Genomic DNA, 71,248 nt, shown 5'->3' with positions numbered 1-71,248 from the left:
TGGAGACAACATACAGCACAGAGTTATGCTGATAAAATGCAGAATCTTTGTTTGCTAGATGGATTATGGATTACTCAAAAGATAAAGAAAATCCTTTTACAATCTCTTATTAGGAGCAGACCAGTAACCCAAGAAACTTCTGTCTTTTTAACATAGAGAAAACCAAACTCTAGTTTTGCATTAGTGTAGCCCTGATACTGAAGTTTATGTTTAAAAAATCAGATAAACAGACCCATCTAGCCTCAGTTAGCTTTGACTGTGCAACATAAGAATCCTTCCCTACAAACCTGCAACTTTCCATATCATTCAGGTTTTGCCCTACATTTTCGTCCTCATTAGGGAACAACCAGGCCTTGTACTTCAGGATGAAGTAACTTTTTACCTTCTACAAACTCGTCCTCCTTCCGTTGCAGACAAAATTGTTTCCTTTCATCCTTATCATTTCTAGCCGTTTCATTTACATGTTTTGATCATAATTTTTAGCCATAGTAACTCTTACTTTACAGAGAAAACCAGGGAGGAGGCAGTTGTGAACTGTCTGTCACACACCAGTGTTCTGGAGCAGGCTGGTGAAGTGTATGAACAGACCATCTCATGACTTTTATAGTCTATCCTTCCGCATAGTATAATTTTTCCATGAAGCAAAAACAGCATGTTTATTGACAGAATGAAACATACTTCGCCTCTCTGTGATGTTTAAAATTAAGAAGCTGAAGTAAATAAATTTATGCTTAGTAATCAATATTTCAGTAGTTTCTTACTTAGAAATGATCTGAATGTTTAATGAATATCTATTACTTCATTTAGCTTAAGTCTATGGTTGCAAATTGCCAAAAAGATTTTGGAAACTATTGTCAACCAGATATACTAAAAACATAATTATTGTTGGAAAGTCCATTGACACAACTTTTATTCCACTTACATCAACTTAATGCATGTGGTCTTAACAATTATGCTCGGATTATTCAGGAAAATTTCATAAAATATTAAACTAAGCTAGCCATCTTCTCAGGTTACTTATCTGTTAGCTATTTTTACAGCACATGTATGTTAGGCAAGCACCAGGAAAAAAACAAAAAACATGAAAGCAAAAAGAAAAACAACTAAAAAATGTTATATTCATGACTTTTTTGTTTTACTGCTGCACCTGATGTACATGAGGTGATGGATACCAAGGAACTCATTTTTAGTTGTACATCAAATTCATCATCACTCATACTTTTATTCTTAGTTTGAATTTATAATTTTGATAGTCGTACATCTAGTAGATATAATAATCACGTATTTGACTAGTAAACCCAAAATAAAATAAAAATGTATGCTCATGTTATACTCAATGCTCATAACTCAGAAGACACAGCCTTTGTTATTAAACCAACAACATTATATCAGTCTTATTTACCAAAAATTTGCCCAAATGATGTGAACTCCAAGAGCATTTGGGTGGGTTTTTATATTTATGAGAGTTTTAGGATTATTTCATTGATATAAGCACTTATTTATGTCTAAGTCAATAGAAGAAAACAGTCTTCTTTCTGGGATTTCATAAATTGAGTTGATAATATCACCCAGAGGTGGGAAAACACCACATACACACAATACTGTACACACATACGCACACAAACACACAGAAGATACAAACAGAGGTCTCATAGCTGTCACTCCAGCATTGTAGCCATGACTCAGGCAGAGACAGAGGAACACAGACTCAAGGGTTTCTATAAAAGAGCTGGTTCTGCTCTTGGCCCCATTTTCTATTTTGATCTGAATTGTGTTTCTGGCAGGTGAGACAATTTAGGTCACTTGCTTCATCTGAGGGCAAGAGCCCCCCACCCCACCCCATGGTTATGGAGACACTTTTAAGATTTCCTATCCCTGATGTGTAGTCTTACGAGGGCTGTGGACTCAATTTTGGTTGTGGTGCTGAGGAGACACCGGGCAGCCGTCTGGTATCTCCAAAGCTCATCTGAGTGGATGAAACACTCCGTCTCTTTCCAGGTAGCCTTCTCAGCCTCAGGTAGTGGCTTTTAGGGTCCCTGAGTCCCTTGAGTGCTCCCAGTGGAGGCAGGCAGCCTGAAGTGCAAGTGACTGCAGGGAGGTGCAGGTTGGAGTGGGAAGGGAAAGGTCTGATGGGGTGAACAGAGGGATGAAGGAGGGCGGGGTTTGAAGAGGGAGAAATCAAAGCATTCAGGAGAGTGAAGGGAAGATTGGAGGGGTAACAGGAAGAAGGAGTGGAGGTGACGGGACAGGAGAGGTCTTAGATGAGCCAGTTTGTGGAGACTGTAAGTTTCCCAAAGAGGTCACGGAACTTCCAATTCATCCCTAGTAAAATCCTGCCAACAAGGAGGGAAGTGGCCACCATGAAGCCAGCAGATCTTCGGAGGAAAATTAGAAGAGTGGGAATTTTTCATGGGGAAGAGAGGTGTGGAAGTAACAGCAACAAGAAAGGAAAATCTGAACAGACTCTCCACCAAGAAAGAGTTTGCTAAATAACAAAGATCTGAATTTCAACCAAGTTAGGGATCAATGGGAATTCCTCATGTTCCAAACCAATGGTGCCTGTTGTGGACTGATGGTGTCCCCTCAAGTTCATATATTGGAACCCAAACCTTCAGTATCTTATAAAGTGATTATTTGGAGAGAGGGCCTTTAAAGAAATGAAGGTTAAGTGAGGTCATGTGGGTGGGCCTAACGCAGTCCGACGGATATCCCATAAGGAGAGGAAATTTGGACACACAGAGAGACACCAGTGTTGGAGGAGTCATCAAGAGGACATGATCTCTGGATGACCCTCGCGATGGACCCAGGCAATCAGAGGCCCCACATTCCCTCCCCTGTCCTTGGAATATACACTCTGCCCACCATTCCCACAGTGGGAGATGTTTTCAAAAACACAGCCTTGATAGACCAATGTGTTGTTGAGACCATCTGGATGGTACACGTGACTGAATCCAGCTAAGGCCGCTTTATAAACTTTCAGATTCTGGCAGGCGGGTGCAGAGACCTACTCATCTTCCAGTTGCCCAAGACAAGCCTCCTGAGTATGTTCCCTTGCTTGTTAAGCCTGCCATCTACCAATCCGGAGTGGCCTGCCTCTTCCTTTGGTCTCTCCCTGCCCTCTGTGTACGGAGGCCAGTTTGTGAGCCACAGCCAGAGGGGCACATGCTCAGATGGAGGACTATGTGAAAAGGCAGTGAAGGAGTGGCCATGAACAAGCCGGGGAGAGAGGTTACAGAGGAAAATAACCCTGCCAGCACCTTGATCTTGGCCTTCCAGTCTTCAGAACTGTGAGAAAATAACTTTCTATGATTCAAGCTACCCAGGTTGTGGTATTTTGTTATGGCAGCCCTAGAAAACTGATACAGTACCTTTCAGAGAAAGCCTGGGGCTCTAACCCAGCCCCAAGAGTACACTCAGAGCCCCAAGAATCACTGTCTGTCTCCAACATGCTTCTACAGAGTGTCACCTGGAGCGCCAGCCCTGGACCTGGACTCACCGTTGGATCTGCCACCAACCGGGCTGGAGTGAAGGCAAAGCCCTCCAAGGTGTGCACCTGGGGTCCAGGGTCCAACGATGAGTCTGATCCTGTCCAGTTCGTGGCACCAGACTGCGGAGGAACAATTAATCCGACACTTGTTTAGATGGTGAGGAAGACTGTATTCCAGACTGCTGCAGTCGGGGAGAGAGATTGGGCTCAACCCCAGACACAGCAGAGACAGCTGTGGGTTGAGAGCCAGCAGCACAGGGGGGGTTCGTGGAGGGACAAGGACTAAGAGGAGACATCGAGGGAAGGGGATTCTTGCTGAACTGGCCTCAGAGGATTCCTGTTACAGGCAGGCCGAGGACTGAGACATCGAGAGCTGGCGATGAGGACCTTGATCAGATGTCAAGGGGGGAAGGAGTCTCAGTAAATGGACCCGGCAGGATTCTTTGCTACGGCGGGGCGATGCAGGCCAAAGGCAGGACTGGGCCGGGATGGAGGCCGGGGCAGGCAGAGGGCTCAGAGGAGCCTGACTGCCGTTTGGTCAAGGAGGGAGTCGTCGTCAGATACAACCTGAAAAACGAAACAGCAGGTAATGGCTCATTACTGGAGTCCTCTCAATCCTCAATAACTAGTCCAGTGCATTAGAGTATTGTCTGAAAATGTCTCCTGGGGCGAGGCCCTTCACATCTGCAGGATTCCACTCGATCGCGTCAGGTTCCAGAAGCAGGGTAGTCCCGGCGACACATGGCTTCACCGCCCCAGACATCTGGAATAATCGAGCTAAGAGTCCACGGCATCGCTTGCCCTGAGCCTGTTTAGCAGTGTGAATGTAATCCTGGATTCCCCTCACGACATTTACTTTTATACCCTGAGCCATTCTTTCTCCTCTCCACTTATATCCAAACTCTTGCAGCTTTGCTAGGAACGTGAGGTTCGGCCACTGTGCTGGTCTGCGTTGTCGGTAACGATTCTGGTCCAGCCAGTGCCTCCCGCTCAGCCCACTCCCGTTCCCGTAGGGTGGGGCTGCACAGGGGTCGAACTCTGGGCTATTTCTGCCCTTAGGCAAGGTGGCCGCATGCAGCGTTAATCCCAGTACTGCCAGATGTTGTGAAAGTGCAGCCGGCCCCACATGGCCCTTGGGAATTCTGACATAAAGGTTTAAAAGTATGGTTACACTTTCTTGCTGAGGAATCATCCCTGCTTCTGGTGCTTGTCATTCCAGCCCTGGACCTGCAACTCCTGCGTCAGGTGGAGGGTAAAACGGCCAAGGTGATGTGGGGAAGAAATATGTTTACTCCTCACACCAGCATCCTCCCCGGCAAGAATCCCACACTCCTACAGGTGTCTGGCCCTGCCCACCACCAGATCCCTCAGAAAAACAGAGGAGGATCCAGTGGGACCCTCATTGGCCCCTCCTGTTGAGTGTGAGCACACACTAACAAAGGCGTGCAAGCCAGCCCCTCATGCCTGTATCTCCCCCATTTTAGACAACCAGTGTTGTAATTGCTCGTTCCAGTTCTCCACAAAACCATTGCTCTGAGGAGGAGATCTCTCTGCCCCCGGTGGACATGATGGGCAGTAGAGTGTGCTCCCTGGCCTGAAGAAATGAGTCTCAGTGTCCAAATTGGTGTGGTGTCTTCTGTTCTGTTCTGTCCTGGTTCCTTTATAGCACCCTGAGCACTGCGTCTAGCCCCAGGTGAGCCAAGCCGGGTCCCGTCAGTGTGTCCTCCTGTCAGGATGTGTCTGCATCCTCCAGCAGCCCCCCGTCTCAGTATCCAACTCATTTGCCAGCCACGATCAGGGCCTTTCCCCAGGGACTGTCCCCACAGCCATCGGCAGTCTCGGCCTCTGTTGCTGGCAGACAGAAGTGTTCTTGCCGGCCCTCTGTGCCTCGCAGGCTGCAGGAGGCTGTGTCTGGACTGAGCCCGTCTGCACGGCTGCAGCTCCCAGTGTGCATTCTAGCCAAAAGCCATGCCTCATCCCCCTTTCCCAGACTTGGGGAAGTTACCACATCCCTCTGAGCAAAACACACCCTTCTCTCCAGCTTGGGTGGGGAAGGACCGTGGGAGAGGTCCTTGGTCTCTCTGCTCCAGTGGCTTCTATGAAGTAAACTGTGGCGGATGCCTGTGGGGCCACACCCAAGCTGCCCGATGGCGAGCAGGGGCAGCACCGCGGGCTCTTTGTCTTGCCCCAGACCAGCATGAGACTCGGGCACTTGTTCCCCTCTCATGCCTCAGTTTCCCCGCCTGTGAAGGAAGGGCTGGCCCTGGTCTCTGAGGACCTACTGACCCCACTCTGGCGATCCCTGTGGGGTTCCCAGAGCCACACTCAGAGTTCCCAGGGCAAGGGGGGGGGCTGTAACTAAGGGAGGGAGGGACCTTCTCTCCCTGCAAGATGCAGCTGGGGGGACCTGGGGAGGAGACGAAGCTCTGGCCACCGCTGTCCCATCGGGAGGAGTAGAATCTTGTGGGCTTGAGGGGCTTCTGAGCTTCAAGTCACCCTGGGGCCAGATGCTCAGAGGGGAAGAAAGTGTGAAAGATGATGGAGGGAAGGAACCAGGCCAGACCCCTCCCCTGCCACCACCACCTGCCTCTGCTGAGGGTGTCCCAGCAGTGCAGCCCCCACCACATGGGCCCCAGAGAGATGCCTCCCACATGGGGGTCCTGGGTGGGGCTCCCCACACGCATTGGAGGGAGGGCTGTGAGGCAATGGCCTCCTTTGATGGCCCGTACTCAGGATTCCCAGGACAGCCAGAACAAATGCCGGTGCCAGTGCTGGGACAGCGGAGCCCCTAGAAGTGAAGAAACTCCCGCACGCCCCAGCATTGCCTGCCCTGCCAGGAACAGCCTCCTGGGACTTGAGGCCAGATCGCCCCTGTTAGAATATTTCTGTGAAAATGTAAAGCATCATTTCGACTGTGACATTTGGGACACCCTCTTCTCTGCATCGTCACACGACTCCACACAGTTCTTGGTAAACCCCAGAGACCCCGAGGGAAGAAGAGGAGGGAAGTGGAGATGGAGAAATTACTCTGAGGCCCTATGCTCCCCCGGGACCTCTCCCCCTCTCAGCTCCCCTCTACTCAGGCCCTCCTGGGGATGTCTCTAAGGGCCGGGTGAGGCACTCACAGGGGCTGCCCCCAGGCCACACAACGGGGACTCTGAGGCAGGTCCAGAGAGGGTGGTGAGGCCAGCCCCAACAGTCCTTGCCCCAGGCCAGGAGGAGCCCTGGCATCTGCCTGGACAGGACTGGAGGAGTGAGGGAGGGGAGGGTAGACACAGGGTCTCAGGGCCGAGCATGCAGGAAACAGGGGACTTCCATGCCTGGTCTGGGGACCCCCTTTCAGGGAGGGGCAGTGGCAAGTGGCCCCTGGCCCCAGCAGGGTTTCTCCAGGGGAGCCTGAGGCTCTCATACACTCATCCTCACTTGTCACGTGAGGGACTCACCACCACCCTGACCCCCATACATGCCCAGGACACCATGCCCAGAACACTGACCTCTGTCACCCAGCTCAATGAACAGCAGTGCCACCCACAGGATTCAGCTGGGGCTCTCCATGCCCTGGTCCAGGCTGCAGGAGACAGGTCCTGTAGCCCAGGGAGGGCTCGGCCTGGGATACTTTGAGGTCAGGCTCATGGTGGACCCCAAGCCCAGCCCCCGTGGAGGGTGGAACCCCACTCCTGTTGTGGCTTTGGCAGCTGTTCCCTACCCTCCTCTAGTGGGTCCAGAGGACGGGGCAGGTGGGTGGCCTTCCTCCCCACTGTCTGTAGACCTTCTCTTAGCCCCTCTTAGCCATCCCAGCAAATCTAGGGGAAGAGAGCCCTCCCTGCCCTCAGAAACGTGTCCTGTCCCTCCCCCACCTGCCCCTCCATAGACCAAGGTCCTCTCATTTTCTCTTTGCTAACCTTAGAAGCCAGGCATCCTGAAGCCAGCGTTCCTCAGCCTAGGGCGATTCTCCCCAACCAGGGGACATTTGGCAATGCCTGGAGATATATTTCGTTGTCATAACTGGGGAGGAAGGAGTGTTGCGGCATCTGGTGATAGAGGCTGAAACTTGCCCCCACTGCCTGTGGGGTGCTCTACCTGGGTGTTCCAGGGGGCGCACACCCTTGGCAGTCCCAGGCTTGGGCTCAGCATCTTCCGGAGCCCCCAACCCCAGCTTAGCCCACACTAGTAGCTCACTCTAGCTGTTGTCCGTGAGGGAGCCCCATTAGTTGGTGGGGTTCACCATCAGAGGCTTAGATACTCCCATATTTAAGTTTGCTCTAGGTACACAATAAACCTGCATGAGTAGAGCAGGGTTAGAGAGGAAGGGTCAGCTGAAGACTAAAAGCAAGGCCAGATCAAATCCATGATGCGATGAGCCGGGTCAGGACAAGACCAAATCCATGATGAGATGAGCCCGGTCAAGACAAAACCAATGCCAGATAAAGACCAGGACCACCAAGGCCTAGGCTGCACCAACCAAGGGCAACTAATGGCTGTGATGGGCATCAAGGCTAGCAAGACAAGGTCAGGCCGAGGCATGGCCGTGTTTGCATGGATGCACGACAGGTTATAGGATTTCCTGTAGCCTTGCTGATGCCTCTTGGCCCATTAGTCTGTGGATGTTTTAGCCCAATTATAACTTGAATGGAAGGCACCCCACGCACACTGCAGAGTGAGTCCTGTGGTCTCTTCCTGCAAGATCTTCTCGCAGGCCAACTGGCCGTGGGGACTCAGGATGCAGCTGGGGCTGCGACAGTTTTTGACTTTAGTTGCAAATGTGGTTTGTGGATACAGCTGCTAATTAGGGAGTGAGGCCCTATCTGTCCACAGATGAAAAGACAAAAAGCATGATGGGAACTGTAACTGGGAGAAGTGATCTGGCCCAGCAGTTTGAGGAAACGATTCTGATGTGAGAGCGTTTGGATGCTCCCATGTGGAAGCGCTGGTTTCGGTGAAAGGTGAGTAAGAGTGGGTGTTATTCTCCATTACTGACTCTTTCTGGGATATGTGGTCGCAGACCCCCACCCCTCTCAGTTCTGGCCCCTTCCCCACCCCTGGCCTGAGCAGCAATGAGGCAAAGGTGAAGGTGGGCCTGGGCCTGGGGGCTGGAGTCGAGGCATGACTGTGTGCGTTCCTGGGTGGACTGAGGCTGCTGGACACTGATGCTCCTCCCTCCAGCTCTAGTCTCCCTGTGTGGAAACAACCACCAGGAGACTCTGGGGCAAGAAATGCACACGCGTGTCTGGGCCCAGGGAGACACAGGACGGTTATCAAGTTTCTCCTTTGTTCTTTTCTAGGTTTTCGAAGTTTCTACAATGAAAGAGAATTATGTTTGCAACCCAAGAAAATAAGAGTTTTATTAAAGATACAGTGTTTTAAAAAAGCCCTTGAGTGTGAGACACCAGCCAGTGTTGCCTGTCTGGGACCCTGTGGCTGGGACTGCTGGGCCCTCCCCTCCCCATCAGGAAATGACTCCCAGGCATACCTGCAGATTTGGAGGGGGTGGGCGAGTGTGCAGAGACCTGGGAGACTCTGGCTCTGAGAGGATGCTCCGGAAACGCAGCCAGGGGGCCCAATGGAGTGTGCCCCCTTGGGGTGAGAGAGGAGTATGGGAATGATGGGCACTGCTGAATCCAAAATGTTCAGATCACAAAGTTCTTGATGCATCCAGGAGGCAGCGTGGACAGGGAATGAGATGGGAGGTAAGTTCTGAGTGCCTACCTGTGCCCCACATCCTTGAGGAAGCCCCAGAACCTTTCTGGTGGACGTCGCCCTACCATTTCCCAACCAAGGACATGGGTGGCCAGAGCAGTGAGGTGGGCAGTCTGAGACGAGAGCTTGCGCTCAGAAACGCTCTCTCCTCCTGAATGCATTCTTTGCCCCTGATACCGCTGGGGAGTCAGAGGAGCCAAGGCTGGGAAGTCTCCTCCTCCGTTTATTATTTCTTCATTCCTGCTTGTCAGTGTGGACCTGTGGATTCCTACCTCGCTCAATAGGCTGGGATCCATGTCTATCACTGTGTATTTTGATACTCAGGTTATTCCAGATTTGCCTCCTCTGAGTCCCTTAAATCTGGCCTCTGGATTCTTTTGCCATGTCCCCATCATGCATAGAGTACTTCCTGGCTTTCTGGCCTAAGAAATGTTCCAGGCTCATCCTGTTCTTTCCCTGGTCCAGCCCTGGGTCAGCCATTTCTCCAGGGAGCCAAGTTCTTCCTAGGGGAGAGTGGGTTCAGACACCCAACTACAGAAGTGCCCTTTCTACTGGGGGCTGCTGCTCCCAGACCCTCTCCGTGTGCAGAGCTAGGAAACATAGTCGTTCACCCCTCGACCTGTGCAGGGACTTCCGTGTCTCCATCCCCTGAAACCAAGAGTTCATGCCAATCTTCATGTGACCTAACACCAGTGGCTTCTCTCCGGCTTTCCCCTTTCCACATTGCTCCCTCTCCTCTGACAATGAGAAGCCAAGCTCCCACTACCCTGAGTGTATTGCCTATTTGCTCAGTCCCCTTGTAGGTAGAAAATCTCCCATCTCCCCTGTTATGAATTGAGTTGTGTCTCCCCAAAAGGTCTATCCAAGTCCTGACCCCCAGTACCTGTGAATGTGACCTTATTTGGAAATAGGGTCATTGCAGATGTAATCGGTCAAGTTAGGATGAGTTCACACTGGAGCAGTGTGGGCCCTAAATCCTATATGACTAGTGTCCTTATGAGAAGAGAGAGGCAGGGGGAGGAGATGGCCATGTGATGGCAGAGGCAGAGACGGGAGCGATGCAGCTACAAGACAAGGAGCACCAAGGATGGCCGGCCGGCACCACCAACAGCAGGAGAGTCGAGGAAGGAGCCTCCTCTACAGGTTCCAGAGGGAGCACGGCCCTGCCGATGCCTTAATTTTGGGTTTCTAGCCCCCAGAACTGTGAGAGAACATATTTCTATTGTTTGAAGTGCCCCCGTTTGTGGTATTTTGCTGCAGCAGCCCTAGGAAACAACCCCCCCCCCCCCGCCCCGTGCCAGCACCCCATCAGCTGTCCCCTGCCCTGCAGGCCTGCCTTCTACCCCACAGCTAGGAGTTTCCACCTGCTCCCACCCCTTCTGTGGTCCTTCAGTTGTATCTTCTCCTTTATCCTGTGCATCTCGACAGGAAATCTTTCCCCACCCTGAGGGCATGAGGCTACTGTCCCACATTATCTTCCAAGGGCTCTTCCTGCTGTCCTCAGGCTCTGGGAGCTGATGAGGGCGATGGTGGTCTCCAGCTCCTTCCCTCCCCCTTCTACCTTTCTCACCCTCAGAATCCTCACTTGAGCAGTAACCCATAAGAATGACTTCCCCCCTGCTGCCCGCAGAACGCATGCGTGCTCTCTGTGTGCAGATCAGTTTCTGGGCTTTCGGTTCTGTTCATTTTTCTATTTTTCTGTCCCTGGTCCAAAACTACACTGCTTATTGTGGTGGTCTTCTATGTCTTGCTAGTGTGTGAGGCTGTCTGAACTAATGAGTCAACCCTCACACACATACACACACCCTCTGGTGGGGTCCAACTGGAGTTCCATTGAATCTCAAGATCCAGAAAGAACTGACACTTTAAAAAACAAAGTCTTTCAACCTATACATACGATTTATATCTTCATTTATTTAGGTCTTTCAAAGCGTCTCTAAATAGAATTGTTAAAAAAGAAATAACAGGCCCCAAACAGAGTCATTTGCCCCTACACCAGTATCAGAGTGGTGGAAAATCCCTTCTTCCCTTCTTGTGTTCTTATGGCTGGAGTAAGAGTAAAATTGACACAAGACCTGATTAACAGGAGAAAAACCAAGTTTAATACATATGTATTGGAGATCATAAGAAATGATGCTCAGAGAGTGAACAAGGCAGGCCATATATATATCTTTTACACAAAGAAATAATGAATTTGTGAAGAATTGACAGGACAAAGAAACTTAGGTTTGGGGTACGTAATTAGTGAGGAATTTAAGCAGAGTTTAGGCTCGAGGTAGTCAATTGGCAAGGTTTGTTGATGCAGGCTTCTCAGCCCTGAATTCCTAGCTCTGCGACAAGGATGCAGGGAGAGCACCTTCCACAGGGAGATTGATTTCCTGCTCTCAGGGGCACAGAGACAGGAGGGTCAGAATGCCCTTTGTGCTTCTCAAGTAATTTTAATTCAAAATAATCAATATGCTATTGTGGGATATGTGAGGGAGGCCTGCCCTGGGCCCCAACAACACAAACCAAGACTTAACTGCAGTTTCAGCCTATCCCAGGAACGTGACCTTTACGACCGTGACCTTTATGACCGACTGACCGCACGGGTGAGGGAAGGTGCCTGATGAAACCCTCGTGCTCCCCTCCCCTCGAAAGAGGCCCCGGCCTGAAACAGTCTCTTCTCTTCTTTGCTGATAACTCCCTACCCCACCCCCTTCTGCCTATAAAAGCCTTCCACTTTGTAGAGTCCTCGGAGCGCCCTTCTGGCTGCTGGATGGGATGCTGCCCGGTCCACGAGCCGCTTAATAAAGCCAGTTAGGTCTTCACACTCACTCGGTTGAATGTTGTTTAACAGAGAGGAATCACTTTCTTGTGGAGGTCCTTCACATGTTTCCTTAGGTATTTGATGTTCCCACTGCTACTGGGCACGTGTCGTTTACACATTTCTCTTTCTCATCTTCCTCATTGTTTGTGGCTGGTATGTAGGGATGCGATTCACTGTTGTGTTTTGATTTGTACCCAGCAAGTTTCCTGAACTCTCCCGTTAGTCCTAATAACACACACGTGGACCTGCTGGCACCGTCCTTTGGAGGACCAGCCAAGGCTTTCACCAAAGAAAAGGCTCACGTGTGTCCTCGCACTGCCAGCTACGCATGTCAACGTGGCTCTGCCTTTCTGCTTGAACGCCCCGTGAACCTCACCGTTTGTCAGCTCACACTGTGCTCATGTGTCGCCACCCTGTCCCACCCAACATCACATCCAGCCAAGCTCCTCACCCGCATTCAATGATCTTACCACACCCCTGGCCTCTGAGACATGCTGGCTTCACAGGCTGGAGAGAGGGCTGCTGGGGGCTCCACCACGGTGCCAGCGAGGAGTCGCAGCCTGGGAGGTGCTGTCCCTCGGGCAGCGAGAAACGCCTGGAGCTGGTGGCCCACATTCGGTGTTGGGCCCCCAAAGCCAGCGTGCAAGTGTCTAGAAACCAGGGGTGGAGACCAGGTTGGCCTTTGTCGCTTACGGGATTTTTCTTTTCCATCCCTATATCCCTTGATCTGATGAGATTAGGGGGTCAAAATGCACAAAGGAGGCCCAAGGAAACCTGGTCATGGTGCCATGAAACCGGGAGCTGCAGCCACCCAGCCGTCTGGGGCTTTGAGACAGAGTGAGGGGTGGCCAGAGGAGCCGGGTGATTTCCTGATTACCACGGGGCGTATGCTTGCCGCTTCACAAACCAGGCGAGAACGATTAAGTTTGGGATCTTGATTCCTGGCCCCTCCCTCCTGGTGTTCCTTTGCCCACTAGCCCCAGCCAATGGGAAATTGAGAAGCCCTATAAAGACAGGGCCACCTGGGACTCTGAAACTGCAGGGATGAGGCTGAGGTGCTGCAGCCGGTGAGGGGAACGTGGAAAAGAGGAAAAAAGGGGCTCTGGTCATCAACCTAGTCCTGGGGTCAGCTGCAGAGGTGGGGGCTGAGGAAGCCCCCTCTTCACGTTGTTACTTTTCCTTCTGTCTTGGAGCAGCGTTGGAATGTTTTAGTTCCAGGACTGGGTGGCCATCACTCTGTGGCAGCTGACGAGGCCTGGCTCTCAGAGGCTGATTGGCCGTCGAGCCCCCCTTCTGTCCTCTCCACTCTGCTCTGTGCCCGTGGGCACATCTGGATGCCTTGATGGGCATCCTTGTCTTCTCGTCTCCTGTTGCGCTCGGCTCAAGGGAAGTAGCTGGCAGATGGTGGAAGGCGGGAGAGTATTCACCCCACCCCGCCCCTTGCACTGCGGTTTGGCAGAGCCCGTGTCCCTCTGTCCTACTCCTGGAGGTCATGGCTCACCCTGGGTTTGGATGCCATTCATCTCTTTGCTCGTGCAGCTCCACCAGCGCTCGGGCCTCCAGCTCACGTTGGCTCCTCGTGCTTCAGCGACACTTGTAGGTCTCTCTCTAGCCTCCCGCACCTTGCCCTGGGTGCCCTGCCTGTTTCTGGCCAGGGCCCAGGGGATGGACAATGCCCTCTGCCAGCTCATTCAAGTTTCCAGCTGAACACCGCCTCTGCCTCCTTGAAGAAGCCTGGAAAGCAGCCCTTCATCCGTCTACACCAGCCCCTCCTCCCCTCCAAAGCACACCTCCAAGCTCTTACACAACCCGATGTTAGCTACATGCTTATTGGCTTATAGTTGTCTCCCCCAGAGGTGAGCTCCGCAAGGCAGGGGCTGGCTAGTTCATTGTGATCTCTGTGGTGTCTGGCCCACACACGTGCTATAGAAATGCGTGCTGAATAAATGAGGGATAACCGAGGGAGCCTACTCAGTGCACATGTGCGAAAGCCGTGATGGAGGGACTGGGACCTGTGCAACCCCTGGGCCGGAGGCTGCTGGACCTCAGCGGTGCCCTTCCCCGTCCTCAGCCCCATACTCGGCAGCACCCTCACTGTTGCCTCAGTGAGGCCAGCTGCCGGGAGATAAATGAAGGGAGGGAGAGAGGGTACTCTTACAGCCCAAGAGGGTACTCTTACAGCCCAAGGGGGATCTTCTGCTCCTGGCAAGACACGCCAATAGTCAAGAGGCAAGGTCGTAGGAGAGAAAGGACGTTTTATTATAGCTGCTCGCAAGAGGGAAGATGGCCGACTCATGTCTGAAGAAAACCATCTTACAGAACAAAGATTACCAGCCAGTTATATAGGGGGCTGGTCTCCAGGTGGGGGAGGCAGCGGGTCTCTGGGTGGGGGCATCCATCTGACCTCCAGGTAGGGGCAGACATCTGGTCTTAGTTCCCGATAGTCTTTGGTTTTACTGGATATGCATCAGAGACTGGAGCAATGCCCTACACCCTGATCTTTCAGTTGTCCTTGCTGATGGCTGTCAGCGTAGACTCTCTGCCCAAGGGTCACCACATTCCTAAGGAACCCAAGAGAACAAAGTTAGCAACTTATAGCAGCTGGGAGGGGCCATAAAATCCACCGAGCATGTCTGGGTTAGTTAGTCAGAAATCAGTCCACGTTACAATAGGGTTTCTTTTCTACAATATGGTTTCCCTCATGTCAACCTTGTGTTTAGCCAGTATCAGTACCCGTGAGGATCCTTCTGGGCCAGAAAAGAAATTTGAGATAAATGAGAGAAGATCCAACTTTTGGTGAAACTTCCTGTTCGTGGTCAGCCACTCCAAAAGTTGATGATGAACTTTGAAAGGACGGTGACGTGGGGTGAGGCTGCCCACAGGAAACACTTGTCTCTGGGGAGAGTGACCACCAGAGGAACCGAAACCAGCCTGGAGGGTTCCCAGGCCTTGCTGACCTGCAGGGAGTGTGCAGGGTGACAGCAAAGACGTTAATAATTAGCACGTGTACTACCAGTGAGAGATTTACCGTGAGAGTAAAGGGTCTCTTTCAAACACGGTAGTGAGGACATAAACTGGTAAAGTCTGTTTATAAAGGAATTTGGCAACATGTATCCGGAAGCTGGAAAAATATTCAATCCTTTGTCCCAGTAATAGCAATCTTGGATATTACCTTTAGGAGTGAATCTGCTTCTGGGGGCACCATTCATTCATTCGTTCATTCATTCATTCAGCGTTTATTGAGCACCCATTCCTTAGTAGACTGTGTTCTAGCTACTCGTAATACTTAAAAGAAAAAAAAGAAACTTCTCTGCTTAATGAAACTTCCATTACAATGCAGGAGACAGACAATAAATAACAAATGTGATAAATAAGTAACTTACATAGATATTAGAGAGAAAGGAAAATGTGGCACAGGGGACTTGACACCCAGAGACTGGGGTACGGTGGGGATGAGGTTGCTGTGCCTCCCTGGGGAGGTGGGAGGCTGAGAGGGGCAGGCTGTGCACTGGAGCAGAGGGAGGCTGGAGGGGGGAAGGGAGGGATGTGCACTGGAGCAGAGGGAGGCTGGAGGGGGGAAGGGAGGGATGGGAGGAGGAGCCTAGTGCTCTCAGTTTTGTTTCCTGCACCCTAGGGGAGGCCAGGGAGGTACGGGGGGTTGGGGGGGGGGAGCCCAGAACTGAGCTTCCATTTCCTGCAGCCTGGGGGAGGCCAGGGACGGAGGGGGAGTAGGAGGAGGAGCCCAGAGCTCTGAGTTTCCAATTCCTGCAGAGTAGAGGAGGCCAGGTAGGGGTGGGGGGAGGGACCACAGAAAATAGGAGCTGAGGGACAGGGCAGGCTATCCTCCCGCAGGTCACCCAGGCCCAGGCCGGATTGGTCTCCAGGTCTGATGGGGGCTCCAGAGATCCAGGTCCTGATGCTGGCTTTGCAAAGTGCCCTCCCCTCTGGGGTTTCCCGTAAGTCGGCCTGAGAGAAGAACCAGCCTAACAAGACAGGGCCATCTGCAAGTCCCCTGGCCTAACAAGATAAGGCACCTAACCAACAGGGAAGCTAGGAGAATCAGAGAGACTACCAAGATCCACATTCCACAGTTTCGGGACTTTCCTGGGTTACCCATGCGCCCTAGCACCCAGGAGTCCACTGAAGGTGACCCTAGCCCCATTATCATACTAAAAATCACACCTGGGGTGGAGAGCCAGCATGCTAATGATACATGCAACACGTGTGGTGGCATGTTGAACAACAGTGCAACGCAAGCACAACCCCACCTCTACACACCATGACAGGGCTCCTCCCCAGCCTTTGCCTAAGAAAAGCCCCACGATCCGGCTCCCTAATGAGCTGGTCACCTGCCCCTTTCCTTTCCGCACCGGCTCCCGTGTGTCTCCCTTGTGCACAAGCTAATAAACTTTTACTTTTCTACTCCCATTTGTTGTCTCTTTTTATTTCTATCTTGGGGCACAACAAGAACTCAACGGCCTGAGAGGAGGGTGGGGGCCAGAATCATCACTGCTGTTGAAATTGAGGATGAAGGAGTTAAAATTTCCCTGGATTAGGGTGATGCCCTGCCTGCACCCACAAGGGTAACGTGGGAAACAAAGTAACCGCAGTTTCTGAGCTTGTCTTGCAGAACAACAGGACTGCTGATAAGAGAGCAGCTTGCTGACAGCCCTCCACCTGACTGAGCATCTCGCAGGAGCTCTGAGAAGCTAAAATGCCCGACTGTAAACTTCAGGCGTCACAGACTAAAAATCCACTGCAGGCAACACATAGAACCCCCTGAATCTGCAGATGTGACCTACGAAGAAATATGAAAAACAGTCGTGCCTACGCAGAGGACTCTTTCAGCCCTCAAGGCCACAGGCTCCCCCTCCCCTACCTAAAACCCCAAATAAAAACCCTTGCTTGGAGCTTTTCAGGGAGTTTGGGATTACAGCGTTAGCAGCCTGTTCTGCTTGCTCAGCGCTTTGCAATAAAATTCCTACTTTCTTCCACTACATTGGCGAGAGAGATTGGCTTGCTGTGCGAAGGGTGAGCAAACCCAGTTCAGTAACACTGGGCAGCTCAGAGAGGCAGTGGTCTCGCCCAAGGCTCTGGGGAGTGGGGGAGGGGAGCCAGAGCTGTCCTGGAGCCCTATCTCCCAGCTTCCTCCTCAGGCAGGGAGGGAGGAGGTGGGAAGACAGGGGCCTGGAGAGACTTGTTCAGCAGATGATGCTGGGGGGCTCCAGAAAGGACTTCCTGGGCCAGAGACTCAGGTCTCCCTGTAGGTCGGGAGCCTGAGGTCATATGGGGCAGCCTCCTGCCTCAGGTCTGGTCACACTGACTGAGCCTTTGCTCTGGGGTCTCCCTGTAAGCAGGAGAGAGACTGAGGCTCAGAGAGGGCGGTTCAGTGATGGTGGGGCTGCCCCTGCCACCATGGCTGATTTGCCTGCAATGGGGCCCAGGACAAGCTGCGCCTGTGATGGCGGTGGTGGCTGTACGGGGCCCCATTCCCTGGGTGGAAGTGGAAGGGGGTCTGCGGGGTGTGCAGGCTCCTCCTGGCTACAGGCGCCCCAATGAAGGGACATACAGGGCCCTGGGAACTTGGCCGGTGCTGTGGCTGCAGCAAGAGGCTGGGGGAGCCCTGGGCTGGGCTGGAAGGGGCAGGACAGTAATCTGACCATCCTGCCCACTGACTGTCCCCTAGAGCTGCACAAGCCTGTCCCAGTTCTGCCATCTGGATGACTCTAGAGGAGACATTTTGGCCCAAGAGAGACAAGTGGGGCCTGAAGGGAGAGGGCCCTCCTTCTACCTGCCCAGCCAGCGGGGGTCCCCACCCTGACCTCTCCATGCTCTTTGGCCTTCCACCTGAGAGCCTTGCCCTGGCTCCCTGAGTCTTCCCATCAGGGCAGGGCCACCTGCCCTCCTCCTCTCTCAGCAACTGTCACAGAGGTGCTGCCCCTGTCTTCTGGGACCTGGGAAGGGCTGACTCAGGGTCCTGTCCAGCCCTCTATTTGTCTGTCTCCCCCCATCCCTTCATGCAAGCTGGGCAGCTGAGCACTCAGAGGGTGGAGGACAGCCCAGGTCACCTGGCCTGGCAAAGAGGAGCTAGCACTGAGCCCCCACCAGGACACTGCCCACCAGGCTGCATGGCCTCCCAGCCCCACCGAGGGCTTTGGGTCCTGACAGGCAGTGGGGACTGCCCAGTCTAGGTGTGGTGGGGCAGGGGGCTCCACTGAGCTGGGCTGGCCTTTTCTGTGTCCTGCCCACTCTGTCCCACCCTGCTGCTCCCCCACCCCGTCTCCTTCAGGAAGACCCTGGGAGAAGCAGAGCCAGGCTGGCTTGCCCTCCATGCCATGGTCACCAGCGGCATCATGGGTGACCGTGGGAGTGGAGGGAGCCAAGGTGCGGCTGGTCCAGGGAGGATTGGGCCTTTGGAGAACCCCCTGGGGCAAAGCTGGACGAGGAATGGTCTAGATCCTGGGAGGTGGCTCCCTCTCCAGACCTGAACTCTGAGCTAGAATCTGGCGAGGGCAGAGAGTGCCCAGCCCAGAGGAATGGTGGGAGGGAGCAGGGGAGATGGGGAAAGGGGGGAAGGAGAGAAGTGAGAGAGGAGGGAGACGGAGGGAAATGAAGGGAGAAGGGCCTGGGCCTCTCACAGCCTCCGGGAGCTCACATGCTCCCCAGCGGCAGGACATGGGCCCCTATGCTCCTGGGCCTGGACCTGGACCCATGAGGGTGGGAGTCACTTCTCGGGCTCTGTGCCTGACACTCTTGCTCCACCCTGGCATCTGCCCAGGCTGCAATGAGGTGCCAGGTGCACTGTTGTCCGGCCCAGGCACACTCTGGTAAGAAGTCGGACTCCCCAGTCTCAGTGCCTGGGTGCTGGGTGAAGACCCCATTTCTCTGTAGCCAAATTCAGCTCTGTCATGTCTGGCCCCTGCCCCCTCACTTGCCCCTCCCAGGCTGCTCAATGTCCCTTCTGAACCCACTGGTCTCTGGGAGGTGAGCGATCTTGTCCAGCCTCTGGCCTCCTCCACTGCACTTCTCCTGTGGTGCCCACATCCCAGTCCCTAGCATCTGCTCCTATTGCCCCGCTCTGCCCTCCTGTGACTTCCAGGGGCCCCCAGCCTGTTGGCCTGTGGGCCCAGGTGGGATGGAGGACATCTCCTGATAAGTGGGGAGGAGAAGGGCATTCCTCCTCCAGGATGTGTGAATATCCCTTTGGGAGAATCAGCCCTCCCCACTGGGTGACATCCTGGTACCTGGCTTCCTGCTCAGGAAGCAGAGGGATCTGTGGAATGTCAGTCGTGGGTTCCTCCTCTCAATGCCCCAGTTGAGCCTCAAAAATAGAAAAAGTGAAAAATATGGAAGAGAGGCTAAGAAAGACATCAGTAGAGTGAGACAGACCCCAAAATAGTTGGGGGAATGGTACAGAGGCAATCCTGAATTGATAGTAGCTGTGACATTTCCAGAACTGATAAAGTATATCAAATCGCAGATCAAGCAATCCAACAAATTCTGAGCAGGATAAACAAAGAAATGCCCACACACAGACCCATGAAAATGCAGAAAACCAAAGACGAAAAGAAAATCTTTTAATCAGCTAGAGAAAAAGACAGATCACCTTCTAAGGACAAACATTGAGATGACACTTGCCTTCTCAACAGCAACTATGAAGCCAGAAGAAAAATAGATGACAACCCAGGGTTCTATATGTAGCAAAAAATCCTCTGGGAATAAAGTTGAAAGAAAGACATTGTCAGACAAACAAAAGCAAGAGTTTATCACCAGCACACTTGCACTAGAAGAAAGTCTATGCAGTGTTCCTCAGCCAGAAGAAAATGGCCCACTTGGAAGCTCAGTGGTGCATCCAGGAATGAAGAAAATATTGTCAAATCTTGGAAAATCTAAACGCACATTGATTCTGTAAAAAGATTAATAAGCGTGTCTTGTGAGAGATTCAAATTTATACAGAGAGAATTAAAATTCATCACAGAAATGTGAACACTGAGAGGAATAAGTGGGTAACAGCGTATCAAGGGCTTGGGCACCAGAGGAGAGTGAGAGGATACCATCAGACTTTGGATCTCAACAGTGTGTGTCATCACTCTAGAGTAATCACTGCCCAAGTAGGAAGAGAACTTCAACTTCCAAACCGACAAAGAGGCGAAATGGAATGACAAAAACTATTCAAAACAGCAAGCAAGATGGCAAAGTAGGAGGAAAAAAAGGAACATAGATCCTTTAGAGATGGATGATAAAAAATCACAGCAATATGGTAGATTTAAACCCAAACATATCACTGAAATTTTATTAAATGTAAATGGATTTAATGTTCCAAGTAAAGGATGAAGGCTGTCTGACTATTTTTTTAAATACTCAATATATGCAGTTCCCAGAGACACACCTAAACCCCAAGACCACCTAAAGGCTGATATAAAACAATGGAACGTGACACGCCATGAAATCTGCAAAGAAAAGAAATCCCATATAAACAGATTATCCACTGACAAAAGAGAAAACGAGGCAAAAAGCATTAATTGCAATAAACAGGCTTACTTCAAAGTGATGAAAGTTGCAATTAATGGTTGTAGGAAGATATAAAATTCTAAATTTGTATGCATCCATTAAATAGTCAGAAAATAAATAAAGCAAATTCAAGAGAAGTGAAAAGGGCAGCATTCATACTCGTAGTGAGGCCTTATAACACATCCTGTGAATCACTGATAGAACAAGCCAACAGAAAATCAGAAAAAGTAGGGAGTTGAAACATGATTAACAAAACAAACTTGATGGACATAGAAAACTGAACTCAGTAATTGTAGTAAACACTGGCTTTTCAAGTATACACCAAACATTTACAAATATTGATCACATAATGAATTATAAAAAAGGTTCAATAAAGTTCAGAGAATTAAAATCATACAAAGTGTCTTCTCTGACCACAGTGCAGTTATACCATAAACCATTAACAAAAATACAGAAAATCCTCCTCTGTTTGGAAGCAAAGAAACATAATTATAAGTAACCCATGGGTCACAGAAAAATCAAAATGGGAATCAAAAAATACATTCCCTAAGTGATAACAAATATGCAATATATCAAAACATGTGGAGAGAGCTGGTGCATGTGTGGAGAGACCTGTACAGTCTTGCCTTCATATGCTAGAAACAAGAAAGGTTCAGTATTAATGAATGAAGAGGGTATCAAAGGAAGTTATAGGACGAACAGTAAAATAAATCCCCAAAAAGTGGAAGAAAGGAAATAATAAAAGTAAGAGCAGAAATTAACGATACAGAAACCAATGTGTGCAGTAGACAGGTTTAACAGAAATCATTATTTCTCTGGAAAAACTAATAATAAGTATAACTCTGTCAAGAGTCATCAAGAAAATAAGAAGGAAAAATAATATCAGCAATGGAAAAAAAAATCAGTACCTGCTGTGGTCTGAACGTTTGTGTCCCCCTCAAATTCTCGTGTTGAAATCCTCACCTCCACTGTGATGGCGTTAGGAGGTGGGGCCTTTGGGAGGTGGTTCAGTCACGAGGGTGGTGCCCATAGGAATGGGATTAGTGCCCTTAAAAAGGAGGCTCCAGAAAGACCCCTCAGCCCTTCCACCCTGTGAGGACACAGAGAGAAGGTGCTGCTATGAGCCAGGAAGGAGGCCCTCACCCAGCCATGCTGGCCCCCTGATCTCAGAATTCCAGCCTCCAGAACTGTGAGCAACAAATTCTGCTGTTTATAAGCCCCCCAGTCTGTGGTATTTTGTTATAACAGCCTGAACAGACTAAGACAGTATCAACAGAGGCTTAAAACACAAGGAAAGGATTTTACCAACAACTTTAACACAAAAATTTGAAAACTTAAATGAATGAAATAAATTATTCATCAAAAGCTAATACAAACTATTATAAGAACAAACAGAAAACAAAAAGGTTTGATCTTTAGAAAAATGTTTTACTCTGAAATAATTACAAAATCACAGGAAGTTGCAAAGACAGTGCAGAGACGTCCCAGTCACCCAGCTTCCCCTTGTGGTTACATCTCCCGTGACTCCAGTAGGACACCGAAACAAGGACACTGCATTGGTACAACGCACCTGAGTTCTGTGTCACCGTATTACACCATAGGATTCCTGTAACCACCACCACACAGACACTCAGCACTACTCCATCACCACCAAGGTCTCCATCCCACATGCTGCCCCTTCATGGCACCTCCGCCCTCCTCGTCCACACCATCACTTGCAACCACCAAACACATCTTCATCTCCACAATTGTAACATTTTGAGAATGGTGGGGTTTTTGTGCTCTCTTGTTTCCTCCCCCCAGGTTTATTGAGATATAATTGACGTACAGCACTGTATAATTTTAAGATGTACAACATAATGACTTGACTTACACATATTGTGAAATGATTACTACAATAAGTTTAGTTAACATCCACCATCTGATATAGATATTAAAAAAAAGAGAAAAAATAGTTTTTTTCCTTGTGATGAGAACTCCTGGGATCCACTCTCTTAACAACTTTCCTGTACACCACACAGCAGTGTTAGCCGTAGTCACCAGGCTGTACGTTACATCCCCAGGACTTATTTATCTTACAATTGGAAGTTTGTACCTTTAACCTCCTTCCTCCAATTCTCCCCCACCTCCACCTCTGGTAACAACAAATCTGATCTCTGTTTCTATGAGTTGTTTTTTTTTAGACATCACATACAAGTGAGAACACACAGTGTTTGTCTTTCTCTATCTGACTTATTTCACTTTGCCTAATGCCCTCAAGTTCCACTCATGTTGTTGCAAATTGCGGGATTTTCCTCTTTATGGCTAAAGAATACTCCATGGTGTATAAACACCACAACTTCTTTATCCATTCACCTAAGTGTCAATGGACACTTAGGTTGTTTCCATGTCTTGGCTGTTGTGAATAATGCTGCTATGAACATTATACAGGAGAACATTGTACAAATGGAATCCTGCAGCATGTGGCATTTGAGATTGGTTTTTTTCACTCAGCATAATGTCCTTGAGAACTTCTCAAGTTTTTTCTTTTGATGCTGAGTGGTGTTTCATAGTATCACATGCTGTTTAACCATCCACCAGCTGAAGGACATCTGCATTCTTACCCCTTTGTGCTCCCACAAGTAAAACAGTCATAAACCAACCCTGTGCAGGCAGGTTTTTGTGTGAACACACATCTTTGTTCCTCTGGGGTGAATTCCTAGCAGTGCAACTGCTGGGTTGCATGGTGAAGTCTATACTTGGTTTTTGAAGAAACCGCCATGCTATTTTCCAGAGTGGCTGCCCCGTTTTGCACACTCCCAGTAACGTGTGAGTGCTCCACGCTCTCCGTGTCGCCGCCCGCATTTGGTGTGCTCACTGTTGGTTATGTAGCCATTCTACAGGCATGTAGTGACAGCTCACAGTGGTTTTAATCTGCCGTTCCCTACTGGCTAATAACAGTAACGCCTGCTGGTGTTGAACATTTATGTATGTGCTTGTCATCTGTGTATCGTCCTCAGTGAAACATTTCTTTATGTTTTTGACCACTTTCTAACTGAATTTTGTCTTTTTTACTTGAGCTTGGAGAGTATAGGGTATAGATTTCTATTCTAGACATTAATTCAGATACGTGGCTTGCAAACGTTTCTTGCAGTCTATAGCTTGCCTTTTGATCTTCTTACAAGGTCTTTCACAGCACAAAAGTCTTTCATTTTGATGAAACCCAATTTATCATTTTTTTCTTTTATGGATCATAGTTTTGATGTCAAGTCTAAGAACTCCTCACTAACCCTTAAGTCCTGAAGATATTCTCTTATGCTTTCTTCTAGAGGTTTAATAGTTTAGTATTTTACATTTAAATCTATGAGCTAGTTAATGATGTTGAACATTAATGCTCAATGTTGGTCTTGGTTAGGAGGTTCAGGTTGAGGATACTTATGGAGGCCCAATTGTTTGCACATCACTAGTTGAAAATAAGATCCCGCCTCCACTGCCTGGTTTTCCCACCTGCGCGAAACATCACTTGGCCTCACTAGTCTGGGGCGGTTTCTGGGTTCTCTATTCTGGTCCATTCACTTATGTGTCTACCCTGCACTGTTTTCACTACTGCAGCTAAGTAATAAGTCTTGAATGGAGTAGACTAATTCCTCCCACTTTTTCTTTTTTTAACATAAAATTCTTTTAGCTATTCTAGTTCCTTTGCCTTTTCTTATAAGTTTTAAAATAATTTTGACTATATGTACAAAAATCTTGCTGGCCTTTTGATAGGGATGACGTTAAAATTATATATCCACTTGGAGACAATTGACGTGTTTACTATGTCGAGTCTTCCAATCCAAAAATGCAGTATGTATCTCCATTTATTTAGGTTTTCTTTGAATTCTTTCAACAGAATTTTATAGTTTTTAGTACACAGGTCCTGTACATATTTTGTTAAGTTTAAACCTAAGTATTTCATTTTCTCTGGAGTAATTACAAATAACATCATGCTCTTTATTTCTGTTTCCATATGTTCATTGTTAGTACACAGAAATGTGATTGATTCTGGTGTGTTGATCTAGTCTCTCATAAGATTTCTGTACTCACTTACTAGTTCTAAGAAATTTTTTTTTTAATTCTTTGGGATCTTCGACATAGACAATCATGTCATCTGCAAATAGGGATGTGTTATTTCTTCTTTCCAATCTGTATGCCTTTTATTTCCTTTTCTTACCTTATTACGCAAGCTAGAACTTCCAGTACTATATTGAATAAGCAACAAGAAGGAACATTCTTGTTTTGTTCCCTATCTTAGCAGGAAAGCAGTCTTCACCATTAAGTAGCATATTAGTTTAGGTTTCTAGTAGATATTTTTTATCAATTTGAGAAAGATTTGCTCTATTCCTAACTTGCTGAGAAGTTTTTTTTTAGATCATGAATTCGTGTTGAATTTTATCAAATGCTTTTCTTGTGTTAGTTAATATAACCATGTGATTTTTTTTTTCTGTAGCCTGTTCATATGGTGGAATATGTTGGTTGTGCTTGGAATACTGACTATGTACTGTATCCCTAGAATAAACCTCATTCCATCATAGTATACGATTTTTAAAAACATAATGCTGAATTCTACTTGCTGATATTTTTTAATGTTTTATTTTGAGTCTATGTTCATGAGTGACATTAGTCTGCAGTTGTGTGTGTGTGTGAGTAGGGTGTGTTTGTGTTCTGTCTTTGTCTGGGTGTGCAGAGGGCAGCAAGCCTCCTGCAGGTCACCCAGCCTCTGTCTCTGGGCAGGGCCCCTCCTAGGTCTGAGGGAGACAACTTTCTTCTTTGGGGGATCTTTACTGTAATGCCCACCCTTAACTTTTGGCCCTATCCTAGGCCTTCTTGCTTTCTCACTGTGAGCTCTCTCCTTGGAGACTCTCCTCCACACCACACTCAGGACTTCAGGGACCCCTTCACAGGGTGCATACAAAATCTTCCACAGTCCTACCCAGAGACCATATGGGCACTTCATGCCACATGCCCCAGCACCCCACATCTGTTTTCCAAACTTGTGCCTCACTTCTGTTTACCTGGTGACTGAAGTGGCACTTGGGCACCCTCCTTCAGTCCTTACCTGCAACTTGCCTCCCATGTCCCATCATCCATTCACCCTACAAATCATTGTGCATTGCACCCCAAGCTAGGCCCTGAGGTCCCACAGTGAAGAGAGCTCACACTATCCCTACCTTCCAGTGCCAATAATCTGGGGAGACTGTTACCACAGCATCAACAATGGATCTGATGCACCCACAGGAGAGATGGTGTCCAGCCTCCTTGAGGGAGTGACACATAAATTGGGATCCTTGAGTATTGGAATCACAGAATTCCAATGGCCAAAATTCCACTTTGTTGGTGTGGCCATGGAGCCAGGCATTGCCAGCGGAAGAGTAAATTCAAGTAACCCCTCATGGAAGAAAGTTTGGAAATACGTATTGCCATTGACCCAACAGTTCTACCGTGGAAAAGTCTCCCATAGCTACTCTCATACTGGTGGAAAATGGACAGCTTATGTGTTCCAGTGTTGTTTCTAAGGGTAAAAGATGGAAAATTACCAAAATGTCCATCAGAGGGGCACTGGTTAAATAAATTATAATCAAGTGCACAATAACCCACAATTCAATTTTAAAATGAGAACGTGACAAGTTCTCCAAGATGTATTTTAAGTAACTCATGTACTGAATGTGCAAAATTTTAAGCAAAATTGGAAAAAATTAGATTCCATACTCTCATATGCTTGCATACGCACAAAGAAACTCTGAGAGGATAAATAAGAAACCAATGAGAGAGCTCTGAAGGATGGACCGGGAAGAGGTGGGAAGGAGATGCCCTTCCATGTCCTTTTCCACTTTTGGTCCACTGTTCCAAGCACTGAAATCTCCTGAGAGAAGAAGGATGCACATGCCTCCCAGCTGTAGGCCATGCCCAAGTTGCCCTTCCCTTTTCCTGCTCTCATCTGCCTGGGGACTCAGCCTGTCCTGCTTGGTGGCCCCACAGTGTACTTGCTACTCCCTCGGGAGGACCCAGACGGGAGATCAAATGAGCACCATGCAGACGGTGTCTGGATTCCGGAATGTTCCAGAGCTCCCTGGATGTGGCTCTTGAGTCCCTTTCTGAGAAGGTCTCCAGAACTCCCCAGGGCCCCTCTTGGAGTTTTTGGGGATGGAAGCCAGTAATTTCCCACTCCTGGCTTTCTGGGCCAGGCTCCCTCCCCAACAAAAGCCCACCACCCACCCAGGGCTGAAGGTCCCGTCAGGGCAGGGTTCAGGTACGACTCCATGTGGTCCTGCGGTCTGAGGTCACAGGTGGGGCATTTCACCTCTGGGACCTCCAGGCCTGGCACTTCCTCCTCAGGGCCCTGATCTTCCTCTGGGTAGGAGCCCGAGACAGCTGCTCACAGGAACGGCCTCCCCATCAGGCATGAGAAGCAGGCTGCCTTCTCAGGGGCTCCTGGACTGGGGATATTGGCTGTAGAACCAAGATAAATTGGAGGCACTTGTGTCAGGGACAAACAGAGTTGGCCAACACAGGCACACTGAAGAAAATGAAACTTAACTTTACCTAATAAAAGTTGCAGGAAATTACAGCTCTTCTCAGAAATCAGCAGAGGACGCTGGCCAATCCCCAAATGCCAATTCTGTTTGTACCATCCCTGGACTTCCTTGTTGCCCCGGCTCTGCTGTCCAGATCCGAACAGAGAAGGAGACAACTTGGCAACCAACCAGCTGAAAAAGCCAAATAACTTCCACATTTACTCCATAAAAACCCCTTAGTGTGTGAGCACCTCGGCACTCGTTGCTCCCGTAGTCTTGAGTTTCCTGCCTTGTGGGTGGAAACTTTTGCAATAAACTCATCTTTCTGCTTTGTTTTACTCGGCGTGCAGAGTCTGGTTTTCGACAGATCCCCATCTGTTCTGACACTTTTTCTGTGCCATATTCTGCTATTTCCCAGTCTTGAAGACACGGGGGCTTGGCCTAGTGGGGCGGATGGCGCACAACCTGGGGAATAGAGAGGGCACTGAGCTGGGATCCTAAGCCCTCTGCTGGGGGGCGGAGGGGGTGGGGTGGGGGACCTCCTCTGTTCCTTGCTCTTCAAGACTCAGCTCCAGAACCCCTCCTGAAAGGATAGGAAGACAGGGGGCCCCTGAGAGGCCTCCTGAGTCCTGCCCATCACGCTGGAAGGTCTCAGATGGGGCGCTCAGCTAAATTTGAATTTCAGATCAACAGCTAATTTTTTAGTATAAACATGTTCTAGGCAATATTTTAAAAATTCAAAATTAATGAGGCATCCTTTATTTTTTCATTTTTGGTAAACCTGGCCACTCTATCCTGTGCCAGAGCCCCTTATCTTCTGGAGACAGCTGCCGCTCCCAGGCGCGGATCAACGCAGAGCTACAACGTGTTGTAGGCGAGGAGAAATAGTTGTCTCTCCACCCTTCTAGGTCCTTGGCTGAGACCCCTTGCTGTAATAAATGACATTAACCGGAGAAAAACAAATGGAAGTTGAATGACAAGTCTAGCTCCTCTATACATGGGAGAGACCCAGGAAAACTGAGTAACTCCCAGAAACGGCACAAACCATCCCCTTGAAAACCATCCCCACCTAAAGACAAAGGAAGATGTGGTGGGGGGTGGGGCTTCAGTTAGGGGAGGTGACCAGGAAAAGCGCGGTGACCGAGGACAGGGCTGTTGTGCAGGCTGAAGACCTGCCTTCTGCACTGGTAAGTTTCTAGAGGTTAGAGTCCTCCTCCTCGTCCGGGTACAGAGAGGGCGACTCCCGGAAACGTGGAGATTTCCCTTTTAACAGAAGCTTCCCTCACAAAAGGGTAACTGCTACTTAGAACTTCTCCTGTCTGCTGTTTCTTAAAAATAAGCAGGCTAAAATAATCCTTATGCCAAGGAGGCAGATGTTGGGGTGACAGATTCTGCTCCCCCTTGGCCCCCAGAGAGCCCGGACGCCTTAGCTCTGCTCCTTTCCAGGCCCCTCCCCCTCCCGCTGTGACGCTTTCAGGGACCTCCAGGGCTGAGAGAACTTGGCTCCTCCCATTTCGAGGGGCCCCACCCCAATATGTTCAGGTTCCAGATTCCCTGTTTTTAGCAAGGAACCTTCCTGCTAGTGTAAGGTCATCCATGTGGCGGAAGACCTTTGTCTCCATCACCGTGTCGCTCTGGGACTAGAGGCTGACCCCTTCCCTTGGGCTCAGCCACTGCAGAAGGACCAGGGCTCAGAGCAAGGCGCCCGCCCCTCCCCCTCCCCCTCCTCCTCCTCCTCCTCCTCCCCCTCCTCCTCCTCCTCCCCCTCCTCCTCCTCCTCCTCCTCCTCTTCCGGAGGCTCCAGTGTCCCCGGGAGGGCGGGAGAGGGAGCAGCTCCAGTGAGGGAGGAGGGGCTGGCCCGGGGCTCTGTGGGGGGACATGTTTCCACACTGACTCATGCGAGGAGGGGCTGGGGCAGCCTCTGAGTTTCAGTTTCCTGGCGCTCAGGGCCTGAGCCCAGGGTGAAGAAGCCGAGAGAAAAAGCAGCCAAGAGACTCTGACGTCCTGCCCTTGGCCAGGCACGCCCTGTCCTTGGAGGAGGGTCTGTAGCTGAGCCCATGGCCAGCAGGACCCACGCAGACGGCGCCCAGGAGGGGCCTGCACAGGGCCATCCAGCCTCTAAGACCCCAGCCAGGAGCCTCGCGCTCTCCCACAGGGACAGACAAGCAGAAAGCCGGGAAGTGGGGCACCCGGTTCTACGCGAGGGGATGGCGCCAGGGCTCTCTCAAGGGGGCTCAGCCCATATTCCGTCTTGTCCACTCCCTGTCCATCCCTGGCTTCCCGAGCGCCCCATCCCCATCCACACCACACCCACACTGTGCCCCCAGGAAACATCTGAAGACCCAGGAAACAGGCCAGGTGGGCCACACGGGGTGGACCACAGTGACCACGGACCTCTGAGCTGGACAGAAGGAGGGAGGGCCGTCTGGGAGGAGAGGACAGAGCCCTCGAGCAGCACCCTTGGGGCTCCGCTGGATAAAGCAGGGCCTGGTCCCTGGAGGGCCCCCAATGGGAGACTCAGAGTGGTCCCTGGGGTCTCAGGGCTGGGAGTGAGGGTGGGAGAAGACAGCGCCTGCAAACAGGCAGGAGCGCGAGCGGCTCTGAGAGCATGGAGCGTCCATGCTGGGTGCTGGGTGCCCGGGCTGAGGAGGCATTGTTAAATGTTGTAAGAGAAGACGGACTCTCTCACTGAGGCCTGAACTCTTCTGTTGACCCCAGCTCAGTTTCTCGGGAGACAGGGAGACCTGAGCCACCTATGCGTAACCACTGATCCCTGACTGTGACATGCTGCAGCCCACCTCTCAGGAGCACTCCTAATGTGCTAGTTAAGATGAACAAGGACTGACGCCAGCGGTCAGACCGCCAGACCACCTCTGCAGACCCTGTTGTCCACAACGGTCACTACGGGGTTTGGACTGTCGCCAGCACCTCACGGTTTCAGCCTGTATGGTCCTCCTGCTGCCTGTCCCCTTCGGGACTCCCGCTCCAGACCGCCTTGGGTCGGTGCCACCCCAGCCTGCAGACGGTCATTGGACGGAATAAACTTCACCTTCCCTTGACCTCTGACTGTTCGCGGTTTCCTCCAGGGTAACAGGATGGAGGACGGCTCCTGACGGTGGGGCAGAGGGCAGAGCGGGAGACCCAGGAGTGACACGGCCGCTCCGGCCAGCGCCCGGGCCAGCAGAGACCTGACCGCAGTAGACCCAGGACAGTCGGATCTGAGGGGCCGAGCCAGCAGGCAGCCCTGAGTGGGGTCGCTCTGCTGTCCAATGTCCTGATGACCGCTCTTTGTGACGTGCCGAGCGGCTTCACTCCCCTCTCACAGAGCCCCAAGTTGTCACCTTGGTAGTTTCTTCTGGAGCCCCCGAAGCTGCTGTCAGTGTTAAAAGGCGAGGTGGGGAGACGGGAGCCTTTAATGAGGCAGCAACAGAAATCGATTTGGGGGGCAGGGGGCTCAGAGAGGAGGGGCTGGTGGGTGCCAGGGCAGGAGGTCAGTGACGCAGACGGGGAGTGAAGAAGGCTGCCGCCACCGTCTGACCGCAGCTGGGGGGAAACCCAAGGGAGAGCCACCGGCTGGGCCTACTTATCCCCCAAACACGAGAAACCTAGGTTCAGGGCGACCATGAGCCCGGCGGAGATCGGAGATCAGGAGGAGAGAGCAGTTCAGTGTTTACCCGCCGGCTCCCTCCCGCAGGGCCCCTGGGCCAGTCCATGTCCCTCCACCTGCCGTCACCTCTCTGGAGCAGCGCCCCCGAGCGCCCCTCTTGCCCCTTTTTCAGCCTGGGCGCTGGGTAGCAGGTGACCCTGTGGCCAGCCCTGGGGGGCTCAGCAGGTGTCTGTGGTTTCCCTACGTCCTGCCCACTCCTCTCCAAATGGCCCTCCCGGACCCTCTCTCCTGTTTTGCCCATTTGGGTGGTCATCTGTTTCTGCTGGGAGCTTGATTGAGACACTGCCTCTGCCTGACTCTGAAGGTGGGGAGGGATTCAGTCAGCCACCCTCTCAGCCGCTCCCCAGGCAGAGGACAAACTGACCTCCCACGAGTTCTCAGGGAGAGTGGACCCAAGCTAGACCCTGCAAAGAGAGTGACATGGCAGGGAAGGGTGTCCTGCCTTCCCCAGGGGGCCTGGGTTCCAGGGGCCAGACCAAAAGATGCCCCAGGGGTTCTGGAAGCAGAGAGGTCAGAGGTCAGCCCAGCCCACAGGGGCCAACAAAGCCATGGACTCTAGGTGGCCCTCCATCCCCACCCCATAACTAAGTGACCCCAGGCCAGACAGAGGGCCCCCCACCACGGAGGCTGTGGGATGAGTGTTAGCTCCCCACCCCAGTCTTGGCTGCCCTGTGTTGCCCCCAGTACTCCAGGCACATGGCTTTCCCCAAACCCCTGAGCATGTCGTGCGGCTGCAAGGAGCTCTTCCCAAGGTTGGGGCGGGGGATTCACACAGGGGAGGGAATGGCCGGTGCCCCCGTGTGGGAGACAGACTCTAAGGTGGCCCCTGGTCCCGCCCCTGGTGCTGATACCCTCCCCGTGTGAGCGGGTGGGATCTGGGGCAGCAGAGGTGATGGGATGTTCATGATTCTGTTACATCGACTGTAGCGCCCTTAAGCAGAGACGCTCTCCCTTGCTGGCTTTGAAGAAGCAAGCTGCCTGTTGTGAGCTGCCACAGAGAGGACTACAGGCAGGGGACAGAGACCGCCAGCCTCTGCTCCACCGTCAAGCAGACACCGACACCTTCAGTGGGCCAGCCGCACCGCGGGCTGATCTTGCCGACAGTTACAGGGTTTGGAAGCAGATCTGCCCGCAGCTGAGCTCTCAGATGAGAACCCAGCCCAGACCTCACCTTGACTGCAGCCTGGGAGTGGGCCAGAGCCTGGGTCCTAACCCACAGAGACCTGGAGATGATAGACGTGGTTGCAGTAAGCCCCAAGTATGTTACTACGCAGCAGCGGATAGCTAACACACCCCACAACCAGGCTCATCTTTGCCCGACACACGCAGACACTCGCGGTCCTGGGAGCAACGCTCCATTCAGAATTTTAGCAGCTTTTGTAGCCATTCGACACATGAGATCTGAGCTCCTGCTGTGTGCCAGACCCACCCTGGACTCTGGGCTCAGCAGAAATACGCACACCGTCCCTGCTCTCAAACTGGTCGGGGAACAGAGGATGGACAAGCAAAGATTCAGTCAGGGTAATTCCAAATCCGGCGAAGGGACGAGGTGATAGAGTGCGCGGAGACTGTTAACCGAGATGGGCCGAGATCTGAGGGTGACAGCAGACAACCATCCCAGGACTGGAGAAGGGGCTTCTGGCCTGGAGCCCCTGGAATGGGCGGGCCGGGCAGTGGGCTGGAGGGGACACAGGCAGGCACACGACTATGTGGGCCTTGTAGGGGCGGCAGACACTGCATTTTAGGTATTGGGTTAAATAATCTGATTTGCAGTTTAAAGCTCATCCTCAGTGTCTCTGTGGCCTGGAAGGTGGATGGGGAGGGAGCAGGAGGAGAGGAGGGAGGTGGGTGTGGGGGAGGAGAGGGCAGATGGGGATGTGGAGGAGGGGAGGGGGAGGGGGGTGTGGGGGAGGAGAGGGGGAGTGGGTGTGGGTGTGGGGGAGGAGAGGGGGAGGGGGTGTGGGTGTGGGGGAGGAGAGGGGGTCGGGGACGTGCAGTAGGAGAGGCATGGTGGAAGCCCTGAGTCCTCCAGGATGGAGACAGGCAGGTGGCAGTGGGGCAGGTGGCAGTGGGACCTGGGGGACTCAGCAGCACGATGCTTGTGGATGCCTGTGCATGGCCAGCGAGAGGGCAGCAGGGAGTGCTCAGGATGCCCTGTTAGGGGCTGGAGCAGGGGGTGGACGACGATGGTCCTCAGGGAGCTGGAGAAGGTCCCGAGGAGAGGCGTGCTCCTGCCTAGCCTCTGCGGGGCTGGGAGCTCTCTTATGGCCAGAGGCCTCTCCAGGGACACTCTGGCGCAGAGCTGGGGGAAGAGCCCCTTCTGTGGCCCCCTCTCCCCGAGAGCCCTCAGAGTGGAGCAGGCGTCCTGGGTGCTCCCTCTGTTATTAGTTCTGCTCATCTCCTGTGTCAGCCTGGCCATGCAGTGAGCCCTGGTGTTTGCTCCGATACTGGATCGGCGAGGGGGGTGCTGCTTGGAACCAGCAAAAAGAGCTATGGCCTGGTGCTGAGTAAACCCACAGGCCCAGGGGTGGTTCCTGACCGGAGAGGGCGGGGTGCTCACACCCTAAGGGTGAGCCTGCAGGCCCCTAGAGACCTGGGCCCGTCGTTGCTCTGGACACAGGGGCCTGAGTGCTCCAAAATAAATGCCAAGCCCTTGTGTTGCTGCTTCAGGGAGCCGCTCAGTGGACGAAAACAAACAGCCACAGTTCTTTGAGAACAACATCCTCTCTGCTCCCTCTGGCAGGAGGAACAGGAACTAGGCTGCTGTCCTCAAGACCAGCCCTGAAGGGAGGGGACAGCAGGGAGACGACCCGTGAAATTCTCGAGGCTCTCCTCCTGGTTCAGATGCCTTGTTCTTGCGTAACCCTTTGCTTGGCTGCTGGAAACCTTTGCCCTTTTTTCCGTGTCCCGATACGGTTCACTCTGACAGCGTTTGGCCAGTTTGTTCGTGTTTCTGTGGAGTAGAGGCCCCGGGAGGCCCCGCTGCACCACTTCATTCTGTCACGCCTTCCTCCCTCTGTTAGGGGTTCTTCGTGTGTTTCGGGATGTCTGTCCTTTCGCGATAATCCATGAAGCAAACATTTTCTCTCAGTTTGTCAGTGGTTCCTGATTTGTTTATGGAAAACTTTGGCATTCAAAGGTTTTATTGTAATGTCATCAGTTTCATCCGTCTTTCATGTCTGTGGATGTTGAGTCAATTCGAAAGTCTTTCCAAGTTAAATTTGCCCATGATCTTTTCTAGCTCTTGCATAGTTCCACGACTTTAGGTTTACACCCCTGATCCGCTTGGAGTTTATTCTTGTGTACAGTATGAAGTATGGATCTAATTTTATCATTTCCCGAAAACGTGCCCAGTGGTCCCAACCCCTGTCCTTGTAAAGTCCCTGTTAGCCCCAGGGACTCGAGATGCAGTCAGTCGTTACAATTCTGAGCCGACCTCCATGGTCACGGCCCACTCTGTGTGAACCCCTCCATTTGGGTGTGTTCACACAAAACAACCAATAACCATTCTATGGTGAAGAGACATAAGGTGAGTTTACTTGAGCCAGAGTAAGGATTATAACCCGGGAAGGCCTTAGAAAGCGTTCTGGAGAAGCATGGTTTTCAGTACAGTCTTATATCTTTTTAGAACAAGCCGGGATACATTTTCATCAAAGTTCCAAAGAGGTATTTAGTTGCAAATTAGCAGGTCAACATGACCCTGATGTCGGGAAAGGGACTTATCCGGGGCGTTTACCAACATGGAGTTATGAGCAGGATGTAGGAGGGGAAGTGCGCATTCTTATCTTGAGAGACTGTATTCTTTACTTTAATGGTTAAAGCAGATGTACAATGTATGTTTGCCAGGCCATAGGTCAGGCTTTTTAGCTCAAGCTGAATCAGTTTTGAACCCGAATAGTTACTCCACATAGCTCAGTAAATGAAAATCTCTTGTCAGGTGTGAGCGAGACCTGTAACTGGTTTGCACCACAGAACGAGGAAAAAGTGAAGGGATGTCCAGATGCAGTTAACCCGTTCACTTCATGGCAATCGAGAGGAGGTATCCTTGGTGGGCCCCATCTGGTCACCTGGGTCCTTTAAAAGTTCTCCCCAGCAGCAGACTGTCCCTCTGGTGGCCTTGAAGAACCCAGCCACCCCAGGTTCTACAGCTGTAAGGAAATGAATTCTGCCAATTCTGGCTTTTTAGGTCAGCATTAACTTTGTGAGATGTTAATGTGCTGGTGAGGGTGGCAGTAGACAGCTGTCTTCCATTTCCATGTGGTATTCTACTGTGTGAGTACACCAACGTGAGTCTGCTGCTGCCTCTGTTACATTCAGGGGGTGTACAGGCTTGCCCTTCGTGAATAATACAGCTGTGAACGTTCTCAGGCTTTTGTCCTGGGGCCTTATTTCGCTTCGGCGTGTACCTGGGAGTGGATGTGATGGGTCACAGGGCACGTGTATCTTCAACTTTAACAGACATGACCAAGCTTTTTTTTAAGTAGTTGTTCCCATTTATACTCATACTAGCAATGTGTGCGCACTCTGGCTGCCCCACGTTCTCAACAGTACTGATACCGGCTCGACACAAGGTTGACATAAGGGAAGCCATATTGTAGAAGAGAAACCACATTGTGACTTTGAATGACCTCTGACTAACTAATGCAGCTAGGTGTGCACCCCCTAGGAGATCCACTCGCTCTGTAGATTTCACAGCCTCTGCTTGTGCAGGTACCTCCCAGCTGCGATAAGACGATAACTTTGTTCTTTTGAGTTCCTTGGGAATGTGATGACCCCTGAACAGGGAGTCTGTCTGGTGTGGCCATTCCCAGTCTGTAAGACCAGAGGGTCAACATTCCTAACCCCCTCCCCTGTAACCCACGGGCCTATATCACTGCTTCAAGAGTCTGTGCCGCCCTTAAGATGGTTCTTTCAGAAATTAGTGGGCCATCTTCCCCCTTGCTAGCAAGCTGTGATAAACTGCCCTTTCTCTGCCACCATCTTGCCTCTTGACGATTGGCTTTTGTCTCGCGGCGAGCAGATGGTGCCCTTTGTGTGGTAACAACACTTGGTGTTTTCAGTTCTTTTAATATTATCCATTCTGGTTTGCGTTTCTTCGTTTCCAACCTTCATATATTTTGTTTGTGTTTCTAGATTAACTGCATGGTTGAACACATGACATATTGGGTGAATGTTCTACACGCCCTTAGAGAAACGTGGATTCTGCAGTTGTGTGGTAGAATGTTCTATACATGTCCACGATGTCAATTTTTATTGACAAATTCATGTGTTCTAGCTGATCTCTTGTCTGCTTGTCTTATCACTTAGAGACTTGTATTAAATATCTGGGTGGGATTGTGGATTTGCCTCAACTCTCAGTTCTGGCGTATTTTGCTTAGATGCTTTGCAGCTGTTATGAGATGTGCACAAATGTGGGACTGCTGAATCTTTCTGTTCTGTGGAGTCTTTTATCACTATAAAATGTCTCTTTTATTTTAGTAATAGTTCTCACCTTGAAGTGTACTTTCTTTGGCATTAACGTGGTGAAAGGAGATTGCTTTAGATTACCATCAGCATGGTGCATCTGACGCCGGGTACCTGAGGGTTACTGTAGACATTCAATAGGCAGTTTGCTGTTTTCTTATTTGACGTGGGAGGTGACTCAGATCTGAGGACTTGTGAGCTTGTTTTGCAGAAGAAAGAGAGTGCCTTCGGGGAAGTTGCCATCACCAGTTGGCCAGCACTGGGAGCCACTGCAGCCCAGAAGTCAGGTTGCCCAGGGGCTTATTGGGAGTGACCCCTCTGTTTCCCCAAAGTCCCTCCTGCCAAGCCCTTTAGCTTTATACCCCCTGCTTTCTGTTCTTGGGGAGGTGGATTTGAGCAAATCCAGGCTCCCACCTTCTCATTTTGACCAGTTCGAATAAATCTCTAACCAGCTCCAAGCACCGAGGTCGCAGTGTTTGGCTTGCTGTGCATCAGGCACGTGAACTTGAGATTAAGAGGTTTGGTATCACGTCTCTCTCCATTCTTTTTCTTTCAGCTATTCTGTATCCTTATTTTAAAATGAGAGTTGTAACCAGTTTATTGTTATTTTTTATCCAGTCTTAAAATTGTTGCCTTTACACTGGAATGTTAGGTCCATTTACATTTAATGTGAGAACTAATATCGTTGGATTAATGTAGTGCAGCCCTGCCAGTTGGCTTTTCTGTTTGTAATGCAAGTGCCTGGGTCAGCTTTGATTGCAGAGGCATCCACTTCGATGATGGCTGTCTTGGAAAACACGTTGTCAGCCACTGGACTAGATAAAGAGCCAGCCCCCCCTACTCCCCCCAACCAGGCACCTTTGTTTCAGAGATCTTGGTTTCTATAACTGACTTTGGGGGCCTCTTGTTTTTTCTCTTCCTGAGATTTAAACTCCTGCTCTTATGTTTTAAATTCACCAACAAAGAGTGAGCCCACAAAACCCTAGGCTCCCACCCTTGACCCCAATAAAAGCAGAACCCCAGACCCACGCTCACTCACTCTGTCTACCCGTGACCTCGCTGTGTGACTCCAGGTGTGCTGTGTAATTCCCACGTCCTGTAGGTTATAAACCCTTATTTTCTCAATGTTTCCCAATGGCTACTGCTGAAGGGCATCTTGCAATCATAATAAGAACCACAAGGGCCGGTCCAGCCACATCACTGGGTATTGATGGGCAGAGACCGGCCCCAAACAGGTAAGGTCCACTACTTTGCTCTTTGCTTTTATTTTTCCCAACTGTTCCTTCTCTTTCTGCATTCTTTCGGATTTATGAAATATTTTTCATATTTCCTTTTCTCCTTTGTAGGTGTATCTCTTATACGATCTTTCGTGTTGATCTGCGAGATTACAGTCTGCATCCTTGCCTTGTTATAGTCCACCCTAAATTAGTGCTCTGCCCTGTCCTGAACAGTTCAGGCGCACTGCACAGCAGAACTTCACTTACCTCCATTCCATTGTACTTTGCTGTCTCCATATTTACCTGCATATGCTGTAAACCCACAAGATGTTGTTGGTACTGTTGTTTTAGACCATAGATATTCTTTCATATTTGTCCCAATAGTTATCATTTCTGCTTCTCTGACCTTCTTCCTAGACTTTCACACTCCTGTTTGTAATCATTTCACTGAGGCTTGAAGAAGTTCCTTCTTTCTGTCTTGTACTATGAGTCTGCTGGCAACGAAGTATCTCAACGTATGTACAAAAACTCTTGTTTTCTGTGTCTCTGAATATTATATTTTCTTGGTATAGAATTCTGGGTTGCCAGTTTTGTCACTCATCACATTAAAGATGCGATTTCATTCTCTTCTGGCTTCCGTATCTTTGGCGAAGTTGGCTCTGGGTCCTGAGCACTGTTCCTCTGTAGATAACGCATCTCTCGCCTCGGCTGTGACATGACTGTCTCCTGTTCTCAGCCCTCAGATCGCAACATGACCTGCCGGGATGACGTTCTTTGCATTTATTCTGCTTCGAGTCGGCTATGATTCCTGGATCTGTGGCTTATCTTTCATCGACTTTGAGAAATGTTGTCTCTTCAGGTGTTTATTTCCCCTCTCTTCCTTCCTTCCTCCTGGGACTCCAGTCTGTGCCTCACGTGCCCCTCGTGCTCTGAGCTGTTCTTTCCACTGTCGTCTTCTCTCCACGCTTCACTGGGGCCATGTGATACTCTCCTATCTCTGTCTACTCTCACAGTGTCTTCTGCTCTTAAATGCTTCCAAGTGAATTCTTAATTTCAGATGTTTTATTTTTTAGTTCCAGACTGTAATGGTTAATTTTATGTGTCAACTTGGCTGGGCCACAGTACCCCTATACATGGTCAAACATTATTCTGATTGTTTCTGGGAGGGTGTTTTGGGTGAGATTAACACTTAACTTGGTGAAATTTGAGTAAGCAGATTGCCCTCCCTTATGTGGGTGGGTCTCATCCAAACAGGTGAAGGCCTGAACAGAACAAAGACCAACCTCCCCCGAGCAAGAGGGAATTATGCAGCAGACAGCCTTCAGACTGGGTCTGCAGCATCGGCTCTTCCTGGGTCTCCAGCCTTCAGGCCCACCCTGCAGACTTTGGACCTGCCAGCCTCCAGAATTGCATGAGTCAGTTCCTTAAAATAAATCTCTTTCTGTATATATACACACATTCTGTTGGTTCTCTGGAGGATCCTGACTAATACACAGAGGACCCATTTGATTTGTTTCATAGAATCCGTTCTCTGTCAAACTCTCAGTTTTTAAATCTATTCTGGTCATCTTTTCCTCTCTTTCATTGAACACACTTGTCACAGTTATTTTAAAGTCCTTTTCTGGTAACTCCATCATCTGGATTATCTGTGGGTCTGTGTGTATGGCTTTCCCCCTATCGTTATTGGTCAATTTCCCAGCATCGTCATATCTAAGGACTTTCGCTGTGTGCTGGGGATTGTATACAGAAGAACCATGGAGGCTGCGTGTGTATCCACAGGAGAGGGTCCCTCATTTCCTCTTCCAGCCAGATCAGCGTGTGTGAAGAATTCATCACATCAGCTCCATCGGAGGTTGGGCTTGGCCGGGGCTGTACGGCAGGTTCAGAAAGACTCTGTCACCTCTTGCTCACCGTTTCTCAGGCTCCTGGTTGAGATTCTGGCAGGGCTGCCTCCCCAGCCTGGAAAGTGCGGGAGAGGCCACCCTGCCCACTGAGGCCTTTGTGCTTTGCTGTTAGGCCGCCCTCTGCCAGCTTCTGCTGCAGCTTCAAAGTCGGGCTCGTCTCTCAGAGCGAGACGGAGGAGTGTCTGAGGCAGGCTCCTGCCTTAGGGGGATCTGAGTCCCAAGAACCTGAGACTCCTGGGGTTTCACTCTTCCTTACAGATGTCCCCCCTGGGGTGCCATCTCCTGCACCCAGAACTCAGCACGTGGTCTACGTAGAAAAATGTGTTTGGGTCGACAGGTTTCTCCTTGGCTGTCAGGTCATTGGTTTCAGATCCTCGGAACTGAGACTGTGGAGGCCGAACCCTTCCTCAGCTCCGCTGTGGCTGGCGGGCGGCCCGGGAAGCGGACGGCAGGCGGCAGCTCACCTCAGAGGGTTTCTCCTCCTCTGGAACTCTGGCTTCCGTGGTCCTTGGTCCCCTCACAGCTCTCCAACACAGTTTACGTGGGACACGTGCGGTCTGTCTGGTTTTTCCTTCTCAGTCCACTGCCACAGTCTCCTTCATCCTCCCAGATAAGGGAAGTCCTCTGGTGGTTACCGAATTTTATATGTTTACTTTGCCTCCTGATTGGTTACTGATTGTTTTCCAAATTTGTTGTTTTTATTATTTATTCTCTAGGGTTTCCGGCTATCTTATCTACAAATGGACTGATTTTACTTCTTTTTCCATTCCAATGTCTCTAATTGTTTGATCTTTTCTAATTGCGTTGGTGAAGACTTCTGATTGAATCTCAAAGAGTGAGGGGCATGCTTTTGGTATTTTTCTTATAATGTAATATGATGACTTCAGGAGATTATATTTTTCTTGATATTTTTAATTAAGAAAGGATACTTAATGTATTCAAAGGTATTTTCAAAGTCTATGGACTTACTCCTGTGATATTTATTTTCATATCTGCTAATATGATGAATTATATTAACATATTCCCTAATATTTAATCTCACTGGATCCCTGGAACATAGCCTACTTTGTCACAGTGAATTATTTTCTTTGTTTGTTTGTTTTGTGTGAGGAAGATCAGCCCTGAGCTAACATCTGATGCCAATGCTCCTCTTTTTCTTTCTGTGGAATATTGGCCCTGAGCTAACATCCGTGCCCATCTTCCTCCACTTTATATGGGACGCCGCCACAGCATGGCTTGACAAGCAGTGCGAGGGTGCGCGCCCGGGATCCAAACTGGCGAACCCCGGGCCGCAGCAGAGCGGGCGCACTTAACCGCTTGCGCCACCGGGCCGGCCCCTGAATTATTTTCTTAATGTGTGTTGGATACTGGTTGTTTACATTTAAGAGTTTTGCACTGACATGTCCAAGAGATATTGATCTGTGATTCTTTCTTTCTACAATTTTTATTTGCTTAGTTATCAATACTGTATTTGCTTCATTAAAAGAATTTGTGTTTCTAACTCTTTATGTTCTCAAACAATCTATGTGTCGTTGGGAAAATCTGGTCTTGAAGATCTTGTAGAATTTTGTGTGAACCTTCTGAGTCTGGCCTTTCTGGGGTCGTTTCTTACTATGTTTCCTTATTTTCTACTGAAATTGACCTCTCCCAGCTTTGTGTCTCTACCGGGATACATTTTGGTTAGGAGCATTTTTCTGGTATTTATCCACTTCCCGGCGGTCTTTTGTTTGTATAAGGGTATGAAATAGTCTGGTGATTTTTAAGTTTCCCGTTTCCTATCATTACCTCACTGGGTGTTTATGCTTCTGTGTGTTGTCCTGTGTCTCTTTAGCGATGAGGTGAGTTAGCTGCTTATGCAGATATTTCGTTTTTTCGGGGAACCGAGGTTTGGACGGATTAATCGCTGGTGTTTGTTCTCCGCACCGTCCGCTCAGCTTCTGCCTTCACGATCTCCTTCCCGCACTCTCTTCTCTCCCCTCTCTTCTTCATTCTCCAGCATTCTTGCGTTGAGAATTTGGTTCCTGTGTTGTCATTTCTTTCCCTTTTCGCTGAGATCAAAGTTTCCGGCTTTAGACACTTTTTCTGTGGCATTAATACTTCCGGGACATCTAGACCCTGCACAAAATGCTCGGCTCAAACTTGATTTTCCTGAGTTTGTCTTTATCTCCTGCTTCGCTGGGTCTTGCTTTACATGTTGCTGTTGAGAAGACTGCTATCAACCTGGGTTTTTCTTTGCATATATTATTTGGATTGTAGGAGCTAAGGGTTATCTCTGCATCTTTCAGCCTCGCGTTCTTCCTACGGGGGTCTTCGAGTGAGTTCGCTGTTCGGGATCATTTCCCGGGAACGAGGGAGCCCCGTAGCCTGGATCCGGGTTTTCTCCTCCTGCAAGGCTCTCCCCACGGTCTCCGCCCTACAGCTCCACGTGACGCTCCCGGGACTCGGTGCGTCAGTCTTGGTTTCTAGGTTCGACTTGACGTCTTCCTTCCATTTCTGTCCCCAATTCGGTCAGTTCTCATTTCGCATCTTCCTCTCTTTCTGCTGCCTACTTTTGTTTGGAGGTTTTGAATTCCTGATGCGCAATGTTTTTTCGCATCTTCAAGTGTTTTAATTCAGGTGTTAACAGATTTATTCTGCCTCACAGCTGGTTTTCTGGGACACTTTCCGTCCACAGAAGCGCTTTTTTCTCGCTTTTTCTCCTTCCGGTGCAGATGGACCCGCAGCGACCTGCGGATAGCGCGGGCGGGGCTCCCGGGCCCTCTGGTCCCAAGACTGCCCTCTTCCGGCCGCTCGGGGAAGTGCAGCGTCGGTAAACGCTGGACCCTGTTGTCCGTTGTCTGGAGGGGGCTGGGGGGTGCCCTCCAACAGTATGAGCCTCTGGTTGCTGCAGCGCTTAGTTCCCCTTCTTCCTTCCTTCTTTCCATTTGCCACCAAGCCTCAGAGGGTGTCACCCTCCTATTGGTCTCCTTCCCCAGAAGGGACACATGTCCCACTGCCCCTGCATGCCCACATCGTCTCAGGTGGGAGGCCTGTAGCCAGTCCCCTGACCACCAGGTCTCAGGCCAGCTTCCAGCTCCCCACAGGAGGGGCTGGCCCCCTCCCAAAGGTGGCTTCTCTCTGGGTCCCTCACTCTCCGGCCCTTCATTCCTTCCTCCCCTCTTTTCCCTGTCTCCCCAGCGACACCCACTCTGCACAGCAGGTCCCCAGGTCCAGAGAGGTCATTGACGTTTGCAGCATGTCCACCTCCTGTGCACGCTGAGGTCACGGGAGAGCTGGGGCTCCGTTCCCTCTCTGATGATCTGCATTCCTCCTCCTGCTCGGAGGAGTAAAGAGGTCTGGATAGAGGCAGCTGAAATTACCCTAGGGCAGCCCGGAATCCAGTGGGTTTTTAAATTTAAGATTCTAAATGTATTATTGCTAGTATGTAGAAAGACAATTGGTCTTTATATGTTGATCTTATAGCCAATGGCCTTTCTAAATTCATGTATTAATTCCAATATTTGCTCTGTACCTCATATTCTAAATTCAAAATCATATGATGTCCAAATGGTGAGAGGTGATTGCTCATCTTAAATGCCCCCGTTCCTTTCTCCAGCAGAGTGAGTAGAAGTGGTGATGACGCGGGAAAGTGCTCAGTGTTTCACCAGAAAGATGGTGCAGGTTAGAGCCTGGTTTATAGTGACCTTTATCAGGATAGAAAGATCCCTTCTAGTCCCAGTTTGCTGAGACGGTTATCATAAATTGGGTTGAATTTATCAAATGATTTTCTGCATATGTTGGAATATATAATATGTTTTCCTTTGTGTGGGCCACGGGTGATTTTCTGATATTATATTTTAAATACGTTTTCATTAATTGTCATGGGAGATTGCCCTGGAATTTTCCTTTCTTTAATACCTTGTCCACTTCTTTTAAAAATCAAGCTTCTGCTAGCCTCTTAAAATGAATTAGGAAGGGTTCCTTTCTTTCTTTCCTCTGAAAGAGGTTCTGGAAGATTGATATCATCTTTTACTTGAATGTTTGGAAGAATTAACCAGTGAGAGCATCTAAATGTGGCGTTTTTCTTTGTGGAAAGTTTCTTTCTTTCTTCCTTCCTTCTTTCCTTCCTTCCTTCCTTCCTTCCCTCCTTCCTTCCTTCCTTTCTTTCTTTCTTTCTGGAAGACTAGTCCTGAGCTAACTCCATGCCAATCCTCCTCTTTTTGCTGAGGAACAGTGGCCCTGGGCTAACATCCATGCCCATCTTCCTCCACTTTATATGGGACGCCGCCACAGCATGGCCTGCCAAGTGATGCGGTGGTGCGCACCTGGGATCCAAACCCGGGCCGCCAGCAATGGACTGCGTGCACTTAACCGGTATGCCATGGGGCTGGCCTTGTGGAAAGTTTCTTATAAGTCGGCTTTTTGAGGTGTTATTTGTAAAAATAAAATTTATTAATTTGAAGCCTACAGTTTCATGAGCTTTTGATAAATATATCCAGTCATGTAACCACCACCACAATCAGCACAGAGAACACTTCCTCCCTCCCACAAAGGCCCCAGCCCCTCCTGCGATCAGCCCCACTCTTGGCCATCACTGGTTTGATTTCTGCTTCGCTCTTGCTGCACTTTCTAGAATTTCAATACGTAGAACATAGAAAGTCCATTTCTAAGATTTATAAATAGAATCATATGGTATGTGTGATTTTTCCTGTCTTCCCCCTTTAACTCAGCAGAATGGTTTTGGATTCGTCCATGTTGTTGCACGTATGCATAGTTATTCCTTCACGTTGCTGAGCGATGTTCTCTCGTGTGGATGTAAAGATGGATGAATAAAGCTGCTGTGAGCGTGTGCACACAAGTCTGTTTGGACGCGTTTTCATTTCTTTTGGGTAAAAACCTAGGAGGGGATTGCTGGGTCACGTGGGAAGAGTATGGTTGACTCTATGAGAAACTGCCAAGCACTTTTCCCAAGTGGCTGCACCATTTTGCGTCTGCACCAGTGAGAGAGCGCCACCCCGCACATCCTCCCTGACACTGAGCGGGTCTGTCTGTGGTTACAGCCGTTTTCATGGGTGTGTCGTGGTGTCCCATCATGGTTTTAGTTTACATCTTCCTAAGGACTAAAGATGCTGAGTATCCTTTCAGGCGCTTGTTGCCGCCTGAATTTCTTCCTCGCTGAGGTGTCTGTTCAAATCTTTTGCCCATTTATTATAGAGTTATTTTTTTTCTATTTATGAAATTGCGTGCATGAGTTATATATTCCAGATACAAGTTCTTTTTTAATGTACGCAAATATTTTCTCCTGGCCTTGGAATTCAATTTTATTTCCTTACAGTATCTTTCCAAGGGCAGAAGTTCTTAATTCTGGTGAAGTCTAATTTATATCTTTTTCTTTTAGAAATGATGCTTTTTTGTGTCCTATCTAGGAAATCTTTGCCCAAAGTCACAAAGATTATCTCCCATATGTGTTTCTAGAAGTTTTGTAGTGTTAGCTTTTGTGTTTAGGTTTTAGATCCATTTCACAGATTAATGATAAACGATTAGGTCCAGTGTATGAAGGAGACATGGGTTGAGGTTTATTTCCCGGTGTGGATGTCCAGCTGGTCCAGCACCATGTGTTGAAAAGATGGTCCTTTCCGCATTGAATTACCTTGACGACTTTGTAAAAATCAATTGACCGAATATGTGTGGGTTTATTTCCAAGCCTCTGCTCTGTTCCATTGATCCATATGTCCATCCTTACTCCAAGAACAGTGCTGCCTTAATTACCGTGGCCTGATAGTCAGACTTAAAGTCAGGTAGTGTCATATCTCCAGAGTTGTTCCTCTTTCTCTAAATTGTTTTGGCTGTTTTAGGCATTTTGCATTTTCATGTAACCTTATGATCTTAATAATCTCTTCATAAAGCCAGCTGGGTGCTGACTGAGATTGCAGGAACGTGGAGATCAGTTTGGGGAGAACAGAAACCCCAAGAACACCGAGTCTTCCCGTCCATGAACGTCATCAAGCTCTCCATACATTTAAGTCTTCTTTAATTTGGTTTGCACATATTTTGTTAGATTTATTCCTAAGCATGCCATGTTTTTGATGATACTCTATGTGACATTGATTTTTTTATTTTTTGTAATTTATTGAGATAATTGTAGATTCACATGGCGTTTTAAGAAATAACCGAGAAATCTGTGCACACTTTACCCAGTGCCTACTAGTGGTTACAGCTGCAAACCTACAGCACAGTGTCAACCAGGATGTGGACACTGATACCTCCCCCCAGTCGTATTTACACTCTCCATGAAGCCCCTGGTGTGGAGCGTCTTTAGTCCTACCTGATTTTATCCCCCTTGGGTTCCTGCATCCCCCGCGGTCAAGACACGGAACACTTCCATCATCACCTGGACCCTCCCTGTTGTCTTTTTATAACCACACGCACCTCCCTCCCTCTCAGCCCACTCCGTCCCCACCTCAGGCAACCACTCATCTGCTCTCCGTTTCTAAAAGTTTGTCATTTCAAAACTGCCGTGAAAATGGAATCATATGAGCGTATCTTTTTGGTATTGGCTTCCGGACTCAGCTTAATTCCCTGGACATTCATCCAAGTTGCGTGTATCAACAGTGCGACCCTTTTGAGTGCTGGAGTGTTGCATGACACGGAAGGACCACAGTTTGTCTAACCCCCCACCTGTCGAAGGCCCTCTGGGCTGTCCCAGCTCTCGGTCATTACAAGCAAAGCTGCCACAAGCGGTCACGCACAGGTTTTTGCATGGACACCAGTTTCCGTTGCTCCAGGATAAATGCCCCACAGTGCAACGGCTGGCTCATGTGGTAAGCGCAGATTTAATTTTACAAGAAGCTTCCAAACTATTTTCCGGAGTGGCTGTACCGTTTTACATTCCCTCCGCGTCCTCACCAACATTCGTCCTTGTGGTTGATTTTTACGTTGTCCATTCCGCTAGGTGTGTGGTCAATGCTCGTTGTGGTTTGGTGCCACCCCCTGGCAGTGATGCTGAACACACGTCAGGTGCGTGTTGCTCTGCAGATGCTCTTCAGTGAAAGGCCGTTTGCCTATTTTCTAGTGAGATTGTTTGTTTGTTTTTACTGTTGAGTTCTGAGAGTCCCCACACCTTCTAGGTACTAACCCTCTGTCAGGTGTGCGGTTTGCAAATATTTGCTTGCAGTCTGTCTCTCGTCTTCTCACCCCTTCACATGGGCTTCCACAGAGCAGACCTCTCTCAGTTTAATGAAGCCCAGTTTGTCCATTTTTCCTTTAATAAATTGCAGTTTTGGTGTCAAGTCTCACTGAATTTTAAATTTCCATTTTGAATTATTTGCTGCTAGAAAATAGGAATGTAATCAATTTTTTACATTAATCTTGTCTCCTGCGTATCATAGTAAGTTTGATGAAGATTCCATGGGTTTTCCCCACAGACAGCCAGGCCTGTACAATCAGGACAGTTTTGCTTCTTGCTCTCCATCCTGTCAGCCTTTTCTTTCTTTCTTTGCCTTACCTGACTCGCCAGGTCCTCTGTGAAAGGAACAGAAGTAGTGGGACGGACGACTTTGGGGAGGAAGCTGCGGTTTTCACTTACATCTGTCCCCAGCTCTGGGTTTGTCATAGGCTCCCTTCACCAGTTGGGGGAATTCCTGTCTGCTACTAATTTGCTAAGAGATTTTATCATGAATTGAGTCGAATTTTGTGAGACGGCTCTTCTGTATCAAGGTGAACACGTTTTATTCCTCTTTTTGGTCTTTTAAGATGGTGAGTTACACTGACGTATTTTCAAAAGTTAAGTCAACTCTCCACTCCTTGGATAAAACCCGATTGCTCGTGACATTTCCTCTTTCACGCGTTGCTGGATTTGAGCCTGGCCTTGGCTTGAAGGGGAGGCAGATCCTGAAGGGTGAACAGCGGCCGTGTCTGTATTGCAGGCGGAGTGGAGGGCGCCCCGAGCGGCTCCCACATACACTTTCGCAGGAGGAACGCGCCCTTCCCGAGGGCTCTGGGCCTGTCACTTCTGTGCCTGTGTCCGCGGTGGCGGCTAGAATGCCTGCCTGCCCGGATTCTCAGCAGGCACAGAGGCCCGAGGAGTGCCCGGTTAGTGCCCCATCTTCACGTGGGTTCCTCCCCGTCGCCAGGATTTAGAGGAAACCAATCTCATCACAACTCGAGTCCATCACCCCGGACAAGACAGTCCCTCTTTTGCCTGCTGTTCTGCTGGTAGAAGGTCTCACGATATCCAGAGGGCAGCACAGATTTCGGTGTAGTGAAAACTTCCCGGCCCGTGGACACGCCCATCCTGTGTCAGACCTTCTACTCCAGCAGACGTCCAAGGTATGGAGAACAGGAGGCCTTGGAAATGGGGGGAGGAAAGCCTCTGACCTCCACCCCCGGGTCACCAGGCCCCCATGTGCTGGTCCCAGAGTCACAGCGTCACGCGGCAGCCGCCGTGAAGGGCCCCGGCCACACCGCGCGGTGCCGTCCGCAATCTGGCGTATCGGCTTCGTCTCTGAAGGTCGCGCTCGTGCTCCGCGAGGCCACAGCTGCCGAGTGACGGGGGCGTGATGCGAACAGGGGCTCCATGTCCGTGTGCCCAATGTCGTCCCTCTTGTACTGGGTTGAATCTTGTCCGCAAAGAAATACATTCAAGCCCAACCCCCGGACCTGCGACTGGGACGTTATTTGGAAACAGGGTCTTGCAGGTGGAATAAGTTAAGATGAGGTGGGACTGGGTTAGGATGAGCCTTCGATCCAGAATGACTGTGTCCTTGTAAGGAGGGGGACGTGGGGACACACAGAGACACACAGAGGGGGGACCGTGTGAAGATGGAGCAGAGACTGCAGTGATGCTGCCACAAACGGAGCACCGCCAAGGACGGCCAGCACCCGGGGAGCTGGAAGAGGCAGGAGGGAGCGTCCGCAGAGCCTCAGAGACGCGGCCCTCCCGGACCTGGACTGTGGCGCTCCAGCCCCCAGAGCCGTGAGAGCTTAAGTCTCTTTTGTTGTAAGTCATCCAGATCCATGGAACTTGGTGCCAGCAGCCCTGGAACCCTCATATCTGTGGGTTTGAAGTTTGTCCCTTTGTCTGGGCTGATGTCATACAAGAGTCCGAGGCAGCAAATCGCTCTGTGATTCTCAAAGGTGCTGATGGAGGCACTGGGGGCAAGAAAGCAAACCGGGACCTGGTAGGTGTCCAACTCCAGCAGGCTGGAAGAGCGCCCCCTGCAGGGCAGGAAAGGCACACAATCCTCACCCCACAAGCGGCTACTTGGTCTCCGTCAGGGACAGGCTCTGCTGGGGGCTCAGTTGTCGGTGCGGAGATGTTGGGGTTCAGCAGCAGCAGCAGCTCTGTCTGCTCTGGAGGGGGGCGTCCCTGCTCCTGGACCCGGCAGAGCCTCCCTCCTGCCACACGCTGCTGCATCCACGAGCTGCCAGGCTGGCACTGGCTCACAGAGGGCAGTGCTCAGCAGCCCGAAACCAGGGGTGGTGACGATCATGTCAGCCTGCGCGTCAGGGTGGCAGTCCAGGGAGCCTGACCCACAGAAGCTACGGAGAACACGGCGTCCCTGAGGGCAAAGTAGATGGGCAGCCAACCAGAGTAGTATTGACCATTCACGGTTCACCACTCACTCTTCAGTTTGCACCAGCAAGGAGATCTAGGAGGGTAAATGGGAGGCTGAGTGCAGTGGCCCCAATGAAAAGTCACAATCCCTCGCCCAGTTTCGGGACCTCAGCCAGTTTGCAGACCTGGAATCATGGGCTGGGTGGTGCTGGGTCCCCAGGAGAAAGGACCTCACCACAACAGGAGCAAACAGGTGGTGACCCCCGCCCTCCCCCAAGGCGCCCAGGCTTCAACTCAGAGGATGGTACAAGGAGGCTACGGGGCACCCAGACGCTTCAGGCACTGTGGGATCAGGGTGCGAGCTGTCATTCACGCACAGAGACCTGAAGCGTCATCACAACCCCCCTTAGCACGGAGCATGTGGGGGCCACCAGGGGCTCAGCTGAGCCGCAGAGAGAGCGGAGCTGTCAGGGCTCAGAGGAGCCATTAGAGCCAGAGCAGAAATGGAGGGAACGGTGGGTGGGCATTCAGCACTTCCTGCGGACTGAAGTGAGGTGGGGGTGGTTTCCCCAGGAGGGGGCCCTGAGCAAAAGGCTCCTGCGGTTTTATGACCCAGGGGTCAGGGAGAGGGTGAAGGGCGGCCAGAGGCTCCTGGGCTAGGCCTGCAGGTGTGTGTAGGGGCAGGGCAGCTGGAGACCTATGTCCTTGACCCCCTTGGGGCTGCAGGGCACCACCGAGCCCCAAGTCAGCTGTTGGGCACCTCCCCCCAAGGCCCGCCTGCAGGGAGGGCCTCTGTGGCTGAAAGCACACAGGGTTCCTGCCTGCAGCCGGACGACCCGCCCTACTCCCTGGTTTCTCAGGACCTGAGTGACACTCAGGCTGCCCCATCGTGGGGCCGAATGGCTGGGACTTTGAGGGGCGGGCACAGTGACCCGGGAAGTGTTCGGAGGCAGCAGCCGACCGAGGCCAGCACTGGGGTCACTCGCAGCATGCCCATGGGCCGGCCCGGTGGGTGGACCACAGCCGTGAGGCTCACTGGGGCCACAGCAGGGAGAGACGCCTCCGAGCGCCGGGTCCACCTCGGAGAGCTCCGTCTGTGTCTCCTCACCTGGCGCCAGGCAGCAGCCCGGGCACAGCTCTGGGCCAAGACCCGATGCGGACCTGCCGCTTCAGGGCCAGGCAGAGTGGAGACTGGCGGGGCGCACGTGAGAAACACGGTCTCATGGGTGTGGGGTGCCCTGGACACACGGAGTTTGTGATGTTAGGACTCGAAATGGGCCATGAGGGTCAGCAGGCGCCCAGTGTGGCCTTCGTCGGTGCCCCCACCCTGGGGCCTCCCGCCCAGTCCTTGGTCTCAGAGGGACTGCCAGGGCAGTCAGCTGTAAACTGGCCTGTTTGTCCAGCCCTCGGCTGTCCTCCCACGTGGGGACGAGCAAGAGCTGAGGCTCCTCTGCCAGCCCAGCTGTGACCAGGCTCACCGTCTGCTCACAGCCGCTGGGAAAGGCAGCACCGGAGCGTTTGTCCTGGTTCGGTTTTGTGTAGGAGGAGGAGGCTTTCAGAGCAAGTCTGGAAACAAAGACCAGGAACCTCCCGCCAGCGCCTCCCCAGGCGCCAGGTCCTCGTGGTGTGTCACCAGTGTGTCCCCTTTAGTCATCAAAACTCCACATTACAAAGAAAATCATTCACTCTTTTCATCTAGGACTTTTGTCTGGAAGGTTGATGCATGAAAGAGAAAGCATTCTTACAGAAACGTATTTCTATATGAGTACATCCTGTTCAAGAATTGGTTAGCACCAAGTGCTGAATTTCTAAACTCTTTTGAAATGGGTTTCCATAGCTGCTTAATAGCCATCTTAATTCTCCGTCTATTTGAGTCTTAAGGAAGGGGCAGAAGGGGCCAGAAGGCCCTGGCAGGGTCCCCCACGGAGGCCGCGGCGTCAGTGCTTGGAAAGGAGGGACCCAGCCGAGGAGGGTGGATGGTGCGGTCCAGTGACAAGTGGAGACCCAGACCTGCGTGACACCCAGACCGCGGCCTGAGATGTGCGGCCCAGCTGGGTCCCCTTGTCCTCCCACAGGCTGCCTAGGCCTGTCCTTTAACTGTCGCTGGCACGCTCCGTCACCTTGTGGCCTGGGGCTGAGATGGGGCCTGGAGAGCACCCCGTGTCCCCAGGACGGGCCCACCGACGCTGCAAACCCAGCGCTGCCATCAGACGCAATGAGCTCGGGAACCCGAACAGGAGCCAAAGACGGTCGTGCGGGACCCGGACGGTGAGGGCGGTCAGCGGACACACAGGGCCACACCTGGAGCAAGTGTCAACGCAGCCGGGACCCAGGGAACCCTCTGCACGAGCGAGAAGCCCAGGAGATCCACCTGCAGGAACGCCCTGCCGCTGGCTCGGGCCTGTCTCAGCGGTGTGGCCCTGGCGGGTCTGGCAGGCCCATAGCTTTCGTGCTGTGTTCCGTCTCGGGACGGAGGAGGCAGCCGTGTGCAGGCCCAGGCAGGGACGGTGTCTGATGTCCATGGGCCGACCTCTCGGGGAGCAGGAGGCCACAGGCCATGCCCCTGTTTGCTCTGGGGCAGAGGGCGCTTTTGTCTCTCTGGGGGCTGCAGAGCAGTTTCTGGCGGTGGCGGGCGGAGGGGGTGGGTAACAGAGTGCTTACTGGGAGCAGAACTGATGTTCACCCAAATGCCCTGTCCCCGCAGGGGGCTCGTTGTCTGTGCCTGTCAGGCTGGCCAGTGGCTGGGTCACAGCCGTGGGTCAGGTGGGCTTGCCTTCCTCCCTGCCCCCAAGAAGGGCCCGAGCCGCAGCAGGTGCTGTCTGGGCTCGGGGCTGAGGCTGGCGGGGCGCAAGCCAACTTCACACCAACACCAAGAATGCACTCAGCGCGGGGCCCGGGACAGGGGGTTTGCAGGGACCCGAGGGACCCTCCCATCACCGGGCTCGGGCGGAGGCCCGGTTGCTGGGAGCCTCGTCTGGGTTCCAGGAATTGTGGGAAGCTCACACACCCGTGCACCCGATCTAAAAAGGCCCAAGACACGCCTTCTCCCTTTCCCCCTGTAGATTCCTGACCTGGGTACAGGGCCTGCCATCCCTCCTGGGGACCAAGTGACATACGTACGCCTCAGCCCCGGTCCTGTTTATTTCTGAAAGCAGAGAGATGTGGGCAAAAGACGCTCGGGGGCCCCCCACCCATCCCCAGCCCACAGGGCTCCCAGGGAAAGCAACAGGGCGGTGCCTGCTGGGGAGCTAGGGTGACTGGTAGCCAAGATCATCCTGTGATCCCAGAAGGGATTCTGAGAACCCCAGTCCGGCTCCCCCACCCACCCTGCGCCCACAGGCCCTTCCCTGCCTTTTTCTGAACCTTCTCCCTCTTCATGTCTCCCCACTCCTATCACCTTCAGGAACCAGAGCTTCCCAGAAGCTGCTTCACAAACGAGATCAGGAAGGAGGCCAGGGGGCAGCTGGACGTTGCGTGACCCCCACCCACTGTGCCCACGACACCCCTGGCCCAGTGCCAGAGAAACAGTGGTCACCTGTGAGGATGGCCACCTCCCACTCGGGGTGCTGACAGCAGTGTGACCCGAGCACATCCCCCTCCGTGTGGCCAGGACAGCGTGCCACCAGCCCCGCTCCAGATGAACCTGCCCCACTCCTCCCGGGACAGCCATGCCTGCCAACCCCCCCACTGCCCAGGCCCCTTATCACACCGCCTGCAACACCACCATCCTCTCCTTTGTTGGTTTTGTGGATTTCACAACCCAAACTCACATTCAACGCGATTACAGCCTGAATGGACACGAGCAAACACCTGACGTAGTGGATGAACCACCCCACGCTTCTTCAGTCCCATCCCCTCTGGGCCCACCCCAAGCTGGGCCCCAGCCCAGGCAGAGGCTGGACAGCAGGAGGGTCCGGGGCGTCACAGGATAGAGGCACCCGAGGCTCTGGGCCCACCACCCCCACGGAGGCTGCGCCTGGCTGGGCAGGGGGCTTAGGGGTGGTCCCTAGGACATGCCCCAGGCAAGACAGGGAGCAGGGACAGACCAGCTGGTTGGGCCGCCCGGTGGACCAAAGGCCACTGGTGGAGGTGGCGGGCAGCAGTCACTGCGGGGCCAGGGATGGCCCTTCCCAACTACCAGTCATCCCTTTGTCTTTCCACCCACTCGCCTCTGGCTGGGCCCCTGAGGGCAGGACAGGGGCTGCCTCACCTGCAAATCCAGATCCAGGGCCCCCTGCCTGCTCATCACAGGCGCCCAGAAAGCTGTGATGGAGAAAAGAAAGGCAGGAAAGAACACAGAAGAGGGAACCTGGGAAAGACTTGACTGATGGGACATGGTGGGAAAGGCTGTGCAGCTACCTGGCATCCAGCTGAGGGCACCCTTAAGGGCAGCCTTGGGAGACAGGGGACCGGGGAGGGTCAGAGGAGACAGCAGCATTCCCTGCCCACACCTGGGTGCAGGCGGGGCCCTTAGAGCTGGCTGGTCCCAGGTGAGGTCATGGGGGGTGTGACGGTGCTCCAGAGGGGAGAGGGCCCCACCCTGGACCACTGCCCTGCCCTTGGGGCTCAGACTCCTGCTGCCTGGTCAGCTCCCTGCTGTCTGGTGACAAAGATCTTTGCCTGACCAAACTCTAGTCAGGCTCCTGAACCTCCTCCTGGGCCCAGCTGTGCCCTTCCTTGTAAATCTAGATTTAGCAAGGACCCCCATCCTGGCTATCTGATCGGGTTCCTCGTCCCCCACCCCCCAGGTGAGGTCTGACCCCCCCGGCCGCCTTCAGCAAGAATCCTGTCAAGTCGGTGCAGCCAGAACCCCACCCTGCCATGTTTCGTTTTAGTATTTTCCATCCACTGCCCCCACCTGTTCCTTGGCTATAAACCCCGCGGCCCCTGCTGTATTCAGGGTCCAGCCCGAGCTCTCTCCCACTGCACTGGACCCTGCACCCATCGCGACAGCCCCCTCCCCCCATACACACACAGTAAGCCTTACTGGGCTTTAACAAGTGTCCCTGGGTTCTTTTCTTCAACACTGGTTCCCGTGAGGACAGGTTCCTGGGAACCAGGGCCCAGAGAGGACACGTCAGCTCTATAAGCTCTGAAAACAAGAATGACAGAGGGGATGAAGGGAGGATTTGCAGGGGACGGCGCCGATGAGCTGGGTGGGGAAGGGTCCGGGTCTGCGCTGTGATGGGAAGGGCCCCCCACACTATGTCTGCAGATCTACGCGAGGCCGGGGAGATTTTGGAAAAGAACCTCCATGGGGCCCAAGCACATCTAAACCCCCTGATAGACCCGGTGGGCCCGTCACAGGCACAGTCAGCGGCGCCAAGGGACTCAGCTGCAGGAGAAGGACGCCCCATGGGAGGAAGCCTGGCCAGAGCTGAGGACCTCAGTCTCCAGAGCCCTGGGCCCAGCCTTGCAGCAGGCAGCAGCCCTGGGCAGGAGGAAAGGAGCTGTGCGGACATGGGTGAAGGCCCTGCTGGCCGCTCAGGCTCCAGCCCCTCTGCAGGGTCCCAGACCTTCCGGGGTCCTGGAGGAGGCACAGCCCCGTGTCCTGCGGAGGTGGACAGAGCTGTGGGTCCTGCGGAAGCAGCATCCCCGCAGTCCTTCAGGGCCAAGAGGCCGCCTGGGGACAGACGCCCACTGAAGCTCAGGACTCGCCCCCTTCTCCTTGGCCTCCCACGCTACCCCTCACAGGGGGAAGTGGGAAAGTGGCTCCAAGCACTGGAGAAACAATGAAAAGATTCAAGATTCAGTGCCTGTGATCTGATCACCTGTTCTTCCTCCCCCCTTCCTCCTCCTTCTCTGCCCTCTCCTCTCCCATCCTCCTCTCTCTCCTCCTCCATCCTCCTCCCTCCTCTTTCCCCTTCTCCCTCCCTCCTCTCACTCTTTCCTCCCCCTCCTCTCCTCTTCTCCCTCCTCCCCTTCTATCCCCCTTCCCCTCCTCCGCCATTTGGCCCTTGAGCAGTACTTTCCTGGGTTCCTGCTCAGAGCCTGGCTCAGGATGCTTCCCTTTCCCCACTGGACTGTCTTTGCTTCATCCGATTGCCCAGACGTCACCTGTTCTCCAGCTCCAATGGTCCCTCCTCCCCCTTGAAGCCCTCCATCTCTCTCCTCCACCTCCAACATCAGGCCACTTCCTGCCACACTGCAGGGAAGGACCGTCTCTGTGTCAGCCCTCCGTGGGCCCCTGAGGCAGGGACCAGATCTGGTGCCCTTCTGCACACGGGTCTGTTTACAAGATGAGGCGGAGCATCAGAGCTGACCTGGGGCTGAGGCTGCCCAGGGGGTGGACCCGCAGGGGAGGTGAGTCCCTGCCCTGCTTCTGCTCCAGCAGAAGGTGGCTGGAGGCTGAGGCTGCCGTCCTCAGGGACCCCAGGAGACCCTCCCCTGAGCAGGAGCTGCTGAGGAGGGGCTGACAGGCCCCAAGGCCCGCCCCGTCCCTGGGCTGACTCTCCTCAAAGTGTGCAGCTCCTGCATCCAGGTAGAGGGGAGAAGCTGGGAGGAGGGTCTCCTGGGAACCAGGATCTGAAGGGCATGGAATGATGAGGGTCCAGAGAGGCGGGACCGAGGGGAGGGGAGATGCGGCTGGGGGAGTTGGGGGACGCTCTGGGTGAAGCCTCCTACTCTGCGCGGCCCCAGCCCCCTCAGGCAGAGCCCTCCGGTGTCATGGAGCAGCTAGTTCTAGGCCTGTGGGCTTTGCTGGTGTCGGTGGAGTTTTGTGGAGGTGCGACAGAGCCAGGTGAGGTGGGGCGGGGCAGTGGCCATCGGGGACTGCAGGGGGCTCCGGGCCCGGCGCTTGGGGAGCATCTCATCTGGGGGTTCTTTGCGCGAGGTTTCTTAAGTGCGCCTTGTGGGGCGCACCGTGCGCTCGGGCCGGGTGCGCAGCCCGGCTCCACCGAGGCCCGTGGCTGTCCCAGAGGTGTGAACCTGAGTTGCTACCAGTGCTTCAAAGTCTCCAGCCAGGCGTTGTGCAAGCCTGCCGCGTGCTACTCCACGGACCCGGTCTGCGTCTCGAACGTGGCGATCGTCACCATAAGTGAGTCCCTGGGCGCGGGGGAACGGGCGGGTGCCCCAGCCTCCCTGGCGCTGGGCCTGGATCCCTGAGATCTCTGCAGGGCTGGGGCGGGGGCGCCCTGAGAACTGTTGGGCCGACCCCACCTCCTGCTTTCTCCTCCCACTGGACTCAAGGGGGAGTTTCCCTGGATTCTGAATTTGGGCTACTCTTTTTCATCTCTTTCTGAGGTACAGTTGTTAAATGTCACTCCCCTGGGAACTGTCCACAGGGCAGAGGCTCTGGTGTAACTGAAGTTATGGGGAGAGCAGGAGGCCAGAGGGATGGCCGTGGAGAGGAGGGTCAGCCAGGCAGGCCCCTGTGCCCAGGACGCCTGCCCGCTCCATCGCTGCCCACCAGGCCACACACCGACGTGGCTGACTGTGGGCTGAGGGGATAGGGCTTCACTTTAAAAACAACCTGAGAGAAGATTATACAGTAAAACCTGAACATGTGCCCCAGCCCCACTGCAGTGTCACCTGCAGACCACCAGAAGCACTCTTCCCTAAAAGGATACAGATGTCCAGAGAGAGCTGGGGCTGGGACCCATCTGTTCTCCCGAGAAAGCACCAGCACGGTTGATGGATGACGAGCTGGGGTCCTGCTTCTCTGCACCCTGTGGTGGATGGCTGCTGGGTGACGGAGAGGGTGTGTGCTGGGCCCAAGAAGGGGAGGGCCTGGAGGTCAAGGCCAGGGGCCTGGGCAGCCACGGGCACTTGGGGAGCAGGGTGAAGATCCCAGAGGAATTTACTGCTCTGACCGCAGCTCAGGTGGTGACACACATTTGGATGGAGAGTTAGGAGTGAGTGAGGGCTGCAACTGGCCTACCCCGGTCACAGCTGGAGGGGTCCTCTAAAGAATAGCTGGGTGGTCCAGGCCAGACCTGGGCTCTGGATGGGGACCCCACCTGCCTGCCTGCCCTGTGCGGTTGATGAGGACCACCTCCTGCTCCCTGCTCTGGCTGTGGCCTCTGCTCCTGCTGGCTTGGCTGGATGAGCCAGTGGGCATCCTTGCTCTGGGTCCTCATGGTCTCCCAGGACCTGGCTGCCATCCTGAGAACTGAGGGCTGACCCAGCCCTCAGGGGCCCACTGAGGGGCCCACTGCTGCCCAGTGGGGGAAGCCAGGGCACAGAGAGGGCGGGACTTGCTCGAGGTCCCACGGCAAATGCAGCCAGAGCTGGGAGCAGGACTGTGGCCCTGGTCCCCCAGCTCTGCTTCCAGCCCCGACCTGCCTGTGCCTGCTGCCTCTCCCGAACTCACTCAGAGATGCTGTGGGGCCTGCTGCTGCTTCTGCAGAGTTGCCCTCCCTTGGGCTGGTGGGCTTCCCCAGAGATGCTGCGAGGGGGCCGAGGGGCAGGGGATTGCTGGGTACCTGGACCTCTGGATGCTCAGATTTCCTGCCCTGGGGGTTTCTGGGTTCTCTGCAGAAAGCAGCCGCAGGCCCTGCGTCTGAGCAGCTTCCTTGTTTGAGTCCGTGTGTGCTCGTGCAGGCTGTGACCCTCACAGGGCTCCCTGCGCCTGCAGAGGGAGGGGCACCTGTAAGCTGGTGCTTCCCAGAGAGCTAGCTGGGGAGGTGCTGTCAACCCCACGCCACACCCACTCCAGGGCAGCTGTGGTGTGGGAGGGCAGGCAGGAACCAGGCTTGGCCTATGACCACAGCCTGGGGTGTTAGGAGTGCACCTCTGCGACAGGGACTTGCTTCCAGCCCACATCTTGCGAAGAAAACACCGCTACTGCCAGACCACCTGGAACAGAGAGTGCCTCCCTCCTGGTGGGCAGGTGGGCAGGGCGCCCCAGGGAGTACAGGGGCATGGCACTCTGTCCTTTAGCAGGAGGTGGGGAGTGGTAGTGAGATCAGAGGAGTCTGAGAAGCCCCCCATTTCTAATCCAGGTACAGACATTTGCCAGCGATGCATCAGGCAAATTCTGTAACCTCCCTGGTCCTCAGTCTCCTCCTTTCAAATTGGGAACCAGACTGTCGCCTTCATCCTAGGTCCTTAGAAGGAGTGAGTGAGATGGTCCACATGGGACACGCCACACGGTGCATAGCACAGGAAATGCTCACTTTATAGGACAAATCGAACAATTTGATTGAACTAAGGGTACAGTCTGCCCAGAAAGGAAGAAAGGAGAAAGTGGGGGAGGAGATAGACTGTGCCCTGACCCTGGTCACACGCTGAGCCTGACCCTGGTCACACGCTGACCCGTGACCCTGGTCACACTCTGAGCCCTGACCCTGGTCACACACTGAGCCCTGACCCTGGTCACACGCTGAGCCCTAATCCTTGTCACATGCTGAGCCCTGATCCTGGTCACACTCTGAGCCCTGACCCTGGTCACATGCTGAGCCCTGATCTTGGTCACACATGGAACCCTGACCCTGGTCACATTCTGAGCCCTGACCCCACTTACCTCTTCTGTACATTCCTGTAAGGTGGGAGAATATTGCGGAAGGGCCAGAACAGGCAATCAGGAGGCCTGGTCTTGCTCAGAGGGACAAGGAGCGGATTTCGCAGGTCTCAATAATAGCCCTCTGCCCTTCATTTTCCCCCAGGCCAAGAGGTGATAGTCAAAAAATCATGCGGTTGCACTTGCCCTGGCTTCCCAGAGAGTCTGGCTTTCTCCCGGCCTCTTGCTTTAACATGAATCTCTGCCCCAGCACCAGCCCAGTGTCTGGGGTGCCCCCTCAACAGCTAGCTATGAGACAGCCTCAGGAATGCTCCAGAGTTGCAGAATTGGGAGTCTGGAGCCAAGTTCCATCGAGCCACTGACATGCTGTGTGACCAGAGGCATGACACTTCCCTTCTCTGGCCCCATCTCCAACTGGAAAGATTCCAGGAGAGACTGGACATGAATGTGAGGCATCACAGGAGACTTGTGGATGTATCTGTAGGGGATCCTTGCTGCTGTCCAAGGTGCTGCATTCTGCTGGCCTCCTGGGCGTGGTGCAATTAGGCGGCTGGGAGAGGCAAGAAAACTGTTCCCAGGTCCCCCCTCCTCTCCAGGCCCATAGCCTTGGTCAGTTTCTGATTTCCCTGAACCGTACATCCTTTTATTAAAAAACGCACAGTTTCTGTCTCTTAATTGGGGGTGTGGTGGACTCTCCTCTCAGAGATCTGAAACCTCTCAAAGTGGTACCTTTCCAGGGGACCTCGCAGACGGGCAGAGGGGCAGTGAGACAGTGTTGATGTTTCCATGAAGAAACAGGAGGGCTTCATGCTGCAGCATCGCCGTTAGGGATATCCTCCACCTCCCTGTAGGGCGGGGCTTCCTGGCCTCTGCTCTTCTCCCACACCCTCTCCTTCTACAGCCCTGGAGCTGGGCTGGGGGTCCCCTCTGACCCTAAGGACGTATGGAACCTCGTTCTCAACAAAGCCAGAGCTCTTCCTCACCCCAGCAGGCGAGGAGGGCCAACTGCGGGCAGCAAGGGAGGCTCATGTTGCTGCTGCCTTAGCAGCCCCCCATGGCCTTTGAGTGCACATGGCTCCTTGAGACTGAATGATTCCTCTCAGGCCAGGATGGTCCTGGGAACTGCATCTTTGGCTGAGACCGATGCCTCTTCTGCCTCAGAGCTGAGGGTTTTCTCTGGTTGTAAGGACCCCTCACCTAGGTGAGTTGAAGGGTAGACGTGCCACCCAAGGTGCTCAAGTGTCCACCAGCCACCATTAGTGTGCCGGCAGCCAGGCAATTGGAATAGTCATGTCCCCCGCACAGCGCTCGACACAGGCCAATGGGCCGGTGAGTGGGTGAAGGCAGTGGCCATCAGAGCTGAGTCGGGTCGTGTGCAGGAGTGGGCCACTCCCCCCTGCAGGGGACACTCGGGCTGTTTCTGCAGGGACGAGTGCTCATCAAAAGGGGCTTCCCATAAAGTGGGAAGCCGTCCTTCTGCACAGTCTAACTCAGTGCCCAGAGGGACACAGCGTACAGTGACCCACGCCTGCCAACCCTGCCCTCTGCCCTGGGTCCAGAAAGGCCCTTGTGAGTTTCTCACCAGGCTGTGGGGTCCCTGAAACCTGTGTCCCCAGTACCCAGCTCAGGGAGGGTGCTGGAGGACCCAGTGGGTATTGTGGGCATTGATGGGGAGCGTGTGAGGCCAGTGTGAGGATGTGCAGGGGCACGGCCACACAGGACACGCCCCGCTTCCAGGCCCCTGCTGCCTGAGCTCCCCACACCCACCAGACTACAGGCTGCCCTCAGCACAGGGCCCCGGGCATGACCAGGTATGTGGGTGCCTCATGCCCCACAATTCCAGCTCCCTGCCACGGGCACCTGGTCTGCCAGGCCTCTCCGTCCACCCAGCACGGTAGAAAGAGGCAGGGGAGCAGGACAAGGGGACATCGTGGGGGACCCAGAGAGCCCAGAGCTGGGCTGACTGCCCCTGCGGTGTCTGGAGCACCGCGCAGGAGGCCCTGCCTCACAGCCGCTGGTGGAAGTGGAGGCGCTGCCTGGTGGAGGGGAGAAGCACCAGGTAGTGAGTGCTCCTTCTTCTCCACTCCCCTAGGAGCAGCAAGCGGTCTGCCCCACCCTGTGCCACTCCCCTTCTTGTGGGCTGCTACCATCCCAGGGCCCCTAGGGAGGGTCTTTCCGCACCCTCCCGCCTTCCTGCCATGGCCCCTCCCATGAGAGGGCTGGACTCCGACGTCCCCCCCATCACAGCTCTCTGTAGGTGAGTATCTGGGGTTGAGGTGTTGTGCGTGATGTCTGTGCTCCCGCAGCTGGTGTGCCCACTGCCCAGGGGGTGACAGATCTGCTGTCACTCACTGTGGATTGCTAGAGCCCACCAGCCTGTGGCCACGGCCAGCATTCAAGGAACGGATAAAGGCGCCCGCTGTACCTCACCCTGCCTGAAGTCTGACCCAGCTGCTCGGCCGTCCCTCCCTGTGGGCTGGTGATTGTCACACCGGCGTGAGCTGACCAGTGAACGAGGGGCCAAGGGTCAGCCACACAGTGTCCTTCCTGCTTTGCACTGGGGTCTCCATCAGGCTGGAGCCAGCAGTGGGAGGGGTGTGTGTGTGTGTATGTGTGTGTCTCTGCCTCTATTTCTCTCCTTCCGCCACCCAGCTTGCTAGCTGGTTTGAGATGGACGGAGTCTAAGGGGAAGAGAGGTATTGAATCTTGCCATCCTGGGCTGAAGTCAACTCTCTAAACCAGGCAGATGTTTAGATCAGACACTTCTTCTGGCCTCCCTCTGCTGCTCCGGCTCTTCCCTCTGGGAAAGGAAACTAGGATGAGGGGTTACTGTGCAGGGGGTGTAGATAGGCAGACTTTGGAGCAGTCCTGGGGAAGTTAGCCTCCTTGAGCCTCAGTTTCCGTGGCTGGAGAGGACGGCCACGCATGGGAGGACGGAGCACCCCCTGTGAGTCCTGCTAGCCACATGGGACGTGGGCTGAGTTGTTAAAGACTCGGAGGATTCCAGTGCCCGCATCTCACCTACACAGGGTAATTTCTTCTTTTATTTTTCAGATTTCACTATTAAGAGTTGACAGCATGGTAGCATTTGACCAGTACTAATTTACAGCTCTCTGACGGCAAGGTCCTGCAGGAATGGGACACAATGGGAGCTTGAGGCAGGAGCAGGGTCAGGGTTTTGAAATGGGAATGGCAGGCTCTCTACTGTCATGACTGTTAGTTCTCATTTGTTCTCATTTGTTCGTCAGGCACTGTGGGACATGGTTGTGCATTCTTTCCGTTCCCCATCTTACTGACTCCTCACATCTACTGGAAGAGGCAGGTGGTACCAGCTCTGTTACACTGTGAAGTTAGGAAGCAGTCCCCACGACCCCCTTACTTCTGACACCAGCTGCAGAGTTGGGGGTCCCCAAGACCACCTTCAGTTTGATAATTCTCTAGAAGGACTCCCAGAGCTCATGAGAGCTGTCATACTCACAGTTATGGTCTATTACAGGGAAAGGACACAGACTGACCTCAGCCCTGGGAGAGGCACGTGGGGCAGGGCCTGGGGGTCCAGACTCGAGTTCCCGGGTGTCCTCTCCCCATGGAGACATGGGCAGCCTTAGCTCCCCTGGCAGCGGTGTGACAGCACGCAGAGTGTGGCCAACCAGCCTTGTGTCCAGGGTCTTTATTGGGGCCTCTGCCGTGTAGACCTGGTTGGTTGCCCACATGGCTGACCTCAGTCTCCAGCCCGCCAGGAAGCTGAGCGGATACTGTATGGCCCAAGCCCCAGGGAAACTGGGGCACTGGACTCAGGCAGGATGTCCAAGGGCTTGGCGACGACCTTCCAGAGCTGAGGGCAGAGACCAGAGCCCCTTTGGGCAAGGTGAAGTTCTCTACTCACAAGGCCCCATGCAGACGGCGAGGTGGGATGTGTGTCCCTCTTGCCCCTGTTGAACACAAGTGGCCCCTCCTTGTCATGACACAAGGGGTCCACAGGGCCTTAGCTTGGAGCTCAGTGGGACCATCGCTCTGTATCCTGGTGACAGAGTGCCCCCTTTGGGGATCACGACCTCCAGCACTTCAGATCCCAGAGGTGTGGGCGCAGAGCACAAAGCCCCCCATGGGTCATTGGGAGTGATGGCGAGTGGGGCCCTCCTGTTTCCGTCCCTTGGTTCCTGGACCTTCCAGGGTGCAGCACCAAGAAAGCATGGGAACACACACTTTCCCCATGTTGCCTTCGAGCTGGTGCCCCGCCCTGCCGTTAGTCGGCTGTTCCAGATTTCCGGGCAGTGTGTGACATGACTGGTGCATCCCATGTCACAGGTCCACGGGCTCCTCCTTTGCTACTTGGCTGTTGTGGGCTGAGTTGTGTCCTCCAAAATCCATATGTTGAGTCCTAACCCCCAGGACCTCAGAATGTGATGCATTTGGAGATGGGGTCTTTGCTGAGGTGTCTAAGGTAAAATGAGGTCACCAGGGTGGCCCTGATCCAATCTGACTGGTGTTCTTATAAGAAGAGGAGATCAGGACACAGACACGCACAGAGGGACAACCATGTGAGGACACAGGGAGGAGACGGCCATCTACACGCCAAGGAGAGAGGCCTCAGGAGGAACCAGCTCTGTCCACGCCTCGATCTCGGACTTCCAGCCTCCGGAACCAGGAGACTGTAGGTTTCTGTGTTTGAGCCACCCAGGCCGTGGTGTTTGGTCATGGCAGCCTGAGCTGCCTCGTGTACAGACCCTCATCAAGTTCCTTTTCCACGAAAAGGAGAATGACAATGACGCCTGCTTCTTAGGGTGGTTTCAGCCTAAAACAAGAAAAGGTGGTAAAAGGCCTGCCCCCAGTTACTTCCCCCTTAACGTTCAGCAAGGTTTTTGGAAAGGTCCTGCCTCTCCCAGCTGTGTTGGGGGCAGCCCCGATGCAGGGTCAGTGCCGGGGTTCCACGCAGAACACCCCTCACACCTCCCACAGCCACCCTAGGCTTTGCCCCAACCACAAGGTTGAGTTCTGGCTGATGGAGCCCGGGGAAGCATGGTGCCTGGGAGCAGCCAGCTCTGCGCAGGGTCCTTCCTCTGGTCCCCAGGAAGCTGCAGCAGAAGCAGCCAGGGGCTTTGTCCCCATTGCCTAGGAAGGAGGAGGAGGCTGTCAGGCCACCTGGCCCTCTGGCCAACCTAAGTCCTTGCACCCTAGCCTGTGGCTCCCCAGCCTTCTCTCCAGAGGGCCGCCGGACACATTCCTCCTCTGAACAGCCTGAGCACTTCCTGTGTGGCCACCCCAATTCCCACCCCAATGCAATAATTACACACTTTGGTTTTGTTTAATGGTTCTAAAAGGTGAGAGGAGTTGTTCCCCAAACAGCGTTTGGAATCCCACAAGAGAGCATACATGTACTCCCACTCTCCACGGCCCACAGCGGGGGGTGTGGCTGGGTTTCAGATCTGGTTCTCTCAGAGCAGACCCTGAGATGAGGCCTCAGCTGCGTGTGAGAGGCCACTCCTGGGCACACGGGGGAGGGAGGGAGGGAGAGAGCTGGACAGGGAGGAGAGGCCTGCTGCCCAGGGGGCTCTGGAGTGTGAGTCAGGCCCAAGGCTCTGCACTCTAGCCACTTCCTGGCCGCGGCCCATGGGAAGAGAAAGTCTCCTCTGTGCAGCAGGGAAAGAAGCTCCTCTGAGGAGAAGGGCAGAGCTGGCACCCATGGCAGAAGACCCCAGGGAGGGCACCCAGACAGAGCAGGACCCTGAGTGGTCCGGGCAGAGTGCCAACAGGCTCCTCCACATCGGGGCGTTGGGGTGGGGTGCTTGGTCGGCCTTGTAGACTTGGGTTGAGTAGGCGAGGGCCTCTGACCAGACGGTTCCCGGGAGACTGAGAGCCGTGCCCGGTCCTTGGCCTCCTCGATGCTCTGTCCTCAATTCATGTCACCTGCGCACAGCTAGATGGGGACAGGTGCTTGGGGGCTCCGGGCCCCAAGTCGTGCTCCCTCACCCATGTGTCACACCTCTGGGTCACAGAGAGGCCCCCAGGGGGCAACCAGGACACTGGCCACAAGCATCAGGCCCACGGCAGTGGCCCCTGGACCTAAGCCAGGTCACACAGGTCGGTGCCGCATCAGTGTGTGTGGAGGTACATGTGCACCTCCCGGACAAGAGTCCTGGACTGGACGGGTACGAGCTCGTCACAGGATCGCACACCCTCCTTTGCGGCCACGGTGTACTCTCTGCCTTGGCTTTTGGTGCCTGTCACATGGAAGAAACATCCAGAGGTGTGGTGTCTGCTGGCTGAGCCTGGACCTTCCACTTGACCCTGAAGTGGACCCACCCTGGAGCTGAGTCTTGAGAGCCCACAGACCTCCTCCCCTCCTTGACACCCACCCGATGGTGCCCAGAGGGTGGGGCTGGACCTGCAGTCAAGGAGCGTCCATGCAGCCAGCTCTGGTTCCTACCATGGGGCCACGTTTGGACCCTGGGGAGTCAACCCCCGTGATTCCTTCTGACCCCTGGCTTCCTCACAGAGCCAAGCTTGTTACCTTCCCAGGTGGGCAGGTAACCCCACCCCACCCCCTGCACCCCCACCCCCACCCTGCACCCCTACCCCTGCCCTGCACCCTATCCTCACCCTGCACCCTCATGCCTGCTTAGCGTCTCAGGCCCCACTTCACCTTCTTGGCTTCTAGAAGGACCTTGCCTGGGAGGAGGAGGGAGGTGAGCGACTTACTTATTACATGTGAAATGCAGACTTGGGGACTGTCCGGGCAGTCTGTGGGCCCACAGCAGGCGGCAGTCAATATTGGTGCAGCTGTGGCATTTTAAGGCCCAGGTTGCAGGGGGCAGGGAAGCACAGAAGTGAGGTCAGCCTCAGCCCCCAGGTGGTGTGGAAGCCCAGGGGCCTGGCCATGGCCAGGAAGGGAGCCGGGTCCCAATCCCAACCTTCAGCGCAGGACCCAGAAGCCAGGAGAGACCTAGGTGAAGGTCGAGGCTGCTCCGGAGAGGAAAAGGGCATGGGAGAGGGCCAGGGAGGTTGGGAAAGACCTCGGGGGAGGGGTTGAGAGGGCCCTGGAGGAGGAAATCGGGCGAGCCCAGCTAGGGGTCAGAAAGTAAACTAGAGGCCAGGCGGCCAGGAGTGGGCCAGGTGAGGCTGGGAAGAGGAGAGCCCCTTGAGTCTCACCTGCCCCTGGCACAGCGGCGCATCCAGCAGAGCCGCAGCCTTCATCTTGGCACCTGCCGCCCTCTGGGACTGCTCAGGGCCAGGCGGCACGGGGGCCTTTTTCGCTGCTGCTCCCGGCTCCTTCTGGGGCAGGGTGCCTGGGCTGGTCCTTCCTGCTGCCACGATCTCCACCACACCTCTTACCTCTCACGCACCCTCCCCTCCATTCCTCTGCAGCTGCCCGGGGCAGACACACCCCTGGCACCAAAGGGCCTCCATGGGCTGGTTCAGAAGGACACTAATCAAGACAGCACCAGGCAGTGCTTCTCCAGTCTTTCACTGAGGAGGACTAATTCCTTCCAAGGGTCTTTGGGGTGAAGGAAGTTGAAGGTGCCGGCACAGCCCAGGTGCCTGCGGCATCTTGCAGACAAGACTCCAGCAGCCAACACGTCGCTCACCAGGTGTGTGACCTCAGGCGTGGAGCTCAGCCTCTCCCAGCCTCTGCAAGAGAGAGAGACGTGCATAGACCTCTGGCAGGTGCAGGCACAGAGACTGGGAGCTCGGCCACCTGGGGTCTTCGGGCCGTGGTGGCGTATGGAGGAGGGCATCTGGAGAAGTGAACGGAGTGGCAGACACTCTGCACCTGGTAGGGATGTGAACATCACCGCCCGGACGGGTGGGTGGGACTGCAACTACGAGTTGGCAGATTTATGCTCGGGGCTGTCACTCAGATCTTGCGAGAGAGTGGAATTGCAACTGACAGGAGGCCGTGAGATGAGGTCAGGGCACCAAGGGTGAGGGCCCCCCCGGGCTAAGGGCCGGGGGCCAAGGTCTTCCATGAATGGAAAGAGAGATCGGGCAGGTGGTGTGGTGCCCGTGTGGGTTGGGCAGTCACCTCTGGAGCGACGGCGTCTCACGAGGAGTCTGTGCAGACCCCTTCGCAGAGAGCAGCAGGTGACTGCTGGGGTCACTGGCCCCCGGTGTTGGATGGAAGCAGGACCCCGGGATCCCCAGCCCACTCCACTCTCTGCTCGTCAGATGGCTCCTGTAGAAGACCCGGGCTCGAATGAGGCTCCTGAAACTCCACTCTTTCTGGGTTCCCCATCCGCTGAACCCCCTAAGTGGGCAGGGTGGGCCACCACTGCCAATGCTGTTCAATTGAGCAGGGCCCTTGCCAGGTCTGAAAAGCTGAGTTCTTTCCATCTCGCAGCCACTTTGTACACGGCTCGCATCACTACCGGAGAAGAGCCTCCCGAAATCACAGGCTTTGGGAAGTCCCTGCTCTTGAGATGCGTCCACAGCATCAGCAAGGCCCCCTCCTGACTGGAGCCTGCAGGGGTGGGGGCAGCGGGGAGGGCCGAGAGGGTCTCTGCCCAGGGAGGGCCCCGAGGAGGTTTTCTGCTTCCAGATTCCCAGCATCCTGGAAGGCCCATCATTCTGCTGTCCACCCTTGGGGTCCAGGGGTCCAAGGGTCTACACCCAAATCCATTACCCTCAGCCCGAGAAACCAAGAAGTCTCAACACAAAAGAGACAATCTTCACAGCTGGTTGATGAATGGAGGGGCCTATGAAATGCTTCTTAAAAATGGGCATTTTTCCAGGATGTCCAGCTAGGACTTGACTGTAGTTGAAGTTGATGAGGGTGTTTTGTTTTTCTTCCCTCTCTCAACTCAAAGGTTACTGTCTTAGAGGCTCCTCTGCCAACCACTCTCATGAGTGTCTCACCCCTCTCCAGTGGCTTTCTAGAACGAGGACGTGATTTATCACTGTCTTCCTGGTATGGCTGCTGGTATGCTAAACTACCCCCGATGCCTCCTCCGCTCACAGACACTCGGCGCTCACTGCTGCCTGGCCCCCTCTGCTTGCTCTTTCCTCTCTACTCCCTGACCTCCTCCCTCCCGGCTCTCTGCTCTCATGCCCCTGAGGATGGAGCGTGTGAGAGGATCCGCCCTGACTCTCTCTCCTCACTCCGGGCACCTCCCTGTCCCTCCTATGCACATGGAAGAGTGAGACGCCACCAGTGCGTCTGCCTCTAGATGTTTTTATAATGTGGAGGCCTCTTAACTTAACGTTCTCCAAGCGTGCCGACAGGACATAACGAAGTAGGAGTTCTCGGGCCCCCTAATTTTCTGAAAGCTACAGCGTCCTCTTTTTCTTTTCCCTTCTTTTCTTCACAGTTGTGCCCAAGGGGTGGGGGCTGCCAGGGGACGGGGCCAAGGGCACCCTTTTCTCAGTGTGATATGTTGGGGTGTCTAGTGTTTGTGGACTCAGAGAAAACCCCCACTTCACCAAAGAAAATCAGCATGATCCCTGCTGACTGTCTCTTCGCCCCACTCGTTGTCATAGGGGTCACACCTGCAGGGGGCGCTCCATGCCAGGAGAGGCAGAGCGATACCTGAAAAGCAGTGGCCACTGCCCCCATCACCGCCACTGGGCCCTAAGCCCCCTGAGAGCGGGGACTGTCTCCCTGTCCATATGTTGTTATGCCCCAGTGCCTGGTCCTAGTGAGCCCTGGGTTCAAACCAGTGGAATGACTCAACGACCCTACAATATTTCTCGTCAGTTCGCATTCGCATTTGACTAGATAAATACTTCACATCTCCTCACTCCTCAAACTTCCACTGTCTCCTCACTTTTCCACTCTCTCAGCTCATGACCTGGCTGCTTATTTCACTGAGAACACAGAAGCCGTCCTCAGAGCAGGCCACGCGCTCCGCCTACCACATCTTCCCACTGCTGCCCATGTGCTCTGCCTGCCCCCCAATCGCTGCAGATGAGACCCCAGGCCGGGCCTCCAACCCCACTCGCACCCATCCCCTCTCGTCTGCTCAAGGATGCCACTCCAGGAATTGTCTTCTCTCTGCCCTGCACCATCAGTGGCCCCCTTGCTAAAACACTGTTCTCACTGAAGCATCAACACGCTGGGACGACGCCCTTCTACAATGATTTTTTTCTTGATCTTTAATATCCTCTCCAGCTACCTCCCATTTCTCTACTTTCTTTTACAAGAAAATGCCAGAGAAGTGTCTCTATACACTCTTCCTACCTCTTCTCCTCTCGAACCTGCTCTAGGAAAGTTTTCACCCCATCACACCACCAACAAAATTTTGCTCGAGTTCGCGTGTGACCGCTGTGTTGCCCATCCAGTGGTCAACTCAGTCCCTAACTTACCCCTCCCACTAGCAGCTGTTGATGCTGCTGGCGGCCACCTCCTTCACCTCCCCGTCTGGCTGCTCCGTTTTGGTTTCGGTCGTTTTTGCAGCCCCTGTCTTCTCCATCTGTAGCCCTGTGGTGCCCCAGGCTCGGTTTTCAGACTTCTTTCTATTTGTAACTGAATTCCTGGGTGGCTCTTTCAGTCTTATGGCTTTAAATACCTCCTTAAGTAATGTATTTCCAGCTCCCCCTTCTCCTCCGTTAAGGAAAAAAAAGATCAAAACTTGGAAATAAGGCACCGAGACGGTGACCTTATCAGAGAGACCCTGCTGAGCACCTCACTCGCACCGGAGACTCCTTCCCAGCCAGCCCCCAGCCCCCAGCCTCCTCTTCAGAGCACTCCCCACCACGGACATACCCCATGGCTGACTGTCTGTGTCCTGTCTCCCTGAGTAGAACACAAACTCCGTGAAGAGAAGAGTTTTGTCTCCCGTGGAATGTGTTCTGTATCCCACACCTATGCGAACTCGAGGCACACAGCAGCCGCCTAACGAAGAGATCTCCTGTGGCTGAATGAGCTGTTCTTCCTGCAAGCACACCAAAATGAAGCACACTTCCTGAACAAACCACACGTGATGTCCTTCAGAGATGTGTGTGCGCGCATGTGTGTGTGCCTGCAAGAGAGAGAGAGACAGAGATAGAAAGAGAGGCAGAGAGAGACAGAGAGAGGTGGAGACGGAGACAGCAGGAAATTTGATGGTGCACCCACGCAGGAGCCTCCCGCTGTAGTCAGGGTCTGAATGTAGAACTTGACCCTTGAACAGTCCAGGCTGATGGGATCTGATGTGGCTCCAGGCTGCACTAGGACAGCCACGGGCCCAAGGCACTTGTCCCTTCAAGGGCTCCTTTCTCCATAAGCAAAAATTAAATATTACATTTATGACTGCATAAGGCAACTGTACCCTAGGCTGGATTTATTACATTATTATGTGTGTTACATATAAATTATTATTATAACTCATTTTTGTGATTTTTGACAGAAATTAAAATTAAAACATTTCCCTGGACCCCCAGGGTATCCCAGAGCATGGACCTGTGTCTCCTTTGCTTGGTGGAGAAGTCAGCCCTGATGATGCTGGAGTCCGCAAGCAGGGATTTTGCAATCAAGATTGAATTGTTCAGCTGCAGAAGAAGGGAATCAGAGCTCCTTGGAGGGGAGGAAGCCAGGGGAGCAAGGAGGAGCTGGAGTGAGCTCTAGAGACTGCAGCAGAGCAGGGGAAGTGAGCTGGGGGACGTGCAAAATGCCAGGGGAGGGACTCATGGTCCTTCTCCATCCTCAAGGTGTCAACTAACCAGGGAAGGGGGACATCCTTGCAGTGGAGCTCCCCTGCAAGGGTGGGGTTTGCACCACTGACCACACCCTGTTCTCCACTCTGTGTCTGCCCCAACATTGCCCTGCACAACAGCCCTCTCCACCTTCCTGGCCCAGCCCTGCCTTGGTCTCACCTCAGCCCCTCAAGTGGCCTCCCAGGCCTGGTCTCAGACAGAGGAGGGGCACTTTCTCTGGTGAACAGGGACGTGACCCTGGGCTCCCTCCTTGCATGACAGCTACCTCGATTACTGCCTGTGTGACCTCAGCAAGTTACTTCACTCTGTGCCTCAGCTATAGGCGTAACATGCAGATAACAACGGTGCTTTTGAAGGGGACTAGGTGAGTCAGAGTTTGCAAAGTGCTCAGAGCTGTTTCTGGCACAGACGTGGGGCTGTCCGTGTGTTTATCAATAAGTCCATAAGAAGCTTATTATCTGGCCAGCTGAGAGTGATGTTTCTTAGTATTTTTAGTCTCTTTTGCTGCACTAGATTCTGAGTTCCATGTCAAAGCTACGTGGGTGCCAGGTCGCTGGTCTCCAGAAGAGAGAGCCGGTCACCCTCATTGAAACCTAACCCAATGTAGACAGAGTGGTGGCCACCAGGGTTGAGGTCCCCAGAGGGCTCCCGAGTAGCCTCTGCTGCTGTGCCCTGACTACCAGCCTCCGTGGGGACACGACCTTCTTGCCTTCCCCCAGATGTGAGTCATTTCCTGGAGGACTGTGAGGACATCCTGTTCTCCTCCTGGACTGAGGCCAGTGCCTGATCTGGACTGTTCTGGAACCCTGAGGCCCCTTGTGCTCATACATTTCCTGTGATTGGTGTTCACTGCTCCCCAGACAGATGGCTGATTCGTGACTGCCTTTCCCTCCTGCCACAGGAATCAGCCTTGCTCTTTCTGGAATCTTCTGTGGTGACTAGGCAAGCCCCAGGCACATCAGCCCGCAGAGACCAGGTCGATGGCTCCCTACCTCTGCATCTCCCCCCCAGTGATATCTGTCCCAGGGACTTGTGTCATGCGAGGTGTGCTGGTCAGCGCCCTGCGGGGTGTGGGGGTCTCTGCAGGCCGCTCTCCCAGATCTCCCCTGGAAGGAAGGGAGAGGATTCTAGGTGATTGCATTGTAGCAGGGGTTTTCCTGCCTTGTCTTCGTGATAATGAAGCAAAGTAGGTAAGAATTTTCCTCTGGTGACAAAGTGAAGTGTTATCTAAGGGCTGTGGGAAGGAGGATGCTGTAAATGTTGTGTGCCTGAGCACCAGGACCTGGTTGAGGACACCTGGAGGCCCCAGCTGGGGTGGGAAGCCGCAGGCAGAGTCA

The sequence above is a fragment of the Diceros bicornis genome, chromosome 21, assembly GCF_020826845.1.
Source record: "Diceros bicornis minor isolate mBicDic1 chromosome 21, mDicBic1.mat.cur, whole genome shotgun sequence".
Classification (NCBI taxonomy): domain Eukaryota; kingdom Metazoa; phylum Chordata; class Mammalia; order Perissodactyla; family Rhinocerotidae; genus Diceros; species Diceros bicornis.
The sequence above is the reverse complement of the archived record's forward strand: the minus strand, read 5'-3'. Positions refer to the sequence as shown.